The following is a 72,089-nucleotide window of genomic DNA, read 5'->3' on the forward strand; positions in this document are numbered from 1 at the left end:
GGTCTGTGGGCAAGAAATGCCTCCAGAAGGATGAGATCAGTCTGAGTTCAGAAGAGATAAAGTTGCATTTATTTCAGTGGGCTGGCACGGGACTGGTTAGTATGTGAAATATCAACACAGAACTACAGAACTGAAAGAGCCTCAGTTTGGATAGACGATGATATGGATGACTAAAGTGACATGATGGATGTTAAAAGAATGGTCCAAATTTTTGCATAGTGTGACGTAAACTTGAACTGCATCTCTCTGCCTTCATTTGCAATTTGTGTGCATAGTGATAGGATATGAAAAGCACCATAAAAATCCTGAGTCAATCTCCCAATTCCCCATAGCTTCAGGGAATACTTTAATATTTACTACAGTTAACCACAGGAAACTGTTTTAACTATAGTGATTTGATAAACTGTTGTAAAACCACTGTAGTGTGGTATTTACTGTAGTAAATTGTAGTTTACTGAAGTAATTACTACGCTATATATTAATTTATACTTAAATATTCCGTTTTAATAGTGATTTAATAAACTGTAGGAAATATTGTAGTGTGCTTTGGTATTTGCTATAGTAAATTGCATTATATTATAGTAATTACACTATATGTTAATGCATAGTGTAGTATTTTGTTTAAGCTATACTGTAAAGTGATTTGATAAACTCCAGAAAATACTCTAGTGTACTTTAGTATTTACCATAGTAAATTGTAGTATACTGTAGTATATTAGTAATTACTACACTTTATGTTCATTTATACTGTAGTATATGGTTTTAACTAAAGTGATTTTATATACTGTTGTATACTTTATATTTACCACAGTAAATTGTAGTATACTCTAGTAAAGTAGTTTATGGTAGTATAACTGTAGTGAGTTGATAATTGAAGTAAATACTGCAGTCAAGGGCGTAAACTTGTTTTAAACAACCTGGGGTTTAAAGTGTCAACTGTAAATGGGTTCAAAAACACTATATACATGTGTATTGCAGTATTTTTTTTCTGTAGGACTAAACATGAAAAAAACCTTTTTAAAATAAACCAAGAAAACAAATACATTTTAGACGAGGATTTATCTATGGGTTTATCTGCAACTGTTTAAGGTTGCCAGAGTGTTGAAATTAAGTTGTTTGCTTGTTTATTTATTCTTAAAGCCATTCCAGCATATGGCTATAAATATGGCGAGAACTGGTTTATCTATACACAATTTGATCCACTCACATGTTGGGATATGGGCAATTTGGCATCTATAATTTACCTAAACTGCGTGTTTTTGGCATGTAGTAGGAAACTGGAGTATCTGGAGTAAACCCACACTGACACATGCAAATTCCACACAGAAAGGCCGAAATTTGGTTGTAAAGGTAATTTTTCATCTGATGAAGTCTGATCCTTCAGAAAAATAACAATCAAGATGATCAGAGATGCCATTTATGTATACAATATACAGTAGCCTATGTGAATCAAATGATAGGCTACAGAATGTTTACAATTCACTCTCAAAAATTAAAAACGTAAAACTTCTTTGTCAGCCCATATGGTTCTGTTGCACAAAACTGTCTTAGTTGTGGAAAAAGGTCCTGTAGACTAATAGCAAAACAGACATTTTAAGAACTTTTGACCAAAAGGTTCTTTGTGGATCCAAAAACAGTTCTAAGTTCCATGGCATCACCGTAAAGAACCTTTTCTAGAACCTTGACTCTGAAGCATAATAAACAAATGTTCTTTTTGTGAGAACACAGTGTTCCAGAAATAGTTTTTATTATTCATTTGTACAATGATGTGTGTCGTGCTGTGGTGTCTGCATAGGCAGTGCTATCGGGCTGCGTGCACGCGCGCTGACGCACGGCTGTTGCTGTGAACCGCAGGGATGTCAGACACGCGCCGCTTATGCGAGGATGTGAGAACAGACAGACAGCTCTCCTGACAACATCAAAAAACACGACACCTCCTCTCTGACCCGATTCAATGCCCGTGAAGGAGAGTAGTCAAAACGCGGGTACTATGCGTCCCCGTCGTGCGATTCTGAGCGCGCGACGCTGTAAAAGGCAGCGCGTGCGGATTCTGCGGCAGCTGTGAATGCGGAGCGGACTCGTCGGGAATAACGGGGATCAGGAAAGTCAGCCAGGCATGGAAAACTGATCACTGAGCAAATCATCAACTAGACAATCATTTACAGACGCGTTTATTGCGCGCCGTGTTGTTCAAATTGACATGCCGCGGTGAATGGGAAGAGAAGAGCAGAACGTTTTGACTTTGGATTGGGTTTAAGTGATTCTGCAGTTCGTGCCAGACAGATTTTACTGAGGTAAGCGGCCAGTTTATGTCTATCGGATCAGAAGAATGTACAGTAAGCTAATGATATTGAGAATAATGCTATAAGGCCAAATTTGAGTCTCTCGACAGAGTTCAGTATTACAGATAGGCTACGCTACTTCAGGATTTTAAAAGTGGCCTCCAAAAGTCTCAGATAACTTGTAAATGCTTTTATGTTTACTTCATTTTCTTCAACTGATAATGCGTTAGCAAACCAAAGGTCGTGGGTTCGTCCCAAAGAAACAGACTTACTGATCTATTATAATGAATAAATTGAATTCACTGTAGCTTTGGATAAAGGCGTCTGCCAAATGTTAATGAAAACGTAAATATAATATTGTTTGATAATGTTTGCTCTGGCAACATTTACTTAAACTCAAATGGACTTAGATTTTTAGATAAAACTTATTAAGTAATTGCAACTTGATTTGAGAATGTTTTCAAAAGCACTTCAAGTAAATGTGACTAAAAATAAAAAAATAAACAAACAACTATAAAATAAATAACAATGATTAATTTAATACTTAAAAATATATGTTGTTGCTTTGTTTTAAATTTTAGACATTCAAAATTCCTAAAAAGTCTAAATTGTATTTTACATCCTTTGGACCCTGCAAACATCTAAATAAAAAAAACACTGCGAAGCCATAGAAGAACCATTTTTGTTTCCCTGAAGAATCTCTCAATCAACATTTTTTTTTTAAAGATCCACTTCATTTTTACCGTATCCGTTGAAGACTTTACTACCATAAAGAACCTTTGTTTAAGAGAAGGTTCTTTATAGGTTAAAGGCTCTTTATGTAGTTATGTAATTATGTAAATAACAACCATCATCCATTCATCTGTCTTAGCCGAGAGATTGTTGCCAATAGAGACTCCACGTTTCAAATTTAAATAAAGTATAAAAGGATGTACAGCCATTTTCGACCTTTGACACTGCGTTCAGTTCCAATACAAACATTGTTTGATCCGTAATGACAGAATATACGTTTTTGTTTTTGAAACAGGATCAGTGTTTTGACAGCAGTGCTGCATCGCGTGATCTCTGTTTTTCTTTAAGAGTCTTTATCATCAGGCGCTGAATTCCTCAAGCTCTGGAATGTTCAGGAAGAGCATTGGACTATTTGTGTCTTGTGAACTCAGCATTGGTATTAAGTATTCACAAGCCCCACTTTTGCCCATCAGACAGAACTTCAGACTGATTGAATGACATGAAGAGTCCTTAAGTAGAGAGCTGGCCTGTCACATTTACACTTACACCCATGGTTGGGTCAATTAAGGACTTTTTTTTAGGTTAATTTAAACCAACGGTTGGGTTTGTCCATATTTTACCCAACTATAGGTTAAAACGTCCCAGCTTTTGTACAGTAACAATAAGGTGTCTGAAAACCCTGCAAAGTACTAAATTAAAGAAAGCAAGTCTTTTTCTTGCTTTTAATATTCCCAGAATCATATGGAGCATTGTTTTATTTTCTACTTGTTACTCATTTTCAAAGTGGTCTGTCTGAAATTTAAGATGGTTTTGAAAAGCCTTTCTCATCTCCTTCAGTTTCTCCTAAAGCCTTTCCTCTTCCCACCCTAAGTGCTAAAACACATCCATAATGTAATTGAGCTCTCTGTTAATGTGTCATCTCTGAAATAACTGTTGTCTCAGAAGGTCTTTCTTTCGATTGAAAGAACAAAGCCAAACTAGCAAATGTAAAACAGAAAGAGGTAATGAATGACAACAGATTCAGTTAAAGTGCACCTAAAAACAACGTTATTTTGTGTATTTGGTATAATACAGTGTGTTAACGTGATTTATGGTTTAAAAAACACATTATTTTCCACATACCGTAGCCCCAGATATCATGCCTTCCTCAAACGCATTGATTTTGTACAAATCGATTTGAAAAGCACTGTGTCCCTGATTGGCCAGCTAATCTGTACGTTATGATTGGCCTGAATACCTCTGACGTCAGCTGGAAATGTGACGCTCCTTACCATGTTCGAAAGATTCGCTCACAATGCAATGCTGACAGGAGTTAACTTACAGGCTGTGAGTCAAAGTGGAAGAAATTATGATAATGTTGGTCGTGTCCACGTCAACAGGCCCAGGAAGTAAACTGTTGCCTTCAATCCGTGTGTTTGTTGTAGTCCAACAAAATAGATTTGCATTAAAATGATAACTCGCATCATCGTTTAATTTGGGGTTTGTACCTTTTTCATATCGTTAACATGTACTAATACACACTTACACACCACAGAAAATCTAAAATCGTGAATCAGACCATAGTTGCTCTTTAAATAAACAAACACATTGGCGCCTTACATGGGCACATCTTTCCTCATCTTTAATTTCTAATGCTGTCTTGAGTTTAGATTTGTAGATGTACAATTTAGTTTATTGGTGGGTTTAAACAAACAATCTGCAATGCTCTGTTGAGTAAATCTATTTGTTTGTGACAGGCTCAGAGTGCACTGGGCTGGGTTTGTTATCTGATCAGTGGGGTGAGATTAATAAGTCTGTGTATCTGAGAGGAACATAACTCTGATGATCCGAGGCTGTGATCCATGTGACTTGTTATCGGACATGCACGAAGCATCAGATTTATTAGAGAGTCTGTTTCACATTAGTGATGTATCATTTCACAGACAAAATCAGTGATGTTTATGACCTACTGGGTGCTTCATTTTGGGTTTCAAACTAGCGCTCATAAAATCTATTAAGACAAATGCACTTAGTTATTAAAATCAGTGCGTTGTCTTCTGAAAGTTTATTCATGCTGCAAATGAGCAAATATATGAGAGAAACATGTTTATGTTTACTGCTTGAGAGATATTGTAGTTTGTAATCTGTTTAGCACTAAACTGCATTACAGAAAGGCTCTCATGAAAGATATAAGACTGTCGAATTATACTGTCCTGTTGAAATCCACTCGTGAATATGTCCTAAACTAGAATCCAACACACAGATAAAGTAAATCAATCAACTATTTCCCGGGGGTTGTAACTGTTGAGTGCACATTAGATGTCATATTGAACATTATCCATGTGTCCGTAGAAAAATGTGGAACAAACAGGGTTACAACAGCCCTGCTTTGTCTCAGCAAGGGACAAGTGGGATTCATTCATCCAGTTTTAAATCATATTATGCATATCATTTAATTTAAAAAGTATAAAATTAATGAATGGCATATTTTGTGTGGACATAAAGTCTATGATTTAAATCATTCTTTGCTCAGGTTAGGAAGTTGCCATCCATGCAAACAGAGATAATGTAGGTGATGGTGTATACCGACAAATTTATAAAGTAGATTTTACGTTGATTTCAATCTTACTCAGTTAATATTAAAGATATTATCAAAGATATATATTTTCACAGAATGTTCTTTACATGATGCAACATAATTTTATGTGGAAATCACTAAAATGACTTTAGCTGGGTTGTGACAGGCAGGGTCACATATAATCAATATGGTTGATCGATAAATAAAATCAAACACATACATAAGGGCTCAGATGCAAAACCCTCTAAGTGCGCCTTCGACATGTTTTTTTTTGTAAATTAGCATTTTTTATTAGACTCTAATAAATATTTTTGAATAGTCTAAGTTGATTTGAAGTGAAAGTTTCTGATGAATGTATGTGCCGAAAGCATTCCGTTAATATCCTTATCTCATTTTTATTCTCATACTGTACACAAATATTAAAGAGACACTCCACTTATTTAAAATATGCTTATTTTCCAGCTCCCTCAGAGTTAAACACTTGATTTTTACCATTTTGGAATCCATTCAGCCAATCTCCGGGTCTGGCGGTAACACTTTTAGCATAGCTTAGCATAATCCATTGAATCTGATTAGACCATTAGCATCGCGCTCAAAAAAGACCAAAGAGTTTTAGTATTTTTCCTATTTAAACTTGACTCTTCTCTAATTACACTGTGTACTAAGACCGATGGAAAAGAAAAAAATTACGATTTTCTAGGCCAATATGGCTAGGAACTATACTCTCATTCTGGCGTAATAATTAAGGACTTTGTTGCAGCACCGTGACTGCAGCAGGCGCAATTATATTACGCAGTGCCCGAAAAAGTCCCCTGCTGTTAAAAGTTACCAAGGGGACTATTTTCGGGCGCTGCATAATATCATTGCGCCTGTTGCAGACATGTTACGGCAGTAAAGTCCTGGGCTGCGTTCCCCGAAACCTTCTTAGCTCTACGTCGTTCTTAAGTTGTACCTTAAGCTGTACCTTATCGTTAATACGTGTTTCCCGAAACGTTCTTAGTTACGTATCCCTTCTGTAAGTCATTCGTTCGGAAGGTTGGTCTGGAGCACTCTTAGCTATACCTTATCCCACTTGACTCCACTAGGGGCCATGACTGTGATAAAAGTTTGTGTAGATTGCAGTCTATATAACTAAATATCTGTAAAAAAAAGTTGAAGTACACTCTTCAAAATTTTTTAATTATTTTTAAATTTAAAGAATAAAACATTCACATAATAAGACATCATTAAACTGATGGTTGTTAGATTTTTAATTATTTTTTTCCAACTAAACATCTGCTGCGAACTATTATTACAGGCTTAAGAAACTATATATATAAAAAAAACATACATATCCGTTAAATCTTTACTTTACCGGCTATTTTAGCTGCAATAAAACAAATCAAGTAAAAATTGCATGCCACGGGAGCACATTCATCACAAAATCATAATTGTTGATTTTCCTTAATATTATTATTGATGTTAAGTCGACTTTGCATCGAAGTTTTTTTTTGTTTTCTAACTTTGAGGCAACTGCATGCCATATTCTTTATAAGAAACTGCTCCACTTGATTAGCTACTGCTTGTATAAGGTCAACAAATTTTCCACATTAAAACTAATCAAAGCTTAAATCTAAAGCAATCATAATATATATTGTTATGTTATATTTAAGGTAAACAGACAGGCGCAGCTCCAGAAATGCGTCCATTAAGCTTTATCCGCATTGTAAACGCGCTGCCTGCGCATCCAGTGTCCAAGCACAATAAATGCGTGAACTAATGAACAACAGTTTGTTTTTAAATATTTTAAGTGTAATGCACAGCCAACCCAGGTGACTTGCATGACCCACCTTTGCCCTGTGCAACGCATTTATTGGGAACCCCTAATATAAATTATCCTTTAAAGTAAAGGAATAATGGATGCATTGGAGCAGTTTATGCATGATACTTTTGGACATGAAGTTGCGGGTTTTACACGCGTTTGATATAAAATAAAATATACAAGGTTTATATTTAGTTGTTTGCAGTTTGAAATATTTTTACAAGATATTCCTAATAAATGTAACTATTTCTGAAATGTTTCTTTAATAAAGAACACTGCTATCTCATAACGCAGCGAAGTCCCTATTACATAAAGTGAATAATTGATTGTCGAGCAATCGATATCAACCTATTCAGCACCATCGCCATGGACAGGACCTCGTAACGTCGTACGTAAGAAAGAAACCCGCTAAGGTACAGTTCGGGAAACACGCCTAGAAAAGGTATACCTGTAGTTAAGGTTTAACTTAAGAGTCTTCGTAGCGCGCTAAGAGACAACGTTATCGGGAAACGCAGCCCTGATTATTACACCAGAATGAGAGTATAGTTCCTGGTCATATCGGCCTAGAAAATCACAACTTTTAATTTTCCGTCGATTTTAGTACACAATGTAACTACAGAAGAGTCAAGTTTTACATAGGAAAACATAGAAACTCTTTGGTCACTTTTGAGCGCAATGCTAATGGTCAGATTTAATAGATTATGCTAAGCTATGCTAAAAGTGGTACCACCAGACCTGGAGATTGGCTGAATGGATTACAAAACGGTAAAAATCACATGTTTAACTCTATGAGAGCTGGAAAATAAGCCTATTTTCCAAAAAAGTGAAGTGTCCCTTTAAGTTTTGCAAATGTTTCTGCGTGCTTTTTAAAGTTTGATTTGTTTTTGTATATAGAGCATCTGACAAACAAAAATCTTGATGTTCTGAGAGATTCGGTCAAATATGTTATGAATCCCTGCACAGCGTTTTTTAAATTCCTAATAGTATTGAGGTTGTGTTCCAACGGCATTGAAAATCAATCATAATATTCATCCCTTGACAATTCCCAGTTCAGTGATGTTTCTCCTTGATTTAGCCTTTTAATGCTTTCACTGTGCTACATTTATGACCATGTGCTTAATTTCCTATTATCAGTGTGTTGAGTGTATGAGGTGAAGACATTCTGTCTATCTCTGAACTCTCTCCTGACCTTGGCAGAGCTGAAGTTGATTGCATGGTTGCAGATGTGAGTCTTGGCCTGCATACAAATGTGCAGCTACTAGAGATGGTTCAGTGTGAGATTTTCTTGTTTGTGCTGAGGTAAAAGACATAATATTATATAGTATAATAACCAACCCTGAGAGCTTCATTTTGAACCTTCATAGATCAAGGGAGAGACATTGCATGCTTTAAAAAATTTCACTTTGAAAAGTATGAAAGTTTAGTGTGTAGTATCTTTCTTTGATCACCCTCAGCTTTGCTTGACCTTTTACTGACTCACGGCATGAGGTCGAGTCATCCAAGACTAAGCTCTTTAAGCTGGTCTAAGAATTGCTGCAAGTAATGTTTTTAGTAAAATTGCTAGCCTGGCAAAGGATGTGTAGTCGTGCAGTGTAAGCATAATATCTGCCGTTAATACTTGGCACAGAGTTTTAACTTTTTAGAAAGTCTGGCACAGAATTTAATAACTTCACTATGCATTCAATTAAAACGTGCCACTTTATACATGTCCTGATTGAAAATATGAGTGTTTGAAAACTGCAACCTCATTTGAAATGTTTCTTTGATGAATCCATTTTAGTTTAAAAGATTGTTGAACATTAAAGGTACAATTTGTAAGATATTTGCAGTAAAATATCCAAAAACCACTAGTCCGGTGTTAAATATTTTGTCCAGCTGATTACTAACAATATCTATAATGTTTTCAACTACTTGTAAATTATGAGAAAATTGCTGCCTTAAACAGTGACACGGGCACTGCAGTCGCCTGTAAATGACGTTAATATCTACGTTACCCTTTGTTACCGTCTTTACTGACGTAAAAACCACAACAACAGTGTAGTGGACAAATGCGGAAGTAATAGCGTCTGTCGGGCCAAGTTTGTTCATCTGAACACTTAATTCTGTTCTGTGTTAACAAACCATCGTATTGGACTAATACTGTAACATCTATGACTAACAATTGCGCTTTGAACATTAAATGAAACCTTACATAATAAAAAAAAACGATGTCACCAAACACAACATTTAGAAAACTTGATTACTTTACCTCATGTGTAACATGATTTCCCGTCTGATTAATGGCCATCAGCGTTTGAGTTAAAGACAACAAATCCCATCAGTCCACGCTGCTTCAGAGCATCATTAATCTATGTCATTGTTATTGATTTGATCTGGCGCCCTCTAGCGGCACGGATTATACAAATTGCATCTTTAAAATACAGAATCGATAAAAAATGTAATGGAAACAATTGAAAACAACTTTTAAATTCTTTACTAGTAAATCCTGAAGAGTTGTTCAGATATAGAAAATACACATACATTCCAGTCAGATTTTCAGATTAGTACTGGATTACCAGCAACACTGGTCTTTTCCAGTAAATAATACTCAAGTAATCGCTTTCTGGACAGATGTGGGCTTTGAATGAACAGAGCAATGTTTTATTTTTGTCGGCATCCTTAAACGTACTGTATACAATGATCTGTCTGTGCAGCTATATTGGTCTGGATTCCTACATTAGCATTGTTTTTGAAAAAGTATAATAATTCATTAAAACATAATATTTGTGTATGCATAATTTGCTGGTATCGGCTGTCAATGTTAATGTAAGATTATTTTATTTATGAAAATAAACTGTTGGTATTTGGGCTATAGACCATTTCAAAAGATGTAAACATCACTGGTCCAGAAACACTTCCTGTTACAGTTTGTGACCGTTTTTTTCCCCACATATATCATTATCTTTAAGATGTTTGTTTAACCTCAGTTAATTCAGGTTTATATGTTCTGTTGGTTTATTTTATCCCAACGTTTATCTAGTGTTAAAAAACTGAAACAGGAAGTGCTTCTGGACCAGTGTTGTTTACTTCTTTTGAAATGGTCTATAGTCAGTGGGCCAGATTTATGGCCATTGGTGTGGTTTTGTTGTGCAAATCTGGCAACCCTGCTACGATGGTCCATGAACACTTGAGAGCAAGCTGATTATCCGCAATCATAGGCCCTGTCCCAAATAGCGCACTTCATGTGGACTTTCGGTCGCGTAGGTTTAAATTGCGCATGCTCGCTTAGTCTACGAGTCCGTTGGGTGTCTCATCTGTCATTTTTACGCTTTGAAGTGTGCTCATCTGCACCCCCTTTGCCCTCTTGGTGCGGTCTTTGGCAAAGCCTGTACTGCAGCAAGCTTTGCGCACTTTACCAACCCAGAAGTCCTTGCGAAAGAACAATCAGAGCAATCAGACCAATCAGACGACGAGGGGGAGTAGTTCACACTGACGGGAAACTTCTCTTCCTATTTCCGGCTTGATGCTTGAGTCTGTCCCAAAATACGACTCCGGTGCAACCACGCGGACTCGCATCAAGGGTCCCTTAAAGCCTGCACTACATGATGTCATCAAAGTGTGGACTCTGAGGAGGACCACAAGTCCAGAGTGTTTGCTTACTGCATGTTAACGGTTACTTTAGTTTAAAAACCTGTAATATTAAGATAATACAAAAACAACACATTCTTACCTGTAAAACCTGTGAACCAGAGACTGCGCAATGTTGTGGTATCCTGAAAAAAATGTGAATGACGTCTGTAACTGGCCCATTTCAAAATAGCCGATGCATCTTCATTACTGTATGTAAAGTGGTCGAATAATGTATCTATACGCATAGGGACTAAATCTATGCATCTGTGTCTCAGTTTTGTCAGCTTTTCACAGATCTAAACCATGACTGATTATTTACTGCATGGATGATCAACCTGAGGTCAGTCTGATAAATGACCGTGGTAAAGCACTCTGTGAGGAGACTAGTATGCCATCTTTAAAGCAAAACCAACTGACCAAAATGTTACATCACGGTTGGAGCATCTTTACATCATGATAAATACCATAATACAATCAATTAATTAAAAATAACCTAGCATAATGCCTATTTTAGGATAACACAGCGAATACATAGCACTTGATATTATAAAATGAATATTCTTGAGTTTGGAAAACAAGGTATGGTATACTATATAGTGTATATACACTCACCTAAAGGATTATTAGGAACACCTGTTCAATTTCTCATTGATGCAATTATCTAATCAACCAATCACATTGCAGTTGCTTCTATGCATTTAGGGTTGTGGTCCTGGTCAAGACAACCTCCTGAACTCCAAACTGAATGTCAGAATGGGAAAGAAAGGTTATTCAAGCAAATTTGAGTGTGGCATGGTTGTTGGTGCCAGACGGGACGATATTTCAAAAACTGCTCAGTTGCTGGGATTTTCACGCACAACCATTTCTAGGGTTTACAAAGAATGGTGTGAAAAGGGAAAAACATCCAGTATGCGGCAGTCCTGTGGGCGAAAATGCCTTGTTGATGCTAGAGGTCAGAGGAGTTTGGGCCGACTGATTCAAGCTGATAGAAGGGCAACTTTGACTGAAATAACCACTTGTGACAACCGAGGTATGAAGCAAAGCATTTGTGAAGCCACAACACGCACAACCTTGAGGCGGATGGGCTACAACAGCAGAGGACCCCACTGGGTACCACTCATCTCTAATACAAATAGGAAAAAGAGGCTACAGTTTGCACAAGCTTACCAAAATTGGAAAGTTGAAAACTGGAAAAATGTTGCCTGGTCTGATGAGTCTCCATTTCTGTTGAGACATTCAGATGGTAGAGTCAGAATTTGCTGTAAACAGAATGAGAACATGGATCCATCATGCCTTGTTACCACTGTGCAGGCTGGTGGTGATGGTGTAATGTTATGGGAGGTGTTTTCTTGGCACACTTTAGGCCCCTTAGTGCCAATTGGGCATTGTTTAAATGCCACGGCCTACCTGAGCATTGTTTCTGACCATGTCCATCCCTTTATGACCACCATGTACCCATCCTCTGATGGCTACCTCCAGCAGGATAATGCACCATGTCACAAAGCTCAAATCATTTCAAGTTGTCTTCTTGAACATGACAATGAGTTCACTGTACTAAAATGGCCCCCACAGTCACCAGATCTCAACCCAATAGAGCATCTTTGGGATGTGGTGGAACGGGACCTTCGTGCCCTGGATGTGCATCCCACAAATCTCCATCAACTGCAAGATGCTATCCTGTCAATATGGGCCAACATTTCTAAAAAAATGCTTTCAGTACCTTGTTGAATCAATGCTACGTAGAAGGCAGTTCTAAAGGCAAAACGGGTCAAACACAGAATTAGTATGGTGTTCCTAATAATCCTTTAGGTGAGTGTAGTATACTGGTGTATAGCATAGTGGTAAATAATGATAAAGCAACATGAATGGCCTATGGCAAGGCCTTTATCTTTATTACTAAGATGAAAAGGGTTTGTGCTGACAACTACACTTCTATAATGGTGCACATGAATGTCACAGGCATATTCAAGGTCGATCTGTTGGTCTGCTCTTCATTACAGAAACCTGCAGATGGCTTAAATCATAGTTCTTTTACCGTTTGTCACAAGGACACTTGGACAAAAGGTGTTTTAGCCTTGATGCTGAATGGTTCATTTAAGGGTTTTTAGTGTTTGTGAGTCTCGCCCACTGACCAAAGGAAGGTAAGGGAAATGATTCAGAGCGAATGAAACTTTTTTGCTGACTGCATCCTTTGTTTTCAAAGAAGCCACATCATCACGGATATTTAAGGGTGATGACAGTAATCAGTAAATTACAGTTTAAGGAGGACTGAGATGAAAAAGTGGGGTGAATACAGTCACCTAATTTTATGTAGTTCAGCAAATGCTGGAGAAAATTTTCTTTAATGGCTTCGAGAGTCAATATTGTGATTTGCAAAACATCTGTGATGTTGAATCGCTTCTGTAGATTCATTCACTAATTTAAATGGTTTATCTGTGACTATTTTACTGCCTTTAACAGATATCACAACATTGGGACTGGCTCGAAAGCCTAGTTTGGTTACTGAATGTGACCTCGCATAATGAAAACTGATTGTGTGAGTGAAAGACAGAGGACTCTTAAGAGAATAATGGTTAACTAAAAGTGGGCTTGAGATAAGATTCAGCATGTCAGGAGGCTTGTAGCAAGCAATAATTACCCAGTGGGAATGTCAGACCCGGGCTTGTTCAATGCTGAACTCTTCCGTTGGCTCAAAGGATGGGCTTTGTAGGTGTGTGTGAACCCGAGAGGGTGACCGTACACAGGGCCACCAGAGTCTGGGGATCGGCCAATATTCACTCCAATCAGGATGTTGGATGCGGTTACCAGAAACAATGGTGGCAATGTGAGATCAACTTTCACCGACGGAATGAAATAGAATGGAATGAAAATGGAAGTTAATGAGTAGGAATGGCACTTGGTTTAATGAAATGAAACAGAATAGCATGGAGCACATTTTGTGTAACAATAGATTGCAATGGAGGGAAATAGAGTATATGTAAATAGCATGGAACAGAAGTAAAAAGAAATTAGAGAGAGAGGAAGGATTCATTATTTCCTCTTGATATGTCTTTCAAAAAGCACCTCATACACACAGTTCTCTTAATGTAATGCAAACGTTGTTGTGTAATTAATGTTCTGAATTTCGCTCCGATTTGGAGTCGGGATTACTCGACTATTGCAGGAAGTCTGCGCCAGTCTGCAGATTTTGCCAGTCCGCTCTTGCAGATTTTACTAAAATTTGCATATTAAATGATGTGCAGATCATGCATGGCAAAACATGTTCCAGTCGATTTCAGAACATGTAGGGCGTCTATCTACCCAAAATTTTATTTAAATGTGCATCAGGGACATGTGCTTCTTCTGTTTGCAAAATTTCAGAGAAAGATGTACAAGCTTTTACTTACTCATGAAAAATGAACAAGAACCCCATAATAAACTGAAATAAATATAAATGCCTTATACTATCAGCACTTGCCCACTTAATTACCTTTAACAAACTATCGCTTTAATAGACGCCCAAACAAAAACAGTTTTAAACATGGCAAAATTTTTCAGGAGTCTCAGGTATGCCTAGAATGTGTTTGTGAAGTTTTAGCTCAAAATACCCCACAGATCATTTGTTATAAAGTAGCATGTCCAAAATCCCCTACTTGGGTGGGTAGGTTAATAATAGAGCTGATTCTTGTAATACAGTATGAGATATTAGTATCTTTAGCACTACAGCGTTAGCCTGGTTAGCCAGACCTACATCAAGATGTAAGGTCTGGCAACTCTTCACACAAACGGCTCAATGCAAGGGGCGGGATATAAGGTTGTCCCTCAAAATGCCTCTGCACGCAATAGGATAGCGCTATGACCAATCAGAGCAACGAAGAAGGTGACGTAGTTACCGTAACCAGTCGGCAAAACTCCAAACACATCTTTCTTGCTTAAAAAGGACTTCAGTAGGGTTATTTGCTCTTCTCTCAGAGAAAAACATAAGTCTAATTCCTCCAGAGTCGCAGCCAAAGCCGCTTCAAAAGAAAGCTGTTCGCCAGCAGCAGCAGCCATTCTTTGTTTTCAAGTAGGAACCGTTGCAGCTCTGTCGTCATCATGTTAAGCCCGCCCCACAGACGCTACACACGATGTGATTGGCCTGACCAAATTTTGGTTTTTGGAGCTGTTAAGTGTATTGTGAGTGCCTAGACTAAACCCTGGCAGCAAATATATTTTGCGGCCGCTAGGGTGCGTCTAGATTTCTAGGCTACTACAGCGTGCTAACAACACACATTTGAAAAAGCTTTTGGGTAAAAATAACCAATCAGTGGTCATGGGCCGGGCTTTATCAGTGTGACGTCACATTAACATAAGAATAAAAACATGTCTAATGAGACTGCTTTGGTTAAATGGGTATTAAGGGGGGGGGGTATTTTATTGTAGGGTTGTTGTGTTCACACTGCCAACACACATTTATGTCCAAACACCTTGTAAAAGTGAATTTTGCATAATATGTGCCCTTTAAGAAGTAGCTTAACACACACATGAAACACATAACGCCTCTGCAAATCGTGGTTTTTCGTAAAATTACAGAACATTGCAGTGTTTTATTGGATGTAATACTACTTTGGTCAAAACAGTGGATTATTAACAAGCAAATATTAAACTTTGCTATAGTTCATCGTTGCATTCCTGAAATTTTACAGTGTTTAGTGAATGAGGTGCGTGATTCTGTGTTTGTTGTATTGTTTATGCAAAACAAAGCCTATAATAAAGTCTATAACATGGGTCTTCAACAGGGGGTCAGGGGGCCCTTGGGGGTCCGTGGTGGTATTACTAACTAAGGGTCCTTCAAATATTGTTTGAATGCAAAATAATATTTAAGAAGAAATGAAAGTGGGCATTAAACAAAAATGGATTAATAGGCGAATAATAAAAAAACGAAAACTTAAAATGAAAAGCATAACTTTTCCGCAAGTTCAGTTGAATTAAAATGTTATGTGGTATGCCAAAACATATAATTTTAGTCTCTTTGTAAAATAACCATAATAACAAAGTATGTATTATAAATAATAATAAACACAGTCCTAAATTGATATATGTACTGGGGTCCCTACTCCTCCTCTCTATGCATTAAGAAATCCCTATATAAAGTTATAGAAATATTATTTCTGTCTGATGATAAATAAATGTGGTGACGTTTAATTATAATATAAATATAATTGATGACGGAAAATAAGTCATCAATTGTCCCAATGTATAATGAGCCAGGGACCTTACCAGTGCCTGTATACAGGATATAATGATTCACGACCTATGGAGCTATGAAACTGATTGAGACACTCCATAGATCAGTTTTTTATTGCAGTAATGACTGGCTGACTGAACATTATCTATCACTCAAACAAATGTAATGTAAACTAATTGTAAATGCATTATGAAGATGCTCTCGACAGCTCAAAATGGAAACAACACAAAACATTAATCTGTTCACAATGTCTTTCTATGCTTTTTTGCTTTTGCAAATGTTACTGTTATTTGCGTCTATAAGCTAGAAATAGTTGTGCTGATTTAACACAAATTCTGCTTATGTATGCACTTTTGCTTTGAAAGGCTGTCAACTATCTTATATGAACAGTAAATGTCAACTACATAATAAGTAAAAATACACACTTGAAAAGAAAAAAATGTTAAAGGGGTTCTTCACAGCGATGCTATAGGAAAACCAGTTTTGGCTTTCCAAGGAACGTTTAAAGTCAAAGGTTCTTCAAAGAAGCATTTCTTTCTTACCTTTTTATACCTTGAATGTGAAATTGCATACTGTGACAGTATGCACAGAATTACATAGTACACTTTTCCCAAAACAGTTCCCATTTTACAGCACATTCTGTAGCATGGGCTTGTTTCATCCCAAACCAGTCAGTAGCACTCTGCTTTATTGTATTACCACAGCATTGTATATTCAGCACTTTAGATTTACTCCATGTGGACCCCCAAAAATGTAAACCTCTCTGGTGGCAGGGTGTCTGGTCTTAGATTACACTGCTATGAGATATTTCTCACATCTCTGCTGGATGAGTTTACTTTGGACGAATCATTAAAGCGCTTTGCACCCGCCACAGAGAAAAAGAGAGAGCGAGAGACATTTGAAATGTCAACAGTGCATCTGGAGGGAGGACTGGTTTTTAGCGAGGTAATGGCTAAAATGATGGCGATATGCAGTTAATCTGTCAATGGTGGAATTTTGCCATTTCAGATGAACGTCCTGAATTAACACAGGATAACACAGGGACAGTGTAACAGTTCAAAATGGCTTCCATCACATTTTGTTGTTCAGGTCTGAGAATTTGACTTTTGCAAGGAAGAGGTCAAATTAGATAATCTCCTTTAAGCAGTCTTGGGTATTAGCCTACATTCCATTCTGTTGTATGGGTGTGTGTGTGTGTTGTATTAAGTTTGTGCTTACCTGGCATTGATTTTGAAGCGTCGGTGAATTACTATTAAATCTGTGCGATTTTAACTCAATTTTATTCATAAGTATTCCATGAGGTGGCTAATTCAAATAAATTTGTACGATAAATCATATCATTCTTGCTTTGTCTAATAATCATACATTTTTATATGATTCACGTTGTACAAAATGGCCACCTTGTAAAACTTAAAATCTTGCAGTTTCCTTTGATAAGATTCAGGAGTGATCAGGAGTAGATTTAATCTGTGTTTGCTTATAAATTGTTATGGATGTAAAGAAATGTTTTGTGCTTTGTGATTGTCATTTGATTTTTCATACATTTATGTAAAAAATCATCAAGACCACCCTAGACCTATTCCAGATAAAAATGCATGCACGTATAATTATAATGGAAGTATATTAGTATGGCAGTGGCTATACCAAGTGTAAAAGATGTCCACATTTAATGTATTCAAAGGAATTTGCTATACATGCATGTCAATAACCAGGCCAGCTAGCAATAGCCACCATTTCACTGTCCAGGTTAACTATAGATCCGATATAGTCTGGTAATGATTAACCTACTTCTAGCCAAAATAAACTTGATTTGTGTTACAAGTTGTGATATTCCGTCATGTAAGCAAAGTCAGCAATGATTACAAGTTGTTTGGTTTGATTTATTTGTTTATTTTATTTTGTTTATTTTTGAGCTATGGTTAAATTTTTTTAGACTGAGAGCCTAGATGTCTGGGTTTGGACAGCTATTAGACATCTTTTGAATGCCAAATTGCTTGCTATATTTGCACCACCTGCAAACATTGTTGGCATGTTGTTTGCAAAGAGTGATATGTAAAATAATAGTAATACGCTGTTTGTACTAAGGGTAAATAAACACTGCCAAAAAATAATGTCTGACCGTTTAAACAACATGTTATGATATTGATGTTATAGCAGGGATATACAGTGTTAAATACTTTATTCCTTAGTCTTGCTGATTCATCAGAGAAAAAATTAGCAAATGTCATTAGACGTCTTAGACATTAATACATTTCACCAGCAGAACATTATGCAAAAATATAGCATCTTAAAAACCAAGTTTTTCTGCATGCAGCATTCCTCACGTGATGCATGCAGACACCTTTTTTCTTGCTTGTTTTCCCGATTGTAGAAAGGATACTCAGGAGCAAGGACATTTGAACCAAACACACACAAATGCGGGCGCTTACACACACACACAGCGTGATTTGTTTTTTTCATTGTTGTCTCTTTACCTGCGTTAAGATTTATAAGCTTAATAAAAGTCAGCTGATTAAAATCACTTTCTTCTTTCTCTCTTTTCTCTACAGTATCTTCTATCACAGTAAAGTATTATCTCTGGCAGGACCGGGTGTTTTGTTAGCTTTGAGAGACACATGGCTCTCCTGATACAACACATCCAGAGCCAAACTGTGCTTTGTGTTCTTTGTGGTGTCCCAATTGTTTTTATGAGATTGGCCGATCCAAAGCTCCTCCTTTGTGATGAAGAGTATACTGCAGTACCCATTTACACAGAGCATGTTCTTTGGTTGAAAACAGCTATTCATTTATGCATTTGGCTGGGGGTTTATCCAAAGCGACTTATAAAGTGCTTTCAAGCTGTACATTTTATCAGCATGTGTGTTCCCTGAGGATCAAACCCACAACCTTTTCCGTGCTTATGCAATGCTCTACCAACTGTGCTGTGGGAACATTTCAAAGTTAAAAACAAAAATCCCATTGTTCTGTGGAGGTTCTTCATGGAATTACTTGACAAAAACTTAAGAACCATTATTTTTAACAATGTTTCTTCTATGATAAAATAAAATGGGTGAGGCGATACTATGAGTGGGAGGTGAGATACAATATAAGATAGCCAGACTTTACAGTATATGAGGAGGAGGGAGAGCAAAGATAAAAGTGGGGAAAATTTGTGGAAATTCATGCAATGAGAAGCCTCATTCACACAGCACTTTGGTGCCAGAAAAGTTCCATAAAATTGGCAGAGAGGCTTCTGTGTGAAAGCAAACACGTTCCGTAAATGTTTTGGGATCACGCTCGTAAAGCGGACCTCGTAACGTTTCCGTAATATACACATAAAGCATTCTACATAGACACGAAAGGGCCGTACCGTAGTGAGGACGCGCACGTCATTGCAACCAGAAGTTATGGTTCAGCTCTTTGACAAAGGGATTTAAACACAGATCAACATTCACGGTGAGAAATGTCAGCAAACTGGGCTAAAGCAGATATCATGGAGCTTGTCACTATCCACACTGAAGCTGAGATCATTCACCAGCATGACAAAACAGAGCATCACGCATCCTTATGAACTTGTCATAAACTAAAATGCACACGGATAATTAGCAAACTTCAGACAGTGTGGAAAAAATACGGATCTTAACATTATGTATGTAAGAGGCTGTTTACACTTGGCATTAACATGCGTCGATCGGATCACAAGTGGACGACGTTAATGCCAGGTGTAAACGGTGTTCAAAACGTTTTGAACGCGTCCACTTTCGACCACTTTCAACCACATTCAGAGGTAGTCGAAACCACTTTCGATCGGATCGCTTTGGAGTTGCGGAACGCAATGTGGTTGAATGTGTTCGAACAGCCACACGCGACCGCCCATTTATCTAATCTGAGGTATTAAACACTAATTTTACGTCTTTTTTTGACTTCTGCCGTGAACATACGGTGAACAGCGCTATTTTTAGCCTTTCATTGATAAAACTACTGCGGGTGTTCTCCGTAGTTTCGTTTTGAAAGCGTGAAAGTTGCGCGATCCTATTTCATCAATTGCGCTGAAAATTCCGAGAAAGCTCTAACAAATAAATGTACAAAACACTGTGCAGCATGTATACTTGCTAAACAAGCAGCGGGCTCCGACATAATATAAGTTTGCGTCCATATAAACTCATAATTACTCCCGCTCGCGTTTGAATGACAGCAGAGAGACTCGCCCACCGTCTCACAGACCACCCCCTCACAGTATTCAGGACAGATGCGGTCGAAAGTGGACAAAAGAGACGGATTTAAATACCAGGTGTAAACGGAATGTGTCTCTCTCGTCCACTTGTGATCCGATCGATGAAAACACATCTTAAAACCAAGTGTAAACAGCCCCTAAATGCACTCACAGATTCAGTAAAAATATTGGCAGTGTGAATGAACCACAAATCAAACGATTCCGTACAAATCCCAGAAGCATTTTCCGTGTATTTTCCGTAATCTCTTTGTGAAAGTGGCTAGAGTAACATTTCACATACTGAAGCTGTCATAATTTATTAAAATTCAACTTTCTTCTTATGTTCATACTCTATTTATACAGTATTTTGGCATTTTGACATTTCTTTAAATATGTGTTAGGTTTAAGATAATGTCATACCAGCTAGAAGAGATTTTAGTGTTTACTATGAGATTCTGCATGATTAAAGGGATAATTCACCTTAAAATGAAAATTTTGTCATCTTAATGTGTACCATCAACTGTGTGCATCATTTATCAAAATATTTTCTTCATCATTTATCACAATACTTCCAAAATATTTTTTTTCTACTATGGAAGTCAATGGTCACTATCTGTTGTGTGTTTACAATCATTTCTCAAAATATCTTCTTTTGTGTTCATCAGAAAAAAGAAATTCATACAGGTTTAGAACAACACGAGGATGAGTAAATGATGACAGAATTTTCATTTTAAGGTGAACTATGCTTTAACAAAACTTTCAAACATCTCAGTTCAGCAGAAGCAGCTCTGGATCATATTGGCATTGTGTTCTTTCAAGGAAGAAGGCATTCAGTTCAGGGACTAAGAGTGGGTGGTGTTTTGACTGACATTCAGATAACACAATCCATCCTCTGCCAGACTCAAAAATAAAAATAATCACTGCTCCCCATCACATCCTCCTCCCCTTTCTCTGACTCAGATATGCAGAGGTCAGAGTATGGCAGATTGAAGAATCCGGGTATGTGTGTGCGTTATCAATCCTTGCTTTTATTTTAGATATGCTTCGGTCTCCAGGGTAGGAGAATTCAATGTCAAAATTGTATAATTATTCTCTAGCGAGCTTTTGTTAATCATCAAAACATCAGTAACGCAGTAGGCTTATTTACAGTAGTATGATGAGCCGCTTTATGTGAGGATTTCAGAGGTTACAGGAAATGGCATCCAGGAAGGGAGCGCCACACTCCTGGCAGGAAGGATCACTGAAGCATCTTGGCTATAGTATAAGTTAATTAATGATGCTGTTGACCGAAGGTGACACAGGAAACAGTGTGGTAGCGTGTTGCATTATGTGCGTGAGACTAAGACAGTCGCGTGCATCTGCTTGGGTTAACTCGTTTTGCTTTTTTCTTAATGTGCATATTTAGTACACAGATTCATCTTGCATCGACGTCTGTAATGAAAACAATGTTTGTTTAAGAAGCAAAATGCCTTGTGGGATTGAAAAACAAAGCAATCGCTATGAAATGTTTAAGGCCAATCCATGCTCGTGGGATGCTTCATTAAATATATGCGGTTTAATGAGAGTAACAACAAACATCTAATCGGTTCAATGGCCACTGCCTCACTCATTATCTTGATTGGAAGAGCATAAGAGTATTCCAGGTCAGTTATTTTTAAGGGTATAGATTTTTTGGTTTAGACATTTTTAAAGGGGAACAGGAAATGAAGTAGAATTATTCACTGACTGTGAAATGAGTCAATGCAGTTTGCCAGGTTAACTCACTTTTCAATCAAAACTAATTTTGTTTATTTTAATTACTGAAGTTTAACTCACATGACACATTTATAAAGCATAAAAAAGAATGGTTTCAAATAGTAAAATTCTATTTGTTTTGTGAAAAGTTGATTCTAGAATAAAAAAAAATGCAATTGGTAAGTGGTGATCATACAAATAGCAAAACAGTAGCACTGATATATTTTAAGCAACCCGTTCTCACCAAAAAGCGTACAAATGACACGCAGTGTGATTATCGTGCAATAGATACGCCAAATTCCGATTTTGCGTGCATATGATACGCCAGTCCTTCCCATTCACTTATATGGCGAATCGTTTCGTGCCGTTTTATTTATTGTTTTCTCATTTGTTTTCTGTTTTTTTTTTTACCATTTTTGCTTGGGTTTAGGGTTAGAACAACTTTTTGTTATATAAAAATGACACCCAAACCCCAACTCTAACCCCAACTCCAAGCGACCATGGCTTAAATATAGACAAAAACATAGAGAAACCTGTATATTAAATAACCTACTTAAACAAATCTGAAATCTAACCCTAAACCCAAGCGAAAATGGTTTAAAAATCAGAAAACAAATGAGAAAACAATAAATAAAACAACACGAAACGATTCGCCATATAAGTGAATGGGAAGGACTGGCGTATCATATGCACGCAAAATCGGAATTTGGCGTATCTATTGCACGATAATCACACTGAGTGTCATTTGTACGCATCTTGGTGAGAACGGGTAGATTTTAAGATATGTGCAAGCTGTTTTCATTTAAGACAGCTCAAACATGCATTTTAGTCTAGGACTAGACTTAAGTCCTGTCAGGGAAACTGCCCTATAGGATATCAGAACCTAATAATTTGAAAAAAGGAGTTAAAATCAAAAATTATTGTTACAGATCTTTCATTATATGATGTTGAACATGGCCATTTGTGCCTCCAAAAAAGTGCTGTTTTTGTGTGTTTCTTTAAATGCAAATTCCCCTCCACCGTATACAAACTAGGGGGTAGAGAGCATACACATGTGCTTTGGATTACATCAAAACGTGTCTCTGGCAGAAGGTTGAACTACTCGCTCATAAGGCGGAGTCTGGGGCGCAATCAATGTGACATCATATTGATAAAGGATCCCAAACGGCCTGTTTTTTGTGACTGTTGCGGCTTAAAGGAGATTACACAAAGAAGAATAGATGGATTTGTATAATAACAGGATGTTTCTGCACACACACTGGCGACTCATTCTCTGCTAGAAACACATTTAAAAGTGCATTTTCTAGGTTAAGAGGGCTTTAAATAATGCAAGCCAAATAGATACAAGGTGGATCCCAAATCGCATGCTTATGCACTATTCTATGCTATTTCATAGTATAAATAGTGTGTTCAGAAACAGTGGAAATACCAAAAAAGTGCACTTTATGTACCCGGATGATGCACTCATTCAACTAAATAAATGAAGTGTGCAACGCTGGAATTACTTAACCGTCTCAGTTTTGCTTACATGACAAAAGAGAGGCGGGGTTATCAGAAAATTTCACAAAACTTTAGTGATCACATTTCAGTCTGATGGTGACTTAAGTTACAGTATGTTGGGGAAAACAGATAACACTGACATTAAAATAACAGTATACAAATGTATTTTATTGACTTGCATTATGCGTTTGACAATCTTTCCCATTTGGGACAGTACTACTCTTCTAAAATTCATATGCTAGGCGCTTTAGGACAAAGGGCATACAGTAGTTTAAGTGTGTAGTATGCAATTTGGGACACAGCTATACCAGTTACTATATTACTACTCTAGTGTATTAGCTATGTGTGCCATTTAAATCTATATTGGAGAATTGTACCTAGCAAAAGAGTTTTTCTTTATTTTGTTAACGTCAGACAAGGAAACTAAATCCATGAGAAAAGTCAAAAGCGTTGGAATGAAAACAGTGCACAGCAGACTTACGAGTGGACCGCAGTTATTAACTGAATAGAGCGCTTTGTCCAAAGTGTTTAAAACTCTGACAGAGACAGAACTCATGTTGTACTCCATTTAAAGAGGCAGTTTTAGGCATGTCGCACAGATTTGCCTGTTAATGATGACTTGACTTCTGTTAATTCTTCCTTTTTATGGATTATGTATGTGTTAAAGAGCACCTATTACATTGCTAAAAACGTTATTTGTGTATTTGGTATAATACAATGTATTTGCGTGATTTATGGTTAAAAACATTATTTTTCACATACCATTCATGATTGATGCTTTACATGGATTAATGGTACAAAGCTCATTGTTGCGTCCTCCGATTTGCCAAGACGTTGTGATTGGCCTTAATACCTTTGCTCTTTATTATATTTTCTCTTATCTTGTATTAACATGCAGTAATAATAGGTGCATGCACAAACTTGCAGCTTTAGTAATATCATGTACAAAATCTGGGATATTGTTTAGAATATATTTGAAGGGATTATTGTACATTTTTGTTCACTCTCTCTGTCTTTCTCTCTTTATCTCTTCAGATAAATAAAAGCATGAGGATTGAGGGTAATGGACTATGTAATATTATAAAGATTACAATGATGCACTTTTCTCAATCCCTCGGTTTAAGCTTCACTATGAAATTCATTGCAGTTATTCATTGTACATACAATCATGTAGAAATGTGATTCTGTGATTAGCAGATATTTATAAAAGCTCCTCAGTTTCATCCAATACAACAACGAATACAATTTCTGTAAAATTTATACTGTTTCAAGGGTTCAGCCTCGAACTCCAGCCTAGCTGCTGAAACAATGCACGAGACAAATCTAAAGGAACGTGGTTCACATAAAAAGTAACCCAAACCAGATACACACACTTGGAGTGTTGCTTTATTAAAGTTGACAGATACCTACTGTACCTTACATTTTGGACCCCATTGCTTCTCTCTATATAAGGATAAGATGTGGTGTTTATAAGTGTTCAGAGACAGAGACACCAAGATTTTAAAGTGGTTGCTCTCACCACTCCAATAATCCACTTTAACACTCACCTGCTATACAAAAAAAAAACGGCCTTAAGTGCTCTATAAACCCCAGATCAACCTGAGGAGCGGAAATCCCTGCAGATTCTCAGTTAGAAATTGTTATCCGGCTGCCAGATCATTTAAGCAGGCACACAGTAATTAACTGCATTTGGGCAAAGGGCCAGCAGTGGACACGCGTGCTAAGACATCAGACTTCTCTTTAATTAAAAAGGTTGCTTAAAAATGTTAGGTTGAGGACTTGGGCAAAAACAGGACACTGTGATGCAGTCCAAAATTGTTGAGAGAGAGAGAGAGAGAGAGAGAGAGCGAGAGAGAGAGAGCGAGAGAGCGAGAGCGGGAGAGAGAGCGAGCGAGAGAGAGAGAGAGAGAGAGAGAGAGAGAGAGAGAGAGAGAGAGAGAGCGAGCGAGAGAGAGAGAGCGGGAGAGAGAGAGAGCGAGAGAGAGCGAGAGAGAGCGAGAGAGAGAGAGCGAGAGAGAGAGAGAGAGAGAGAGAGAGAGAGAGAGAGAGAGAGAGAGAGAGAGAGAGAGAGAGAGAGAGAGAGAGAGAGAGAGAGAGAGAGAGAGAGAGAGAGAGCAAAAAGAGCCCCTGTGGTTCTGGGGTCATGACACATTTATGTGGGAATGCTGATGCTGTCATTTTTAACACGGGGTCCAGCTTTTAGATCAGTGGGGTTTGGGAAATGTTTTTTAAATCACAATTTTTTGGCACACAGAGTCATACCAACCTTTATTGAAAAATCTTACAAAAATACTAAACTACCCAAGTCACGAATATTGATCTGTTTATGTTCAGCTCTTGCATGTTCTTATGTTAACCTCTAGGCCTGCCTCAAAGTAAAAACTAGGAAAATCTACCATGATGCTTAGATTTTGAATTCAGCTGTCATGCATTGCACAATGTCTCACTGCTGTTTGACTAAAATTGTATAAAATTAAGGCTTTTTTGGCCTTCTGCCAACCTCACTCTTATCTTTTTTTCTATATCATATATCACATCGAAAAGTCATGTATTATTAATAGTAAAATTTTCAAGTGTTTATTAAGTTTATTGTGTTTATTAAGAATAAAAGTACACTGTAAAAAGTGAAAGTTGCATTCATTTAAACAATTACTGTAATTAGTAACACCTAAAAATTTATAAAGCTTACATTTTTAGGTGTTACCAATTGATGTAATTTTTTAAAAAAAAGTTTTTTTTCACCTTAAACTTTTCACGTAAAGTGAAAAAAATGTTTAGTTGATAAACTTGCAGCAATGCAGCATCCATTTAATAATATTAATAAATATAATAATTTACACTCTGTTATTATTGCAAACTGTTAATGTACATAAAAACTGAGGTCCAAACAGTATTTGCCAATATAAAGAATATATAGCATCTAATTACGATTTATGCTTATTGCAATAAACTGCTACAGTTACAAAATATAATGTATCGCTATTTTCTGTTAATAGCATATCGCTAAGAAAATGCTACTATTGTCATTTAGTGTTAATAGCTGCTACCTTTTAAAGCAATAAACCCCAAGAAGCAGTGGTGTTACAGTGCATTTTATAACAGCTAAGGGGCATATTAAGAACCCCCCTAAAACCCCATTAGCTGTTATAAAATGCACTCTAACACCACTGCTTCGCGGGGCTTATTGCTTTTATAAAACGGTTACTTCATATGCATAGCAGGATTTTATCAAATAAAACACAGCAAATAAGTTGTAATTATATTAGTACAAATATTACTCTTCCGCCAAACAAAGTTTTATTTATAAATGTTGAAATGTGGATCAAATATGCTTGGAAGCATGCTTAAATTTTCCCATCAGCGTTTTTTTATAAGTTACCACGCAGTTTTAGTTTAATGCCTTCTAGAAAAATATTTATTGACATTTATCTGGATATTGCCATTAATTATGCAATTGTTTTGCAAAATGCAAAATTGCAAAATTAAAAATATGATTAAAGACTGTAGTGTTTATTTTCATAAATCAGTACGTAGCAACAGTGGGACAGTGATATTTGCTTAAGCTATGTAATGCGGTCTGAAGCGTGGGGTTACCGGGGTTTTTCATCACAGCTTAGAATGCGTTTCAACCAATCAGAATTACGGACCATAACTGGCCGTTTTATAATATTCATTTTAATACTCAGAATCCAAAAGCTTATCTTGAGTAAATACACAGATGGGCACTGTATTATAGTATGAAATCCCTAAAAAAGTTTTTTTTCTTTTGTAAGAAACATAGAAAATAATAAAGGCAAAATAAGTAAGGGTCCGAACAATTAAATAAACTCCCTACTCCTCTATGACACGGTTGGAGACCCTCATGTCTACAGCCATAGGAATACTTTACAGGACCCTGATTGGAGCAAAACCATGATCACATGTGGAGAGTATCATTTACATAATTTATGATGGGAAACATTTGCTTTCCTGTTACTTCTCTTGCACAAAATGTGTCTCATAGGAAAATGTTTCTATATTTGTTTGTAAATATTTTGTATATTTTTGCATAACAATCGCATGTTTATTTTGCACTGTGGACAACTTGGCATGTCAAAATCAAATTTCAAAACATAACTTTTTGTTACATGACCTACTTGGTGGTGAAGCTGGAAGTGAAAAGATGTCTAAGGACTTTTCCCACACATCCACTTTACTTGTTACTCTGTTGCTGTATTCTCAAATAGGTAAATGGGGAAGTTCTGAGACAGGACTTGTTGCTAGTGCTTCTATTAAGTAGGGGAAGTAATTGAGACTGAAATGTGTATGTTTTTAAAGGGAACCACACGGTTGGCAGTACCCATTGACTGTAGTGGAATAAGCAAATACTACTTAAGTCAACAGGTACCGTCAACTGTGTGGTTACAATCATTTATCAAAATATTTGGAAAATATTTGGCAAAAGTGGTTGGAAAGTGCAGATTAAGTGGTGGGATTATCCCCTTCTGACATCACAAGGGGAACCAGATTTCAATGAGCTATTTTTCAAATGCTTGCAGAGAATAGTTTAGCAAAACTAAATTACAGAGTTGTCCTTTTCACATTTTCTAGGTTGATAGAAGCACTGGGGACCCAATTATAGCACTTAAACATGGAAAAAGTCACATTTTCATGATAGGTCCCCTTTAGGTAAAGTAGGGAAATGGAATCGTTTCTATTTACAGTGGCTATATTTAACTCATTTTTTACTCTCAATAATGAAAAGCGAAATATATACAGCGTATTTTAAAAGAAAGATTGTAGCTTTAAAATGTCAGAAGGTGCCCGGCCACTAAATATGTGGAAAACATTGCAGTGTGTTTGGTTAATGACCAGATGAATGTTTTCAGTTTGTTTGCGACAGTGTTAGCGTAGGTGGTCCCACAGGAGCAGTGGCATTTTTATTGACAAAATATGACATATGCAGTGAGACTCTTCTTAATGGCACTCAGTGTGCTGATGCTCAGTGGCATTGCCCGCTCCAGCAGTAATGGCGTATGTATTTGTGGAGAGTCCTGTGGACCATAACCCGAGGTTACGGCCCTTAGCTCAAGCAGCCGAGATTAATTCTGACATGTTTTGCTCATAATTCTCTATTATTGGATATTTTTAGGTTTATTTGGTGTGATTGTAATAAAAGAACCTTTTAAGAGGCACGCGCCGTTTAAACCATAAATGATGTAATATAAATGAAACAGGTTTGCAGACAGCAATATTAACTGTTGTTAAATTAAACCACTGCTGTGTATGTCTGCATGCCTCGGGCTGTTGAATACATCACTGCTGTAGTTACCGTACATGTGCAAGAGAAACGGAAAACAGACAAAAAAAAAGTATCTAGACATATAGGATACATTGAAAATGTATGAGTTTATTGCATTAAATGATACATTAAACGTAATTTCGATTTCATTTTTTGTTGTCTAATACTGTAACAGTTAAACATTTTTTAACCTAATGCTTTGTGTTAGCACCGCAAGGGTCATGGGTTCAATCTCAATCATAAAAAATGTATAGCTTCACTGCACTACATTATAAGTCGCTTTGGATAAAAGTGTCTAGCGAATGCATAAAAGTAATTTAAAATGTGTGACATGAGGGCACTCTTAAAAAATAGGTGCTTGAAGGTATAGTTCGGCGAAAAATGAAAATCATGTCATTATTTCAACCCATCCTCATGGAATTTGTATAAATAACACGCAGTGTAATTTTCGTGCAATTCATACGTCAAATTCCAATTTTACGTGCATGGGATACGCCAGTCTTTCCTGTTCACTTATATGGCGCATCTTTTCGTGTCATTTACTTATTGGGTTTTCATTTGTTTTCAGTTTTTTAAACCATTTTCGCTTGGGTTTGGGGTTAGATTTGGGTTTTGCTTTAGGATGTTATTTAATATATAGGTTTCTCCATGTTTTGTCTATTTTAAAACCATGGTCGCTTGGAGTTGGGGTTAGAATCAGGGTTTGGGTTAGGATGTAATTTTATGTTACAAAAACTTGCTCTAACCACAAACCCATAGACATGTACACTAGATGTCCGCCCAAGTAGCAGTGCTTCGCCTTCTGAGAATATAGTTCCCAGTATATATACTGTTAAAATATGGCTGTGTCTCATATGACGTTTATATTTACACGGTGTGACTATACAAATCAAAACATATAAATAGGAAAATGTTTGCGTTGTTTTGTCAATTACTGTATTGGGAGCAGTATGCTATCTGGAGCCATTCACTTCCAGTCTTTGTGCTAAGCTAAGCTAGCGGGGGCTGCGTTACATAATTCTGGGAGATACGGTGAATAAGCTAAATTCCCAAAGTGTGGGCATATTCCTTTAAGTACTTTGGAGAGTCACTGTATTTAGGGGGTCATGATGTTTGAGGATCTCCTGTAACAGCCTTTAGTGCCTACATTTGAATGTTGCTCTTGGCTACCACTTTTTTTAAGTCAAACCAATTGACGCCTATAAGTCTCCAAGCAGCCTATAAGTTATACCACGAGAAAACACTTTCACACATGCAAACTCAGATTTAGAAGCACTTTTGAAAGAGCAAATGAAAGGGCTTCCAAATGAAATCCTTGACATGCAGGCGTGCAACATGAATTTGAATTATTTTTCCTTCTCTGTCTCTCCTGTCTTGCCTTCCCTATAGGCGTTAAGCAATATCCAGGCTGAATGAGCTCTGTGTGCCGCTGGTGTAGAATGTTGTCTCGATAACATCAGACCGACTCCGCTCTGACTGCGGCAGGTGGAAGCCCAGAGGTCAGGTAACGGTGACATTGGGTGGTTGTATGCCCAAACACACACGCACACACACTCTCACATGCACACTCACGTAGACTCTGTAGCCGTAGTGGGATGTTAGTTACGGAAAATTCCATGACCCTCGGAAGGAGGCGGATTATGAGTTTTAGTTTAAACACTGACTGAATGTATTTGCCCACAGTAGACACTGGGGTCTTTGATCGAGTGGGGAAAAAAAACTTTTCCCTATTTTACTTTGGTCTTAAAATTTAAACAATAACTGTTCTTGTCTTAGGACAACTTCATTGAAATTTTTTGATCCATTTCAAATGTGAAATCCTGTGAAATTTATGAAATTACAATATATTTGCACACTGATCGTGTGATTTTTGCATGGAATACATCTAAGATTATATGAAACTGAATTGGATTGAATGATGGACACAAGCTATATTATAGCACCAAATGCTAATGAGACATGAGGGGGTGGACACTTTTTGCCCTGGGCCGAAAGCAGTTGTATAACAATTATCTACAGTTTGTCATGAGAAAGCATAACTTACATTTTTATTCAGAAAATCATCCAGAAGTGAAAAGACAAACAATATTTTACAGTGGCGAGCATCTTTTTTTGGAGTTATCACTAAAATGTTCCTCATTTCTGTTTGTATGCTTTATATTTTTAGCGTTATACCGTATATAGCTATTCTTTGGTTAGTCTTTCTTCTTTATCTGTCATTTTTCGTTTTCAGTCTCCGAGTCAGGAGTGAATCAGCACGGTGTTTGATTGACAGACAGCCTGGTGGGAAACAAGGCCTTGGGAGAATGAGAGTCCGATAACAGGAGTGAAAGCGTCGCCACGGCTAATATCATCTTTCAGTCTTCACTGCTGCTCGTCTTTCTCAAGACAACCTCTGCAATGGCACCGCTCGCGTTCATCCCTGCCCCTTTGGAGATGTAGAGAGACACTGGAAACCTGACACATTTCTGCAGAGGACGACTGGAAAGAGTCTTCAGACTTTAAGGCTCTGGATGAACCGCTTTGAACATCAAAGTCTTCTGGATAATTTTTGAAAGTGTCAAAACTCAAGAACATTTTACAAGGAAAGTACAAGGATATTGCCGTCTTTCGTTTTATATGTTTATGAGTAACGTTGAAGGCCAGTGCGTGCGGCTCGAGAGCCCATCATGGCCAGACCTTTGCTGAAGATCCACCGCTATTTCCACCGTAAACCGGTACGCTTCTTTTCCTTCATCCTCCTCTACCTCACAGCTGGCAGCCTTGTTTTTCTTCACTCTGGCTTTTCCAGCGATACATCCACTACTGGGGCTTCTGGGAGTGGCCGTGACCCAGTTATATCTGAAGGTGGGGGCGGAGCAGGCGCTGGAGGATCCACCTCTGATAGTTTGGGGCTCCTAGGGAGGGTGTTCAAGGAGACGCGGAGAGCCCCTCGGAGATTTGGTACAAGGTGGATAAGGGAAAAGGATGCACCAGAGTGGGCACGGAAAGGAAGTCATGCCAAAAGCTGGAACAATGGAGCCAAAGGAAAAACCACCAAAGAGATGGACGATGAGAGAGGTAGGAACACATCCACCATGCACCATGGTTTAACTTAGGTTTAAGGAATAGTTCACTCGAAAATAAAAAAAAACCCCATCTTTTACCCGCCCCCAAGCAATCTTAGGTGTATACGAATTTCTTAATTCAGCCAAACACACTCAGAGTGATATTAAATAATATCCTGGCTTTTTTCAGCTTTGCAGTCACTCCAGAAAAACGTGATTATGTGATCGCATGTTTCAACGCATAATCAGCCAAAGTCCGCATATTTATGTGGGGGCCGCATTTTTTAAAACAGGCTGTATTTTTGTGGCATAAAATGCAGTTTTCTGTGCGCAAGATATGCTGAGCTTGCATGATTTCATAAATCACATATATTTTAGCAGAAAGTTGATAATTTTTGCATTTACTTCACACAAGCGCAGCCATGTTCCCTGTTGCCATGGGAACATTATGAAGTGACGTAATTATGTGACGTGAACATAATTGAAAAGCTGCAAACAGTTTTTGCAAGGTTCCGCAATTTCAACGCATAAAATTGCATAAATATCCCACATATTCCATTGCATTTTTTAAGAAAATTTGCAGCAAGATCAAGGATTTTTGCTCTGCAACAATCACAAAAAACTGCTTTTCCTGTAAGAACTGGCTTTGTAATGGCATTGGATAGTGCCCCATGCTTAGAGCTCAAAATACTAATCCATATAGTTTTTAAAATGTCTTCTGAAGTGACGCGATGGATTGTTGTAACGTTGGGTCAGTGGTCAACCTTCCACCTGACCTCAACTCTTGTGAACACACATAGCTGTAGTTTGTGAAGTTTCTAATATGACTATTTCCATACAAAAACTCATTGCATTGCCTTAGAGGACATTTAATAACTGGATTAGTTCTTGATAGATGGATGAGTTTTTGGAGCTTTAAAAAAATAGGGCAACATCCAAAGCCAGGATATTATTTAATATAACTCTGACTGTGTTCGACTAGGCGAAAGTCATTTAAACCAAGGGTGACTTGAGGGTAAAATATGGGCCAATTTTCATTTTTGGGTTAACTATTCCTTTAAATGTTTCAGAGCATGTGTTTTGATTTCTCAATCGGCTTGTTGTATTGTCATCATTTAATTACAGTACTTGAAAATTCCCATGTTAACCAAATCTTGTTTACTACTGGTACCAAAACTAGATGGACCTACGATGCAAAAAAGCTTTGATCAATATAAATTTCCACAGTGGTCCAAGGAGGTTAGTTCCGGTTGACATAGTAAATTATATAATTTTATCACTTAAAACTCACCTTTGAGTATTATTATAGCATATGTAAAAGTGTTTCCTGTAACAGTAATTTCTACATGATTTAAAACTGCTCGAATGTAATTCCCTCATTAAGTATATGCAGATCTATGAATATGTAAATTAGTCTCCGCCTCTACTTAACCACACAGCTCGGACCATTGCTATAAATATGGTCCTTAGTCGCGCCTCCATCCTTTCATAGACATAAATAGATGGTAATTTCTGTAGTTTCAGACGCATAACTGCCAAGTCAGGTTTCACAATGCATACGTGAATGTGAACTGTTAATGTTAGCAGGTTAGACTATGACACACTGCATTTAAGTTCAGCACGTGTGAGTTCAAATGTGATGATATGATTGGTTACACGTGTGTGACGTAACAAACCAAGGTGATTTCAAACTTTGGAAATGAGATGTCTTTGAAAAACTCAAATATTATGGATAAGGTCAGCAATAGTGTTAAAAAAGAATTTGCACATGGTTTGACTTAAAGCATATTAAAAACACCACATAGACATATAAATAACAACATAAACTTGATATTTACATTTGAGAAGCCTGGTAAGGACACCAACACACAAAACATATGGTGGTTATCAGTAGCAATTGTGTTTTTTATAGCAGGGTGCACACAGAGGACTAACACAGATGACATATGTGGTCAAATGTGTTAAAGCAAAAGTAATTTGCGGTAATGACACAAACCACAAGCATACTGACTGTAAGAAGCCGATTGGCTCTTCAAGATCAGAACAGAATGATTCAGTCTATCAGTGGTCAGGTTTGTTAAGAAGAGCAGGGCTGAGGCTCGGTGGAGTGTTGCAAGCCGTCTGGGTCTTTGAAGTTTTAAGCTGGAGTAATGAAGTGCCCTTCTCCTGATTGCTGAAGTAAATTATGAATGCGTGTGTATGTGTGTTTTTTTAATCAAAGTGTTGTGACACATACAAGAGGGGTTGTTAGTTGCATAGCCTGCGGTGGTTACTGTAGACTTATAATGGTAAAAATCTTATTATACTGTAGCTGTTGTTTAACATTATTTAGGATCAACAAACATTGGCATTGATTTAGGAAATTAATGAGAAATCTGATTTTTAATGTTTTGAATATGTGTACCAGTCTGTGAAATCCAGGTTAAAGTCTTATAACCTGAATGTGAGATAAAAAGCATTAAAGTTTGATTTCAATCATTGATTTCAATCAATGTTTGACATAAGCTTACTCAGTCAATTTTAAAGATATCAAAGTTATATTTTCACAGAATGTTCTTTACAGTAGTAGGATGGTTTTATGTAAAAAACCTCAAACCACAAAAAAATGGCTAGCTGAGTTTTCACACTGGTCAGGTCAGTTCATTAATTTTTGAAATAAAAGCTTTTTCTGTGAGGTGAAGCTATTAAATATAAATACGACCTGCATCATATTTGGTCCTCTAGAAAAGTGGTTGTTGAAGGGCTTAGAAACTACAGTACATTTCGATTTTTGCATTTTAGTGCAAATCCACGGTGGTCAAATATTTATTCTGGACAGACTCATCGAAATTTTGCACCATTTAAAGTAAACTATTTTTCGAGTACACTCTTAGAACAAATGTGTTAAAAACAAAATAATCTCTTGGAAAGTCGTGTTATAGCCATGATTAATTTATTTGTGTCCATGGTATGAAATTCTGCTATTTTTCGTGCCTTGAGCACGTATGTCTTTTTCATGACACTTGCACAAATTTCTATAAATAGTTTATCTTGTCCGTGGCACGACATTCTTTTTTGTGTCATTTAATGTATTGGTTTCTCCTTTTTTCCTCCATATTTTGAATCATTGTTGCATGGGGTTGGGGTTAGAGTTGGGGTTTGGGTTCGGATGTCTAAAAATGTAACAGAAAGTTATTCTAACCCCAACCCCAAGCAACAATGGTAAGAAAATAGGAATAAACAATGAGAAAACAATACATAAATTGAAACGAAAAAGAAAGTCGTGCAACGTACACAAAATACTATTTATAAGAAATTTGTGTTACGAAAAAGACATTCGTGCTCAAGTCACGAATAAATTGATCAAATTTTGTGTGACTATAATATGACTTTCCTTGAGATCAGTCTGGTTAAAAACAACACAATAAGTGTTAGTTTAGGGACAACACATTAATGCGTTAACCTAGATTCCACACATCTCTGTGTTTTTATTGGAACAACACATTTTGTGTTACTTTTAAAGGTGACATGATTGAACGGGATATTTATCCTTGTTCTGTGATGTGACATGTAGACAAACATTTATTTGTTTGGGTCTGTAATGCCTTAGAAGCTTCCTAAAAACCTCTCTCAGATAGCTCTATTAGGGTGGGGGATTTTAAACAAGTGGTTTTTCACCTATTTGGCTCCCCCTACTGGCTTAACTTGCAATCTCATTACTGATTGGCTGACTTTGCTGCCACTCAAAAAATGTAACCAATTATTTTAAAGTGGAGGGGCAGTGAGGTGCCTGTGATGTCATAAGCATCAGTTTTTCAGATTGGGCCGTTTTCTGGATGACATTTCTAAAAGAGGTATTTCTATGAGACTGAGATGTTTAACATGTCTAGCACTTTTTGTATGCTTGTGAATGCGGGTAGACTACCATTATTCAACAAAGACAAGGTAAAAATGGTTTTTCATTCTCTGTCCTCTTAAACACAACATGTGTTTTATTTTAACACAAAACAACACAAAATAGTGCCAGGTTTACTTACAGCTTGCGCCAGCACAAACCATCATTTTAGCGTTAATTAACGATCGCAGTGGATAATCAGCGCTGGAAAGGTGTATTTATTTTTGCGACTGACCTTATTGCATATGAATTTCTCGGAGTTTCCCCTTCAAAGGCAAAATTTAGATTCACGTAAAGCGATTTACTAATATTTGCTTGTGTGATATTACTGGAATTTGCGCAATTGTTTAATGCCGAAATAAAGCATGTCTTGAATCATTCTGCACTTGAAATGGATGCAATTGTAGCTAAAAGAAGGCTTTGCAGAAAAAGTGTGTGGTACAAGGCAGATAATTTTTTCCACATGTATCAATTTATTTGGAATGCCAGAGGAATGTATTATTAAAAAAATTTGCCAAGCAATGCTATTTTTTATTTGCTGGAGGAAATAAAAGGAGTCACTAGGAGAAGTCACTCAATACCAGGAGGTTAAAAACTTATTGTAAACCTTCATTCATTTTTTTTATCCTTCACTTCTTTTCAGTGCCAATGGCTTCATTAGCTGGGATGTCCATGGGGCTGAACTCAAGCGAACATGCAGGAGCATCAGTTCTGCTTATTTGCGACCCTGAACTAATTTGCACTGCTCTTAGTACAGTTGTATTGGTCATTATGGAAATCAGCTGTTGCGCCTGTGCTATTTTATTTGGGCCTTTTTAGTAAATAATACACAGATATTACCACTTCCATCTGCGTTTTTTTTGGAATTGCGGTCACACGCTAATTTGCCCCGTTTAGTAAATCTGGCCTCTAATGTGTTATAACAAAAAAATTTACACATCCTTTCTTAAAGTGTAAACTCACTATGGCTCCATATGGTAATCCCTATAGTTCACACAAAAAGGTAAATGAAAGCCAATTAGTGGATTGTGTAAATCTCGGGTCATTACCTTTGTCCATATTGAGGTTTAAAAGTAACAGATGGTTCACAACCGTATCCCTCCGAGGCATAGTAAAAGTCACCATGATTTACTTTGGACAGTCATACTGTCCTCTGAGGAGGAAACTGATGATATAATTATGAAATTTTATCTGTAGGGTTTTAACAAAAGCACATCTAATCTGTTTTATGAAGACAGGAAGGCATCCTCAGACCTGCAATATCATTCTTTGTACAATATCTGCAGTACCAATAGCATCAAATGGGGGTGACTAGTGACCATGCGGGACTTTGATGCTTTTTCTTTTATGAACTCAAGCATTTAGAGAAAGAACAGACCATGATGACATACACTCTAATATAAAGGTACTTAAAAATAAAGGTGCTTAAAAGGTTCCTCAAAGGGATGCCATAGGAAAACCACTCGAGTTCCTCAAAGAACATTTGTCATAATATATGTATTTATAAAAGTTTTTTGATTAATCTGATATGCCAAATTCATATGGCTATGCACACAAACAAACGCATCCACACAAGAAAGAGAGAGAGGGAATATGAGGAAAATGTTTGCAGGTCAATACACTTTGTCAGCCTTACATAGATCATGTCTCAACTCTGCCCCCTTCTGGACACTGGAACAAATTTAAAATCAAACACACTTGGGGTTCAAAATAAACACTTGTACATTAAATTTGAGTGTTGTTGTAGATGTTTTATAGCCCATGATGCATTCAAATTTGAGAACCCTTGTGTGATCAATAGCTGTGAAAACATCCCCATTCATTATCTTTCATACATCGCTTAGCACAGAAGGCCGCACTATGTAAGGTTTAGCACAGCATCATTATCTCTGTAGTCGTGCTGTGAGCGAGATTTTCATCCTTGCACTTAGCTGCTTCACAAAATGCCAATACAATGTTGAGTGAGTGGAGCCTGACTTGTTGATAAAGCAGATTTGTGAGCCTGCCCTCCGTGCCTGCCAAAACGATTAACTCACAGTTTGTGATCCTGCTCGATGCTTTTTATACGATTTGCAATTACCATAATGTTACCGGTTTGTGTGTGAACAAGACACATTAACCCCCCTTCTGAAGCCCATCTCAACTTCAATACATTAAATCCTAATGGGGAGATATGAGATTATGGTGAAAGAATGCATTTTAGGGATTTTAGTTTGTGTTTGTGTGTCACAATAGATCAAATTGATGGGGCAAATAAAAGTGCATCAGACTGTAAATTTGATAAAGAACAGTGATTTTCAGAGAACCGTATCCAAATGGTATGTTTTATAATATTTTACATCACATGATGTATACAGGTATGAGTTAGCTTGTAGTTTGATATTTAAGTTATTTTCAAAGGAAGATATAATGACATTTATTACCTTAAGGAATTATTTTGAAGCACTTTATTTCGCTATAACAAACTTAATGGCCAAACATAATTCCTGAAAACTATGTGTAGTTTATTTTTTTCTGTGGTAACCATGAGCATATATTGCATAGACTTAAGTGAACAGAGAAACTTCCTATGTGTTAGCATTAATAAAATGTCTTGATCAATTTGATACTTTGCATCTATATGAATATTTAAAAAATTCCATCCAGGACAAAGCATTGTTTTATCTCTCTCACAAACATACACTTTTATAATTTTGTTTACTAGATTTACTAGTTAATTACTAGAGTTAAAAAGCAGTAGTAAAGCCAAACAATGCTTATTAAATGTAATTTCACTTATATCCACTAGAATGCGCTGTTTATCAACATTAGAAATGTCTGTGTGTAATGTTGAACGCTGTGCGTCTGTCAAAGGTCACTGTAGAAGAAACTTATTTCAAAGAAGCATTTTAAAATGATTTGTGCATGATTTATTAATATTATAACAAAGATTTTATATAAAAATATATTATTAAGATGTATTAATTATAAACGAGGTACCATTAATGTTTTAATGTCTTTCTCCTTTTAGCAAAATACATCGGCTGCTACGTGGATGACACGCAGAAGCGCGCGCTCAGGGGCGTGTCCTTCTTCGACTACAAAAAAATGACTGTCTTCCGTTGCCAGGACAACTGTGCTGAGAGGTAAATCTGGTTACAATTTAATCTCAACGTGCACGAATATACAAAACGATACCCACGCAGACTCATGCGCAAGTGAACACATACAGTGAGTGAGTCACGCAGATGTAATCGCTTGAGCTGGGTTGATGAGTCATACTACTTACACTTAATATACTAATGCTATTCTTCGCGTTAGTCTTGTTGCTCTAATATTTGATATAAACAGTACGGTAAAAGGTTTCAGATTCGAATTCAGTCACAACATTTAGGACATTTAGGAGTCATTTTAATCTTTCCAAAAAAATTGGCATTTTCTGGAACTTTATGTTATGTTCTCTCTTTATCTTGTTTCCACTTACGTTTCCTTCCCTTTTAATCAGTTCCTCTAATACAGCCTGCTTTCTTTTAAAGTTTTCATGAAATCATAAAAGGCCTTTTTGGCTTCTAGTATAGTCGTTTTTATCTCATGGATATCTAGAATCAAGTAATGTGTTTCAAAACATTGACAAATTCGCTTTTAGAAAATATAAGCATTCAAAACTTACAGTCTCTCATTTCTGAGAATATGTTTTTATCAGGGCTGCCAACTTTTGAGTTCAGCTTGGAGTGAGATTAACTGGAGGGAGGGGTGTTAGGGGTGAATAGAAGGTTGGAAACTTGGGTTGGTTGTTAAATTATTATTATTTACTAAATAATTATTAAAGACTACAATTATTATAGACGTTCTTTACTAATGTAGGCATTTGCCAAACAACTTATTTGATAACAGTGTGGATTTTTAGCTATTTCTTTGTTGAATTGTTGGAAAAGTCTGTGGAAAAAAGGTTTAAAATACAAATCCAGTTAGATTATTATTTTATCCCATTCTATTATAATTTTTCTCCTGATAAAAGGGCCCAAAAAGTTCTTAAAGTGCACCTATTTCATTGCTAAAAAAACTGTATTTTGTGTATTTAATGTGGTTGTGTGGTTTATGGTTAAAAAACACATCATTTTTTATATACCGTACATTTTTGTAGCTTCAGATTTCGCTTTCTTCCTGAATGCACGGATTTGAAAAGCTCTGTGTCCCTGATTGGCCAGCTAATCTGTACGTTGTGATTGGTCTGAATACCTCTGACATCAGCCGGAAATGTGATGCTCCTTATCATGTTTGAAAGATTCGTTCACAATGCAATGCTAACAGGAGTTAACTTACAGGCTGTGATTCCAAAGTGGGAGGAATAATGATAATGTCGGTCTTGTCTACATCACCAATCCCAGGAAGTAAACTGTTGCCTACAATCCATGTGTTTGTTTTAGTCCAAGAAAAGAGATTTACATTGGAAACGATAACTTGTGTCATTGTTTACTTTGGGGTTTGTACCTTGCATATCTTTAACATGTACTAATACACACCAAAGGAAATGTTAAAACGTGAATCGGACAATAGGTGCTCTTTAAAATCTAATGAATGCTGGTTTCTATAAAATGTACACAACTGCAGATGACAGCAGATTTGATTCAGTTCATCCACTGAGAAAGAGGAGAAGCATAAAAGAAGTACTCTGAATTAAACTTAAGCAACATATAATGTACATATATAAATATATTATTGTTTATAGATTTCAAATAGCAAATCGTTTTTACTCTCTTTTATTGAAAACTTTCACAGCAAACATCATACAGGCTTGTACAACCTAAAGCATTGCGCAGACAGACCTGTAGTTTGTAGTTCACGCTCCGGCTTCTGTAAACAATAACTCAATTTTCTTTGCTTTCATTGGCCATCGCATCATTTTGACAAGCATTTTGATCTGCTATTAAGGCTGGCCAGATAGAGAAAGAGAAACAGTATTTACAGTTAGGGATATTAGGCAATTACTAAACACCACGGAAATGTAAATGTTGGGCACGAGCCTGCGTGAGAAAATGCATGTGTGGCGTCAGAGTGTGAGAATAGGGTCAATTGCGGTCTTAAGCTGAATGCGTGAGGATTGGCAGCCCTGTTTTTATGTTACCATCATGCACTTCAGTTTTTCATCACTCTTCAGATTCCAGACTTAAAGATAAACTACACCGAGAAATTGTATATAACAAAATTGAGCACTGCTAGGGTGAAATGCAATGCTCAGTTTGGGCGCTCTGGTAACGGAGGTCCCGCCTTCCAGTTAGGCCTTGTTTACACTTTCAGCGAAATGTGACCCAATTGCGATTTTTTTTTTTGCCAAAATGTCGCACAGATCGGATGGCCGTGTAAACCATAGACTAGGGATGCACCGATACCACTTTTTTGGAATACGAGTACTAGTACGAGTACTTGCATTTCAGTACTTGCCGATACCGATACTGAGTACTTAATAAAAAAACATGATTTAAATTTACAGGTAACAGCTGTAGTCATATAATTTAACAAAAAAACAAAGGACTAGTTTTCCAGTTTGTTGTAAACTCTGCCTCTTTGGACAACACGAGGCATTAACCCCTTACATGCCGCCCAAACATAGACATTTCTCAGACAGTGGTATCGATTCCAGGTATCGGGGGACTTTTAACGAGTACGAGTACTTTAAAAAATGTGGTATCGAGGCCGATACCCGATACCAGTATCGGTATCGGTGCATCCCTACCATAGACTGTAAAAAAATATGGACGTAGGGTCCATGACGTCACCCATTGGTTTGTGAAGATCATTTTTAAAGCTTAAAGTAGGCGTTGCCTGCCGTCGCCATCTTGGCCGCGCGTCATCGCGCATCACTCGCAGTTGTCCGAAAATGGGTAAAGAGGCGGGACGTGGGGGAAGCTGAGGTGTCTGGTTGCTGAAACCACGCCCGGCTAGCACAATTCTAGTGACCACAGTGGCTGTTCACCCCTCACTCAAGTGGCCACGCCCTTAATTATGCAGAACTTTAAAGCTTAATTTAATTTAAACAGAGGAGTTACAATTGAATTGTGAATTGACTCTCTTTTGGAGTATGCCTCTAGCGGCCAGTTGTTGAATTGCAGTTTAAGTCACTTCCGTATTTGCTTCATCAGAGAGATCAGAAGGTAGCCCCATAATTTTGACTCAAAATGTATACTTTTTTACTTTATTACTTAAAAATCGTAGCTTTTATAAGGTCAACAGCATAGTTTGTATATGGTCCTCATGAGTAAATATGCTTTTTTAATAATACTGCACAATTGTGTAATTCTGTTTATAACAAAATTCTTTGCGAACCTCCTGGTTTAGGATTGCGGACCACCAGGGGCTCCCGGACCACACTTTAAGAACCCCTGGTCTATTGCATAACCCTAATTCACTCAATAATAATGCAGAGAGAGGAAATGGGTGTGGGAGGTTTGGGATGCTAGGGTGGATGGGTATAACAAAACAGAAAATCTTATCTAAATTGAAGGGAAGAGATGTATGGAGGGAGTTCAGAGGAAGTAAACACTATCTGCTCTCTGTGCTGGGAGCCCACACAGAAGTTCAAAAGGTCTGACAAATAAAACTATTGAGGAGATTATGAGAGGAAGCCAAACCTATTATCCTCAAAAAGCATGAGCCGGCCACTAACAGACAGACTTTTACTGCCCTATTTTACTCAAGTTGTCAAAATTGTCACGAATAACTGTCTCCGGGTCAGTTTCAAATGACAGTTATCCACAGGCTCCGCAGTCTTGCATAGTCAGACCTTTAACTGTGGCCAAAAGTGCTTGTGTAGTGCTGCTTGTGGCACAAAGTACACAAGAACCACTCAGTTAACAGGAAGAGGGATCTTATTGACAACTGAACAAAGTGTCCAAACATACAGAATCAGACATTGTCAGCAGGGTTCTGGTTTCAGACTCGAACTGCAACAAACAGGATATGAGATCATGTTTTATCAAATAATACTGCTTATTATAAAAAATCTATGTGAAAATGTACAATTTCTAAAGTTCGAAGTTTGTGCTTTTCCACAAGCTCACTGTTTTCCTGTTTCACGTTTTCTTATCAAATGCACAAATCAGTGTTCACTAAACTTTTGTTTGCGGCGAAATGCAAAGGTAGCTTGACCGCCCCTTCATTTTTGACCTTCATTTGTGGGTTAGTTGAGTAAAAACAAGAAAGTGGCGGTAAAATCAGGACAGGACCCAGTTCAGACTGGGTTTCGAAGTTAGTGCTCTTTGAATTTAACCACAAGCTTGCTATAATTTTACTGTTACATGTTTTCCATCATGCAAATGTACACATTACGGTTCACCAAACTTTCGTTTGCGGTGAAATGCAAAGGTGGCATGATCGCCCCCTTCATTTTTGACCTTTATTTGTGGGAGAGTAGAGTAAAAACAAAAAAGTACCTGTGAAAATCCGACCCCAGACACGACCCATGTCAGACTAAAAGGAGAGTCCCTGTGAGTCACTCAGGGCTCCAGACTAACATCTGAGAGGGGTGGCACTAGTGCCACTAAATTGAGGCCCAGTGCCACCAGCTGTACAACTTGGTGGCACCAGTCACTGGATGGTGTAAAGACAAAAAAGAAACACTAAAGCATGTTTAATATGTTAATAAATTCATTACAAATACAGATAATTTTCTTCTTTATATACATTTTTATTGTAAACTTTACCATACTCTTAACATACATTTGGCTCTCTGTAAACCATGAAACTTGCCATCAACCTTTCTTACTTTGTTGTAAAAGCTTTAGGCTACTTTAACACAGACTTAAAGTCGCAATGAAATTGAAATGAAAAACTATATATGTATTTTTAATAGTGTGGTATTATTAACAAATGACTTATCTGTGAGCTTCATTATTTTTTAAAAATTCGTGTGTGCTCATAATCTTTAATCAAAAATGCAAATCTCCTCCCCTCCTCAAAACGATCTCTCTTCACTTCCGGTCAAAAGTATGGCAGGTGGGCGGGGTCCGGGAGAAGATCGCAGTGATTAGCAATTAGCAACACGACCCAAATTCAAACGATCCAATCAGATCTCGATGGACAAATTCAAATCCAGCCCTGCCTTATTTCATCTCAAAAGCCGTTTCATTCGGATATACGTCACCACGGGGAAAATAAGGCAATCGCTACTTCCGTTTCATGGCGACTTTAAGTAAAGAAATCAAATTCTTATGTTAAAAAGGCATTCTGAATATATAATTTGGCCAGGACTTGTAATTTGGTTTTTGTTTTTGTGGTGTAGATGCGCATGTGGTCGAATGTGTTTGAACAGCCACACGAGACCGCCTTCTCTACACATATTTATCTAATCTGAGGTATTTAACACGATGTTTTACATATTTTCAGACTTCTAGTGTGAACACACAGTGTACAGCGCTATCTTTAGGCTTTCATTCATAAAACTAAAGTGGCTGATCTCCGCGTCTTAATTAGTTTCATTTTGCAAGCGTGTGGAAGTTGCGTGATCTTATTTCATCAATTGTGAAGAAATATCAGAGAAAGCTTTTACATATACATGTACAAAACACTGTTCAGCATGTTTACTTACAAGACAAGCAACGGACTCTGACATAATATTAGTGTGCGGGCAATTTAAACCCATCATTTCTCCCGCTCGCGTTTAAATGACAGCAGGGACTCACCCACAGTCTCCACAGACCACCTCTCAAAGTTATTAGGGCAGAAGCGTCCGAAAGTGGACAAGAGAGACCGAATTAAATACCAGGTGTAAATGTTGGCCAAGCTTCAGACCAGCCTTGCGTTCAGGGTTAAAGAGACACTCCACTTTTTTTAAAAATATACTCATTTTCCAGCTCCCCTAGAGTTAAACATTTGATTTTTACCGTCTTGGAATCCATTCAGCTGATCTCCGGATCTGGCGCTACCACTTTTAGCATAGCTTAGCATAATCCATTGGATCTGATTAGACCATTAGCATCGCGCTAAAAAATAACCAAAGACTTTCAAATATTTTTCCTATTTAAAGCAACACTATGTAGTTTTTTTACCTTTAAATAATGTCTCTAAAATTATTTCTGTGATAGAACAACTTTTAACTGGACAAATTGTACTGTTGCTGCAACCTGAGCAGCCTCCTAGCTGCTACAAGCACACTCTGAAAGTGGCGGTGGAGGGTAGAGCACACAGCCCCGCCCCTCCCCCTGCCTGCAGAAGAGTGTCTGATACCAGGCACTGTTGCGCTATTCAACCAAATGGGGGAGCTGTAAGTCATTTTTACATGGAAACTACATAGTGTTGCTTTAAAACATGACTCCTCTGTAGTTACATCGTGTACTAAGACCGACAAAAGTTGCGATTTTCTAGGCCGATATGGCTAGAAACTAAACTCTCATTCTGGCGTAATAATCAAGGACTTTGTTGCCGTTAACATGGCTGCAGGAGGTGCAATGATATTACGAAGTGCAAAATGCGACTATTTACTCGCAGTCTGGAGCCTGAACTTCTACTTTATTAAAAGTGCAAAATCATTACTGTATAAAGTGTAGACACAGTGCATCCACATACTGTAAACAAGGGAGTTTTTCACTTTGTATTAAGTGAGAAACAAACACACTGTTGTCCGATGTGTCAAAACCACTTAGTGTACTTGATAAATAAGTATGGTTCATGTGTCAGTGGCCATGTTTGGGTGTGTCTTATCACTTAAGACCAAATTTCTTCCTTTGTGTTCAGCAGAACAAAGACATTTATACAGGTTTAGAACAACATGAGGGTGAGTAAATGATGACAGAATTTTTTTGGGGGGTGAACTATTACTTTAGCACTACAGTATTTTATTTCTGGACTTAAAACAGGACTTAAACTTGCGCAGCTTGCATGAGCACCAAGGCTCAGCTTATTGGACCCTATGTATTAATTGCCAGGTCAGGTTGTTGAAGTTTTCCTATCTTTATCCTTTGTAAACAGGGGTTATCTTTATGCTGGCCTGGAGTTTGGAGCAGAGTGCTACTGCGGTCACAAGATCCAAGCGCCCAATGTGTCAGAGAGCGACTGTAATATGAAGTGTAAAGGGGAGACGAGCAACCTTTGTGGAGGACCGAATCGCCTCTCCATTTACAGACTTGAGCTGAGCCAGGAGTCTGCCCGAAGATGTGAGCACTCTTACACACACACATATATTTTGAATACTTAAAGCGATACTCCAACCAAATATCAAAATTACCCCATGATTTACTCACCTTCAAACAATCCAAGATACAAATGTCCATCATCTTTGGAGTTATTTTAGTAAAAAACTAGAGAAAACAGGGATCAGGGAACACCTTCTGTCTTTAAACCCCCCAAAAGTGCATTCATTCTTTACAAAGGTAATCCACACGGCTCCAATGGGTTATAAAGGTCTTTGGTAATCGATGTGATTTTGTAAAGTTTAAAATATGGATATTTTACTTACAGTATTGCACAGATTACCCACAAAAGACCTTTATTAACCCATTGGAGCCGTGTGGATTACTTCTGTGAAGGATGGATGCACTTTTTGTGCTTCAAAGTCAGAAGTTTTTCCCTGATCCCTGTTTTCTCCAATTATAAGCTTGGAAAAGCAAGAGCATTTACTTAAATAACTCCAAATGGTTTTGTCTGAAGGATGATGGACATATGTATCTTGGATTGTTTTGGAGGTGAATACATCATGGGTTAATTTTGATATTTGAAGAGTTTGGTTCCAAAACTCAATAAATCTATTTTGACGAACTTGGGTAAATATGTGTTTTATAAACCAAGAAAGTAACAAAATGAAAACCACTATTTTCTGTTACAAACTTTTACATAGCATCTTTAGGTTATAATAACATTAAAAATTCAAATCCATAATTTCATATTTAAAGATTTATTGTAAAAATTTATTATTCCTTCCGCAAAATGCAATAAATCCAGTTTTTTTTTAAATGCTATAAATCTATTGAATCAGTATATTAATGTGCATTCATCTTTGCCATGTTATATTCATTTAGTTGACTAGTGGTATACACTTAAAAAAATATATATATATTTGAAACACTGTCATTGCTGCTGTCATCCTTGGGACGTTGTCGCTGAACTTTTTTGACAGCAGTCGGCTGTAAAATGTTTTGGTCCTGCTTGATTTTTGTTGACTTCGAGTAAAATAATGGAAAGTTTTTCATAAGATCCCCTGGGGTCAATGTGTTAGCATGACAGAAACTTGATGCTGTCAGGAGAACAAGCAACAGCCGACATTTTTCCTTTGTCGGAGTGCCTCTCACGTAAATTATAAAATTTTGCTGGCTTACATTTGTTCCCCGTCACAGAAAACCACCACAGGTTTATCAATGCCATCAAAATTACTATTTTGTTTTTGTTTGTTGATCACGAAGTACAACTGAGGAAAACTAGGAACTTCTGTGTGAATTCAAAGCGCAGCCATTGTTGTTTACAATGTATGCAATGGTGTGCTGTGATTGGTTAAGCGTATTTATTGCATTCTGCAGAAAATGAGGACTGGCGTTTGTCGCTGGTCTGTCGATGGTTTGTCAAGAAAAGATGACAGAATAACACAGCGGATATCGGATTTTGCATGAAATTAATAATTGACTTTTTAATACTGACCAGATACAACCATACAACGTTTTGGAACCAAACACTTCATTTGGCTGAATTATCGCTTTAAAAAACATTAGGATGATCTAAAATGTGGAAAGGGGACACAAATGTAATCTTGTTAGCTTAATATTCTGTAGCCCCAGCAGTATTGTCAGATAAAGGCCAGACTATTAAATAGTTGCTTTTTTCGGAAGACTTCTCCATACAGCTTGGATTCTGCTACGGCTTAAAATTGTCATTTTGCGTGATCAGCTACAATTGTTGCTTCCTACTGCATTCAAACAAAATATCACATTTATTGCTTAACAGATAATCTGTAAATTTAAGTCATTATTTCCAAAAGACATGGGGAGGGGGGACTTTAAAAAAGAGATATAAAAAAGGTTTTTGGTATCTATGCCACTTTGCTTGTATACTATTACTATTTTCGTAGATAATTTGTTTGTTCCAGAGAAAAACCCCACTTGGCAAAATGTTTCGCATTGTCATGAATTTGTGTGTTTATATGCATTATAACTTTGTTTTTATGGTTGGTATATATGCATGCCTCGTGTTCCTTTATTGATGAAAAACAGCACAAACAAGAACTTGTGACATTCCATTTGCGTCCTGAATAAGCACTTTCTTCATGTGACAGGATGTCTGTGTGCGTCAAAGAGAGGTTAAGTGCATAAACAATGCACGCAGGGATTGCTATGACTTATCGTTAGGGTCACAAAGGTTTGCATTAAATGTTTCCTTTATTGTGATGCATTTAGTCGGCTTTTTTGGCTTTTATTTTATTTTTGGACTTTTGATTGAAAACAGTTCCTTTTCCAAATGGCCATGTTTATAAATTCTAATGAATCCTATTAAAAGAACGAGCCATATCTAGGGACCGGAATATATTAGACAATTATTGATGGACTCTTTGGGTCAAACAAATCTCTCACCATCACCAACTATGTAGCGAGCATCTAAAATATCATAAAGGTTGCATAGAAATCCCCTAGTAACCAGTGAAAACCACACAGTAGTTGCCGTAGCAATAGCAAAGGAACACTTTAACACCTAAACACAAACCATCCAACGCAGCATTGTAATGGTGAGGTTTTCACCATCTCTTTGCAGGTATCTGCATGTGCATTTTTCTTCAGAGAAAGCTTAAAATATAACCACAACACCTATCTATTTATTTTGTTATTTAGATGGGAGCGCCATCTTCAAAGGATGCTTCAAGAGGCCAGACAATGTCACCCTGGCACTTCCTGCTAGTGCCGTCATTCAAAACATGTCAGTGGATAAGTGTGTAGACATGTGCACAGAGAAAGTAAGCATTGCTTGCATAATGCATGCAAGTCTGATGTCTTTCACACAGATGTTTTTGCATATTAGTCTGTCAGACTCTATAAATGTCTTCCTCTGTGCATTGTAGGAATTCACTCTGGCTGCTTTGGCTGGAAAAAAATGTCACTGTGGGTTTCCCACTCCTCTTTTCACACTACACGAGCGTGAGGACGAGGAACTGTGCGTGCAGCGCTGTGCCGGAGAAGATTTCGAGAGCTGTGGGAACAATGACTACTTTGTAGTGTACCAGACACAAGTTCAGGGTAATGTTCACTTGTTTGGACTAAAGCAGCATGGTTATTCTAACACACAGACACAATATGATGACATGTTAGGACTAGAAAAAATTGTCACACGTCGGGTCAATTTGGAAGATCAAAAACCTGCAGCTCTGAAACGGATCACAAAATAAATAAACACAATGTATTCAAAAAATATTCACTTCCTTAATTTTTACTTCAACAATTTAAGTTCATCATGAAAGTTCATTTCTAGTTTTTTAAATTAATCTACACTCAGTACCTCAGAATGACAAAGTGAAAACAGAATTTAGAAATGTCTGTAAGTTTATTAAAAAATAAACTAAAATAACACATTACATTTAAAGGGACACTCCACTTTTTTGAAAATATGCTTATTTTCCAGCTCCCCTAGAGTTAAACATTTGAGTTTTACTGTTTTGGAATCCATTCAGCCGATCTCTGGGTCTGGCGGTCCCATTTTTAGAATAGCTTAGCATAATCCATTGAATCTGATTAGACCATTAGCATCACGCTCAAAAATGACCGAATTTATATTACGCAGCGCCTGAAAATAGTCCCCTTGGTAACTTTTAATAGCAGGGGACTATTTTCAGGCACTGTGTAATATCATTGCGCCTTCTGCAGCCATGGTACGACAGCAAAGTCCTTGATTATTACGCCAGAATGAGAGTATAGTTCCTAGCCATATCTGCCTAGAAAGTCGCAACTTTTAGTTTTCTGTCGTTCTTAGTACACGATGTAACTACAGAAGAGTCAAGTTTTAAATAGGAAAAATATTGAAATTCTTTGGTCATTTTTGAGCGTGATACTAACGGTCTAATCAGATTCAATGGATTATGCTAAGCTATGCTAAAAGATTTATTCAGACCCGGAAATCAGCTGAATAAATCCTAAAACTGTAAAACTCAGATGTTTAACTCTACAGGAGCTGGAAAATTTGTCCTTTTAAGTTTTTTATTTTTTTGCCAAAATTCTACTTCTCTGTTTTCACTTTAGGGGTCGTGCGTGTAGATTATTGAGAAAATAGATGAATTTAAATGATTGTATGAGGCTGCAACATAACAAAATTGAAAAAATGAATGGTGTCTGAATACTTCCTGATGTTAAAATGTAACATATATTTGACTTAAAATGATTATATAACAGAGGTTAAATTACAGTTTAGTGATAATTATGCTCTTTTAAAAATCCACAGAATACTGTATTGTACAATCAGAATCAAGTTTCAGAATCTAAGTTTGTTAGCACAATAATGTATGTGTGCATGCTACTGTACGCTTGTGGTTCCTTATCATTTCATCTTCAGTTTGACCACATCTGCTAGATCATGCTACTTCTATGCATCTTACAAAACTTTGTCTGCTTGGTGACAAGGTAATGTTGCATCCTAAACTGCATGGAGATGCCACTAAATCTAGTTGTCATGTATTTACAGATCTGCAAATGGCTTCAATAAATGCAATCGTTTTTATGCAGGCCACACAAAGGCACTCACGTACCCTGTAGATTATCACTCTATAATTTTGAAGCCGAAACTTCTGTATTTTAATATTTTAGGACCTTGCTGGGCCTGATAGGGCTTCATTGTGTATTTTAGGCAAGAGGCGAACTGTTGCTACAGATTGACATTTGGGCAAATATGGAAAATGTTTTTCTGCTGATTCATGTTGTGGGTTATGCAGTTCTTCTTTTAGGACGGTAGAATATTTGTTTCACATTGTCTCATCATAATCTTTTTGCTTAAGAAAAGGTCATTAAGAGGAATACTCAGGGTTGCATTAATCTGTAATTTTTGCATTTGCTTAAATAGGGTGACCATACATGCCATTCTTCCCGGACGCGTCCTGGCCAGGATTTCGGGTGCGTCTTCCGGAAGTCGTATTTGTTGACCGCATACATCATAGAGGATTATTATTATTATTATTACAAAAAAGCAACCGTTATATTTTAAGGTAAGAATGAAATTACAATTGTATGTCTTATGTTTTTAACGGAATGGCGTATGCGGTCAACAAATATGACTTCCGGAAGACACACCGAAATCCTGGCCAGGACGCGTCCGAGAAGAATGGCACATATGGTCACCCTAGATTAAAAAGACAAAAATGTGATGTTTTAGGCCTTTCTGAATTTACTCTATTCACCATAAATCTGGAAGGTTGTTTTTGACACATGCACACTAAAAACAAAACATTTCTATTAGTGCGTTCAGTCCATAGACTGTAAAAAGATAACAATACTTCTCCATAGACTTTCATTGTAAAAATAAATTAATCCAAAATTTAGACATCTTCTGCCGATAATGCCACTTGGAACCACAGTCTGCACAGTAGTGACTGTGAAGTGGAGCCACCGTTTCAAGGCCGTGTTCATTTCCCCATTTGACTAAATCTCAAACACACAAATCAAGTCCTTACACCACTTTTAAAAGAATCTAATAACCAACTTGAACCAAACCTATAAAAAAAACAGATACTTAAAAATACATTTACCTGATAAGAAAGAACTATTTGAAGTTTAATCTGATTTAGATTTTTGGCTCACGTCCCATTTGTTTACATGGAGTAAGTGGATTATGACCTATACTGCAGCTAGCCATCAGGGGGCGTAGTGTTTTTGCTTTAATGCAGGATGTTTGTGGCATGCCTGGTTTAATTCTATGCTGCATAAATCTACAAAAATTGGGCTGTGCGCAGCTTGTGCACATTATCTGTACTTCAATTGTCATCAATTGTACTTTGTAAAATAAATGAATGAATGGACCAGACTAAGATCAAAGTACAAACTTAACTTAATTCCTCTTGTCAGTTTTGCTCTGTGGTTCAAAATCTAAATGGCCATTAAAAATCGTTTTGAAGCAAGTACATTAAGAGATTAGTGTTCAAAACCTTACCTTACACCTATTTACAATTATAAGGTTGCAAAAATTAAATGGACACTCTACTTTTTTGAAAATATGCTAATTTTCCAGCTCCCCTAGAGTTAAACATTCAGTGGATTCCATTCAGTACGAAAAATATCGAAACTCTTTCGAGTTGATTTTTGAGCACGATGCTAATGGTCTAATCAGATTCAATGGATTATGCTAAGCTATGCTAAAAGTGGTAGCGCCATACCCGGAGATCAGCTGAATGAATAGGGGAGCTGGAAATACGCATATTTTCAAAAAAAGTGGTGTCCCATTAATAATTCGGATTATAGTCAGATTTGTTGAGTAATACTAGTTTGAATCCAATGCACATAAAAAATAACACTGGATCTCTCCTGTTTGTCACCCATAGATCAAACTCAGATCCACTGTATCAACTCATCGTGTTGGTTATGACATTGCATGATTTTACAAATATACTGCTTTATCTTTACAGATAATCGGTGCATGGACCGACGCTTTCTACCCACTCGTTCCAAGCACCAGATTGCACTAGCGAGTTTCCCAGGAGCAGGGAACACCTGGGCCCGTCACCTTATTGAACTGGCCACAGGATTTTACACTGGGAGCTACTACTTTGATGGTTCGCTGTACAACAAAGGTTAGGTTAATTTGAGTGAATGCCACTTTGATAAAGTTCTGTCTATATTATACAGGGTTTCCCGCAGAAAATTTGTTAGTTAAGGTGGTAGGGTTGTGCAGGTGGGCGGGCCGGGGGCGTGGCAATCAAAGGGGTGGGGCATACACGTCATGATGAAAATATTTTATTTAAAACACTCAAATAAAACTTAATTTTGAAGAAACTATGACAGAAAATTAACACATTCTAGATTATTAATGAATAAAATGTTTTATCCTCTAGACAGTGTGAAGCGCATCCACACTATTCTCCGAGATGCACTTGACGGCCTTTTGTGCAGCTAATTTCTTTTAGACGACCTTGTTAAGATGGTAGGGTATCCCAGCTTAGGTGGGCCGCCCGAACTGAAAAGAACTGCGGGAAACCCTGTTATATTGTCTTTGTCCTTTTTGTGAACATAGCTTTGTAGACTACATTTACTGTTGGCTCCTTCGACAAATTGTTAAAGGGACACAAATTTTTTTAAAAATATGCTCATTTTACAGCTCCCCTAGAGTTAAGATTTTTACCTTTTTGGAATTAATTCAGCTGATCTTCAGGTCTGACACTACCACTTTTAGCATAGCTTAGCACAATCCATTGAATCTGATTAGACCATTAGCATTGCGCTAAAAAACCCCAAAGTGTTTCAATATTTTTCCTATTTAAAATTGACTCTTCTGTAGTTACATTGTGTACCAAGACTGACAGAAAATTAAAAGTCTCAATATTCTTGGCAGATATGGCTAGGAACTATACTCTAATTCTGATGTAATAATCAAGGACTTTGCTGACGTAACATGGCTGCAGGAGGCGCAATGATATTACGCAGCAGCCAAAAATAGTCCCTTTACTAACTTTCAATAGCAGGGGACTTTTTTCGGGCATTGTGTAATATCATTGCGCCTCTTGCAGCTATGTTACAGCAGCAAAGTCCTTGAGTCCTTGAGCCAGAATGAGAGTATAGTTCCTAGCCATATCTGCCTAGACAATCGCAAAGTGTCATTAGCTACAGAAGTGTCAAGTTTTAAATAGGAAAAATATAGAAACTCTTTGATTATTTTTTAGCGCGATGCAGTTAATCTAATCAGATTCAATGTATTATGCTAAGCTACTGTATGCTAAAAGTGATACAGCCAGACCTAAGATCAGCTGAATGGATTCCAAAAAGGTAAAAATCAAATGTTTAACTCTAGGGGAGCTTGAAAATGAGCCTATTTTTAAAAAAGTGGAGTGTCCCTTTAATGCTTTCTCATTTGTAAGTTGCTTTGGATAAAACCATCTGCTAAATGAATAAATGCTAATGTAAAAATCTGCATACGCAGGTTTTAAAGGGGAAAGAGATCACTGGCGCAGCGGTAGAACCATATGCATCAAAACTCACGAGAGCGGCAAGAAGGAGATCGAGGCCTTCGATTCCAGCATCCTCATGATCCGGAATCCTTACAAAGCCCTCATGGCCGAATTTAACCGAAAGTATGGCGGCCACATTGGATTTGCCTCTCAAGCTCACTGGAGGGGTAAAGGTGAGAGATAGGTCATCGGAATAGCTTTCATTTTAGCCACCATGTGATTCATGAGCACAGCAGAGGTTATAATAGGTCAACATCAAGATAATGGGTTATAATTAAACATTTCATTCATTTCCATTTAACTCAGGTGTTACAATTAGATTTTTTTCTGTTCTAATGTATAGATTTATTTTGTACATTAACATAGACTAAAATGTTATTTTGGGGTTTTCTTTGATGTTTTTGTTTCAGAAAAAAAGGTAAAAAGTTGTCACTGGGACAGTATCTTTTTAAAAGGGTCCTAATATGTACAATTTTGGTACGGATGTGTACCTCTTGTGTATGCACTTTTAAGGTACAAAAGTGTACTTTTTGAAAAAGTACTGCCCCATTGACAACTTTTGTACCTTATTGTACCTTTTTATGAGAGTGTACAGTAAAAAAAAACTTTGCTAAAACTTTGAGCGAATGCATTAGTAGAGATTTTTTAAATTTAGATTTAATAAATAAGTGTTTCATTAATGTATGTTAAAGGATAGGACAATATTTGAGATACTAACTAATCTGAGGGTGCAAAAAAACTCAATAAGAAGAAAAATAGCCTTGAAAGTTGTCCAAATGATATCTTAAAGACACATTAGTAATGATAATTTCTTTAATATTTACATTGTGAAATATACAAAGTATCTACATGAAACATGATCGCTACATAATATCCTAATGATCTTTAAAATAAAAAACTTTTATTTGGACCCATACCATGTATTTTTGGCTATTGCTACACATATGCCCGTGTAACTTATGACTGGTTTTGTGGTTCAGGATCACAGATCTCAGCTGCTGTACCACAGTCAGGGGCTTATGTGGTTTTATGAAGAAAATTTCCCTTTATAACTTCCCATTATAGACATTGGAAATGGAAATGGAAATAATTGAATTCATTGAAGTACTCAGTGCCGCTGCTAGCCATTTTGGTGCCCTAAGCATAATTCAATTTTTAATGCCCTCCACCCCGACCCTGACAAAAAAAACTTTATTTTTGCCAGTTTAATTTTTTATTACCAAACATATAACATAATAGCAGAAAGTAAAATCTTCACAGCTTTAGCCAACACACATTAGGCTACACATTTGAAAGGGCAAACTTTTATAGAATAGCAAAATAGAAAAAAATTACCAAACTTAAATTATCAAAATAATTTTCCCAAGTACAATGTCACTTTAAATAAATTACATTTAATAAACATCAATAAGTAAACAAGAATAATCAATATTCTTAAATAAAACAATGATTCAGAGAACTAAGTGTCACAGTAATGTTTGCTTCATATCATAATGACGTTTTATATTTATATATATTTAACAGTCAGGAATTGTTAGCCTAGCATGTGCACTGACTGCTAACATTAACTTTTACTGAGAAAGTCTTAACCACCAAAATAATAAACCACAAAATAAACTACTGCTCAATATCTAAAGAAACGTAGTAAAGATAGTAACAGCTGACGTCAGTTATTTGTAAAATGCATATGCATAGGTAATGTTTTACAGTAAAATCTCAATTTAGCTTGCACTGAGATTATAAATTATAACAACATAGTTTCCTAACATTAATGTCAGCACAGCAAGTTCGAGGCGCATTACTAGTAGCAGCAGCTGCAGCCCATGCGCATTTCCCTTATTTTGGAATGATTAAACATGATGCACTTACCTGCAAGTGATGCACGGGCATCATCCCGCAGTTTCTTCTTTTTTTATTTTTTCCGATCCTGACTCCTGCTGTCTTTTCGGGCCATTTCCAAAAGTTGCCTACTGACTGTCCGTTTCTCAATCCAAAGGCTGCAGCCTGCGCGAGGTCGCATGGCTGCATACGTCATCAAGCCTGGTTTATTTCAGTTAACTGAACATTACATTAGCAAGTCATAAGCATATTACAACAATTTACGATTAACTAAGAATAATAGTCAACTTTATAATCGTTAATATTACGAAATAAGAACGTTTTGATGACGTATGCAGCCTAGAAATGCGACCTCTGGAGGCTGCAGCCTTCGGATTGAGAAACGGTCTCTGTCAAACTTCGTCAGGCGCCCGCGCGATCAACCGGCACAGACTATCAAAGGCTGGGGGGCATACTTTCTAGACTAGAGCAATTTTATTATCTCGTTCCCCCTTTTTTGTAACATATACATGGATAAAAAGTGCCTAATAACATTTCTATAGGCTAATGAAATAATTTCAGCATTATACATTTTTTCATTAGGCTATTATTTTTGGTGCCCTCTCAGCACGTGGTGCCCCACGCACAGCGCGTGATGCGCGTTATGGGAGCGGCGGGGCTGGAAGTACTTTTGTTTGTAATAAACAAATTATGCAAAGCTGTTCTTACCCCAACAGAGTCCAGTTTTAAGTAATGACTTCCTCTTGTTCTGCTTCTGAATATATTCCCATGGAGAAGTGATGTAGATGCTACAGGCTTCTTGTTATCAACATGAGAATTGTTTGTTTTGGTTTTATATTTGATATAACAATGTAACACTTGCATTATGGCAATATATCACATTGCCCGTATTGAAACACAGCCGTGCTGATATTCATTCATGACAGCAACATCACAATGCAAATGTTTTACTGTTATGACTGAATATGAGCATTATTGGCTTTATAAAACAGTTCAACAAAAAGAACATTAGGTTTTTCTCACTTAATAACACAGATTCTGGATATATGTCATTGCTTTTTTCTTAAGTGTTGACAGCTTAAACTGTGTCAGAGTGTGAAGTTTGAGGAAGTACATTTATAAGAAAGTGAGTGAGTCAGTGAGTGAGAGAGAGAGTCATCAGTAATTTTGGGGTAGTATCATAGTTGTTTTATTATAGATGTCTTTTTGACGCATTTCTTGATTCACAGCTCTCAAAGGCAATCACACCCCCAGAAGCGTCTCTTTTTATATATATTTGCCAGTAAGTGTCAAAATGTCAGCTTATTTTTTAGTTTCTGATCTTAGGTCCTTGCATCCTATTGGCCATTAAAGGGACACTTTACTTAAAAAAAAAAAAAAGAAAATTTTTTCCTGCTCCCCTAGAGATAAACATTTGATAGCATCGTGCCTTGAAAAATACCCAAAGATTTTTGATATTTTTCCTATTTAAAACTACTAAGACTGACGGAAAATTAAAGAGATAGTTCGGCCAAAAATGATATTAAACCCATGATTTACTCACCCCCAAGCTGTCCGAGTTGCATATGTCCATCGTTTTCCAGACAAACACATTTTCGGATATTTTAGAAAATGTTTTAGATCTTTCAGTTGATTAAATGTAATGTTATGGGGTCCACCCATAGTCCACGACCTTCAAGTCCAAAAAAAGTGCGTCCATCCTTCACAAATTAAATCCAAACGGCTCCAGGATGATAAACAAAGGTCTTCTGATGGTAATCCGAGCGGTGTTGTTGTAGAAATATCCATATTTAAAACTTTATTAACGAAAATAACTACCTTCCGGTAGCGCCGCCATCTTAGTCGCGTCCGCATTCAGGATGAGAGCTTACGCAGCCTACGGAGGCTACTCTGCTGCTGCTCTGTGCCCCCGCCCTCCGAATTTGTCATACGTCTCTAAGAAAAGTGTGTACACTACGCTAATACTCTCTCCTGAATGCAGACGCAACTAAGATGGCGGTGCCACCGGAAGGTATTTCCGTTAATAAAGTTTTAAATATGGATATTTCTACAACAACACCGCGCGGATTACCCTCAGAAGACCTTTGTTTATCATCCTGGAGCCGTTTGGATTTAGTTTGTAAAGGATGGACGCACTTTTTTTGGACTTGAAGGTCGTGGACTATGGGTGGACCCTGTAACATTACATTTAATCAACTGAAAGATCTAAAACATTTTATAAAATATCCGAAAATGTGTTTGTCTGAAAAACGATGGACATATGCAACTCGGACAGCTTGGGGGTGAGTAAATCATGGGTTTAATATCATTTTTGGCCGAACTATCCCTTTCAATGTGGCATTTCGAGATCAGCTGAATGGATTCCAAAATGGTAAAAACTCAAATGTTTAACTCTAGGGGAGCTGGAAAATGATCATATTTTCAAAAAAGTGTACTGTCCCTTTAAACTTGACACACTGTTCTATATTTCTGCAGAAATAGCCGTGTCTGCGTTTTACCATGCAGTACATTTCATGCATTTGTGTGCATGATACTATAAAACAGTGTTTCCCAAACTGGGGTTTGTGGGGGGATTGTAGGGCATTTGAAAAAAATATCATCATGAAAAAAATTATCAATTATCATTAGATCAGATTTACATCCAAAAATGTAAATCAATTATTAAAAAAGCACTTTACCAACAATATGAATATTTTATTTGTTTAATCTGAATGTCATATGACCATTACACAACTTTACAATAAAACTGAGCAAGATGGACAAATACATTTTATGCACCAATAAAAGAAATTTACCAGATGAAGGTCCAGTAACATGTAATAATAACAATAACAATGTAAACTATTACTGATAAAAACTTCTAAACAAATGAGAAAGAAATGATTTTGAATTAAAAACATACAAATGTGGCATTAAAATATAGAAAAATGTACTTAAAATTTATGGGTGTACTTCAAGTTAATAATTTAGGTCAAGAGGGTTTGGCTGACAAAAAAAATAAAAAAACCCTGATCTAAAATAAAGTAAATATTAATTCTTCCCCTCTCTCTCTCTCTCTCTCTCTCTCTCTCTCTCTCTCTCTCTCTCTCTCTCTCTCCCTCTCTCCCTCTCTCTCTCACTCTCTCTTTTCTCTCTCCCTCTCTCTCTCACTCTCTCTTTTCTCTCAATCAGAGTGGCCAGAGTTTGTGAGGAACTACGCTCCATGGTGGGCGTCCCACACGCAAGACTGGCTGAAATATGGGAAGAAAGTGCACGTGGTGCACTTTGAAGATTTAAAGCGTGACCTTTTCTCTCATTTAAAGAAGATGGTCGTCTTTTTGGGTCTGGAGGTTTCTGAGGACCGTTTGTTGTGTGTTGAAGGACAAAAAGACGGGAACTTCAAACGCTCTGGCCTGAGAAAGCTAGAATACGACCCTTACACGGCAGAAATGCGTGCCAACATTGATGAGCTCATTAAAACTGTGGACACAGAGCTGAAGAAAAGGAACCTGCCTGCTGTACCAGAGGAGTACAGACCGAGATGATACTATCTCATATTTTGTTTTTGTCACTTTTAGCTTTAATTGTTTTCAGTTGGACCCTTGTTTTAGAATTTTTAAGTTCATTGTGATTCCCATTGTTTGCTTTCTGTTTTAGAAATGTTATGCATTGCACAGAAGAACACAAGATTAGAGCTCATGGATGGTCTGAAAGAATACACTACATTTATTTTATTCTGGCTTATTTAAATGTCAAAGTTAAATCATTTAAAGGCCATGTTCTTTAAGCCACTATGAAAGTATGTGGAATCCACAATGACTGTCAATGAATGCGTCTCTTAGTAAGACATCCAGGCCACTGTTTAGATGGACACTTCTTTATTGTATTGCCCTTACCTGCAACTGTTGAACTACAATAGATGACATCATGATCCTCTTAGCACTTTTCAAATAGCAATTTATGGACAATTTAATATCATAGCCCCAGTTTGCTATGCTCACCCAATCTAGATATTGATTTCAGTGCTCCTTAGAACAAATTCATAATAAAGCTTATGTACTGTACACCAAAAAATCCTCAAACTATGCCTCAAGTACAAGATAACTGCATGTACAACTCAAAACATATTGTCAGAGTTGCAGAAACACGGTATTTATTTATTTTATTGATTAATTGACGTATAGAAGTCACAATCATTTCTGTTTTCACCAAAGTCATTTTTTATAAACGTACACTCTTAGAACGCATGTGTTAAAAACAACACATCAGTGTTAGTTAAGAATCCACACATCTCTGTGTTATTAATTTTAACACAACTTGTGTTTTATTTTAACACAACATCAACACAAAATGACACATAATGTGTTAAAAGCATAACACAAAAGAAATCATATTAACACATCCTTTCTTAGAGTGTAAATGAGTTTGGATTTTGGATTTTTGGATTTTTTTGATTTTTTTTTTGTGATTTTTAGACATGTTTGCAGTGGGCAATCAAAAATTAAAACTGTTGATCCTTTGTTCACAAACTTGGATGTGAAAAATGTTGGCTTCTTGTAAATACTTACTGTAAAATGACAACGACAGACCCTTTAATAGTTGTGTGGTCCACAACTATTTTGTCAAGAGCTGTGTAACAATTCTATAAAAATGTCTGCTTTTGTGTACCAAGGAAAAACATGATATGTGTTTGGAAGAACATGTGAATGAGTAAAGTTTTTAAGATGAATTATTTTGTAAGTGAAAACCTTCTGTTCTTTTTTTTTTGGGGGGGGGGGCAAAAAGCTTCACTTAATTTCTTTACTTATTTTGTTTGATACACCAAATATTTCTTCCAGCATTATTTATATACAGTACAACACATTTTGGATGCAATTGTTTTCTTGTTTTCTGGAAATGTTCAAAATTGTTCTCACTTGTTCTCAGTGTTTTAATTGCAAAGTTTATTTAAAAACAGCAAATCAGTACAAAAAAATTTAATTAAAATATAAAATGTCACTATAAATGAAAGAATTAAGGGATAAAACAAGTATGAAGCAACATGTTAAAGAGATTTTCAAAAATCATTTTAGCGTCATATATACAAATGACATTGATAATATATACATACATTATGTATATACAAATATTTTTGTAATGCTCACCACAGAAATTACATGAATTTGAATGATAAGATAAAAGTCTCACCTCTATTTTTAACAGAATCATATTTCAATCAAATGCTTTTCATGAAAAAAAAATAAACAAAACGGAAGTGTTACTCAGAATGTATTTTGTATGGGATGAATTGTATGTAAGGAATTTTACCAAATATCTCAAATCAGAACTACAAATGAAATAAAATGTAGATACAGAAGTACATGTTTGAAAAAACCAAAGTGAAAGTGTCAGAAAGATTAAGAAATACTGATTTAAAGCTAATAAATTCTACCTAATGCCCTAACACCTATTCTATTTACTTGTTTGTGGGTGAGATGATAGGTTTGTGACTAAAGATGTGTTTATTTGTTACATATTTTTTGTGTTATGCTTTTAATGTATTATGTGTCATTTAACACATGGGGTGGTTTCCTGGACAGGGATTAGCTTAAACCAGGACTAAGCCTTAGTTTCAAACCACACAGAAAGGCCAACTGATCTAGCCAGGGCTCAAACCAGGGACTTTTTGCTGTTAGGCAACAGTGAGCTACTGTGTCGCCCCAAAGGCCTTTTCAATCTTTGACACAAACGAATACCATCTCTTTACATCCTTGCCTATAAAAGCATATAGGAATGGGTTTAGACAGCTGTTTGAGATGGCAAGAGTAACGGTTATTCTTTGGGCTGAGTAAATGGCTGAACAAAAGTCTGCGCTACCATTAGATGCACCAAACTCTATCATAGCAACAATATGAAATGGCACCCAGCAGAGGAAAAAAGTCACAATCAAAAGTGTCATGATCTTGTAGGGCTTGTTGGATTTGGATATTTGGTTTGCACTAAGTTTACAGATCAGGGTGAAGTAGCAGAAACAAATACTGAGCAATGGGATTAAAAACCCCAAAGAAAATCGAAGGAAAACGACAGTTTGGTGATTGTGATCTCCCTCGTATTTGTTGTAACATATCATAGATGTTTCCTCAATAGCAATTTCTCTGAATTTCAGTGGTGGTATACTAAGCAAAACCGACATGAGCCAAGTCACTGCAACTACAACCGAAGCCTTGACTACAGAGCGATGATTTTGGGCCCATACAGGAAACTTGACGGTCAAACAGCGGTCCACACTTATAATGACGAGAATGAAGATGCTGCTGTACATGTGGAGGAACATTATAAAGGATACGAACTTGGACATGAAGAGACCAAAGGGCCAGTTGTCTGTAACTGTATGGACAATGGTTATAGGGAGGGTACTGCAGAAAATGAAATCAGATAAAGCCAGGCTCAGGTACCAGGTGGTGTTAACTGACTTCTTCATCTTAAAACCAGCAATCCAGATCACTGCTCCATTTCCAACGATACCAAGCAGGAAAATAATCACTTTTAAAATAACCGTGATTACACATATTGTTTCCCTGCAGTGTGGTCCTGACTCGCTGGTAGAACTTTCAGTGTCAGTGTCATAGTCATAGGTTGGGTAGTCAGGATCATCTGTGACTTCTAGAGTTGAAGTCATGATGTCTCCATAGCTTGGAGTAAACATTTTGTAAAAACTGAATGGACGGGAATGTTCTGTAATACAAACAAGAGTCAGTTTAGTCAGATGTATTCTGAATACATTTATGGTATATGTTTCCTAAAAATGAAATGTCTTTGTTTTATACCTGATTTAAAATGTAATCAGGGGAAATGATTGATAATTATCATTTTGTCTTTATTGTGCATCCCTAGCCATATGAAAGATGCATAGATGTGTCTATCTTTCTTTTATAGACAGATGTACTGTACAAACAATAAAGTTGTACTGTAACAATTGCAGTTCTGTCACTTTTGGTGTAATTGTAGAAGATCCACAAACAAACTTTAACTGTTAATTTGTAGCAGAGATTTATGTGTGTTGCTTGTGTAAAATTATGATTAACTTAATTAAAATACACTTCTATTGGACAACCTATGCTAACACTGTCACAAACAAACTGCAAACTTGCGTGATTAAGCAGACACACCTGGGCTATGTTTCTTAATAATAATATGATCATGGCGGCAAAACTTTCTGTGATAAAAGTGTGATTTTTAGTTATTTCCCTATGGAATTTCAGATCAGTTGGACCCAGAAGCAGTGTAAGTGAACCTATTTTGGGAAATTTTTATTAAAACATATTGAAACATGGTTAAACACTATTGCATTCAGAGAATTGTTGGTATAGCTCAATAGGGAAAGACATAATTGATTGGATCTGCTTCAGACAGGTTCGAAATAGATGTGCAGCTGCTATCAGAAACGCCAAGGCTGATTATTTTATTGCAAATACTGCTTACTAAAATAATCTGAGTATAAACTGCTAAGTGTAAGTAAAAATTGTTCTAGTTTTCCTTCATGTATAAATATGGATTCCTCTCAGAAAAAAAGCAGATGCTCAATTGTTTTAACAAGTGTTTTGTTTCCTCTGGCTTTCTGTTTGACGCACAAAATATTACATGTTCGGATTCTAACCCTGGTTTTATTAATGCAGAAGTCATTCAAGAAACGAGGAGTTCAGATTTTAACAAATTAAGAACTCGTGTGGATCCTTTATATTTGAAACTAGCTGCTGATATTATTACCTCCCCTTTAACTTATATTTTTAATCTTTCATAAAATACTGGTTTTGTTCTGGAAATATGGAAATCAGCTTTTGTAGTGTCTCTTTTTAAAGGGGGAGATCCTGCGGTGTTAGACAACTATACACCAATTTCAATGCTTTGTGATTTTTAACTAAGATTTTAGAAAGTTTTATAAGCGAACAGCTTACATGTTACTTGAATACAAACAAAGTGTTGTCTATCCACTTTATTTTTTATGTAAATGTGGGCGCTGCCATCTTTGAGCTCCTTTCTGTAATACTTCTGTTGAGCCATTAAAGCTAAAGGTAGTGGTATTGCGAGGGACACGACTCACGAGTGTGCTGTTTTGTCTGGCTTTTTAATGTTTATTATGAAAGTAAGTACGGCATAATTAGTGCAGTTAGGGGCTACTGGTACAAACACAGTAAATCTCAATAAAACATGTGTTTTGACCATAATTCATGCAACAGAGCTGAATGTGGTGCACGTACACCCATGATCTGTATTCACACATCCATCCAGTAAAACCTTTCATAGAAACTGCCAATAAACAATAAATAAAGTAAATGTTTAAAAACAACTAAAATATGCTAATAAAAATATGCTGATACAGCAGGTTTATTTATTCTGCTACTACTGTATATATAATTACAAAAATGTGATTACAGTACAGAATATATACAACATAAACTGCTTATTAGTTAATTTATAACAGTTCTTAATGTGTTTGCGGGTTTATGCTTTAAAAACCTTATAATTTTAAAATAAGCAAATAACTTCATAAGCTCATGTTTCCTTCTAGTGTGTAAGAGGTGATGTAATAATATTTTCATAAAACAAAAACAATACTCAATACATGTTTTTAATATGTTTATTATGGTTTGTTTAAATAACTTGCGTGTTGAATGAGAAAAATGCTGCTGACTGTCGGACTGCGTGAAGCTTAATGTGTTGCCATAAAACCATAAAATGTCAATTAAAATTGCTGTTTAAAAAACCTCACACCAGAGGGACAGTTATGACATTTTATACATGGCAGGTGTAGTAAATAATTTTATTATGTTTAAATCATGTTTTATGTGTGCTACCACAACACAGTTTTCTACTGGCCGGCTATTCAAACGGACGTCTCATAAAAAGGGAAATATTTCACATCGCTTACTTCGACATTCGAAAATAAGATGGATAAATCAATCTGCATTCTGCAAAAAAAAAAAAAAAACACACAAAACACAATTCTACAACAACTGTCTTGAAAGTTTTAAATGATATTGAGGGATCAATTGATAATGGTGATTTCTGTGCCTCTCTTTTTATTGACTTATCTAAGGCTTTTGACACACTGGATCATGAAACACTGTTGCATACAGTAAATAAAAAAGTGTTGGGTTATCAAATTATGTTGTTTCTTGGTTTAACAATTATTTAAATGGAAAGAACTCAATGTGTACAAACCGGAAGTTGTTTATGTGGTTCATTGGTGACTGCTAAAGGTGTTCCCCAAGGATCTGTGTTGGGGCCCCATTTATTTATTATTTACTCTGTTAGCTTTTGATATCATTTAGTCGTGGCTATAGTCAAAGCGTTTACACATAACAAGGTCATATGAGACACAGACATCTTCTATTTGTATACATACTCAGAACTTCTCAAAATGTGAAGCACTGCTTATTGGGCGGAGTGATTAGTGCAACACTTGTGCGAACTCTCTGCTCTTTACCAAGGGGCTTCTCAGGTGCTGCAAGCAAATCAATCCTATCATATAAATAGGAAAATGTTGGCGTTATTTTGTCACTTATTGGAAGCAGTATGCTTGCTGGAGCCATTTACTTCCAATCTTTGTGCTAAGATAGACTAGTGTTGGGTGGTCAGAGAGAGTTACAGGATACACGGAGATGACAAAAACAGTTCTAAAACTTAAAAAATGTTCTAAAACTCAACATTTTAATTAAACAAAACATATAAAAGTATACAAAGTAGTGCTGTTGTTTAGTAGCCTTATTTTTTAGGTTTAATTATAAACATTCATGATAAATTCATGTATTTTATAAAATGTCATAAAACTGGAGGCCCCCTGGCACCATCTCATGGCCCCCCGTTTGAGAACCACTGCCTTAGACGCTGTTTATCATGGTGCCCTAAGATTTATACTAAATTGTAAATCTTCTGTTTATCATTGTGCCTTGTATAATACAGTGGGTTGGCCCTCTCTGTCCAGTAGGAGCACCGAGGAGCATGCCAGAATGGCCTGCACCGAAAGGTGTGAAGCCCTATTGTTTTTGCTTGAAGTGTTTAATATCTAAGCTAAAAAAGGTCTTATTTTAATGACACACAAGGTGTTTGTTCGTCTGAAGATTCCGGACACATCGATGTGCCTATTGTGACTCCCAGGTATAGCGCCACCACCAGGCGCCATGAAGTGTGTCAGTCACATAGGTGGATTTTTTTGACAATTCCATGGGATGTTCTTTTAAATACTCCTTCTAGGATATTCATGCGATTGACACCAAAAGTGGTCAACATGATGCCAAGCCACTGTAGATGACAACTGAGAAGGATTTTTTGATATCTCAAACGGTGTTCATATGGCAACGCGTCAAACTTTACTTTCATTTTAAAGGCATATTTAAATAGCCCACTGATATTTACCCACTTGATGCATTTGCCCACTGTGCATCGTTTTCTCGGAGGCACCGTATAGTGGTAAAAAAACGCGCGAGGGCCCGCCATTGCTGCTTGCAGCTATATTTATTTATAAAGCCATGTTGGAGAAGTTACCTTTGTATCTTTGCTGTTTAACTCAACAGAAAACTGTCATGAAATATTCTTTAAAACTGTTATCTCAAAACTGTTATACTCTGTCTGTTCCTTTAGAACTAAATTAGGTAAGAAATCTTTTGCCTATGCAGCCCCTTTAAGCTGGAATCTTCTTCAATTGAAATTTAAGTTACAAAACTTGCTTTCCATTGACCAGTTTAATTCAGCTATTTGGCAATTGAAAGATGACTCTATAAAATGTAATTGTTTTTAACTTTGTTTGTACTGTGCAAGTCTGTTTGGGAACTTTTTGTACTGCTACTCATCTCTGTCAGATTACTCCTGCGAATAAGATTTTTAATCTCTGTGAGTCTTTCCTGTTCAAATAAAGGTTAAATAAATAAAAAACATAATTAACTACTACATATTTGTAGTATGATCAGGAGTTTTAATAAAAATCGTCCACCGAATGGTCAGGTGATTTTATGTAAAATGCAATGTTATTTTTCTGGCCACAAAAAATAACTCTTCTGCTTCACAGTTTTTCATTTCATAGGAGGTCAAGCAGCTTAAGTGATTCTGTCTGAAACAGTAGGCACAACTTAACGCAGCTATTAGATGTTGTTTTGAATACATGAATAAAAATCCTTCTGAGAACTACCGAGAAGTATTCTAATCAGTTAACCTGCTTTAAAAATAATCTTTGATTAGAAAAAACTTACACAAAATTCGTAGAAGAATCCTTCTGTAGACTGTCCTTATGCTGTGGTATTAGATTTATCCACTTGTGCTGTAAACAAAATAAATGCACAAAGTTTGCAACTAACAAAAGTACACTCAGTCTGCAGCAAACCCTGAGAAAAAGGCTTCCCCCAGTTTCAGTGAAACTTATTACACTGCACTCTTTTAGACAAGTGCCAAGTCTATGATTCCCCTAATATTCCTTTTGAACGTTCTTAGTAGTGACGAGCCCAGAAACTTTAAACTGAGTTGACATCAGTGGGTGGACCTCAATGCTTATATTCTCAAATTACATAATTTTACAATATATTGGATAAATGGATTACATTATGTTTTTTTTTGAGCCAGGAATCAATAATTTTCAGATCAGCAAAAAAAGGAAAATAAGGTAAATACAATAAGAACAAATCAAGAAATTACAAACATATGCAAATAGAAACGGACAAATAAAATTCAGCAGTACTGAGGAACAAAATTGAATCAATTCAATAATAACAGTCTTCTTCATTCTACAAATGGAAAAGAATGAATATTTTTAAAGCTTTTAAAGATTTCATTTTTTGGATAAGAAGATAAAATAATGAATATCTTGACCCCACCACAGCCCACATACTGTAGTGCTACTTTAATACAATCAGGCATTCACTATTCAAAAGCTTAAAATTTCCAACATCATCAGATCGGTAAGTTAACATACTCTAACCCACACTTTAGAGTTTAGTACTACTTTATTACTTTTGTATTAACTAATGGTATTTTAAATATTTTAAAGAACAGGAAAAAATAAAGTAAAATGTTCTATTTACATGGCAGTGTACTGGTGTTCAATAGCCTGTCAAAGTAATGTTTGCTAGCCATCTTATATTATAATAGGACTCTTGGGAGCTTTTAAATCGGCCATACCCACAAAGTTTGTCTGCCCAGTGGTAATCTGGGGTAAACCTTTTTTAGGCACTCTACATAGACCTTATCTCAACTTTGGCTTCAAAATGTATTAATTTGAGGATTCTAAATTCAAATGTTGCACAAACACAAAGAGACAGTGAGTCATGTAAGCTCTCCCACGCTATGAATTGACGTGCCTAAACATGACGACCATGACTTACATAAGACTATTATTCCCCATGTTTGTCTTCTAACTACCGAGCCCCTAAGGTGACATTGGAGTAAAAAAAATCAAAAGTTTAGTTTCATGTGCTCTTTAGTTCAACGCGCTATAGTTTCACGTGAGCACGCCAAACTAAACTTTGCAAATTCTGCACATGAAGGTTTCGTGTGAGCACATGAAACTAAACTTTATTTAATTTTTGCTTCATGTCCCCTTAGGGGCTCCGCATCTAACAGAATGGATTTGAGATTATACTTTATATCACAAAAGCAGTCAAATAAAGACAAATAAAGATTTGTGAGACAATTTATTATCCATTAAACTGTACTCTGTTTGTGAGAAAGTACAGACATTTTAGTGCAAGAACACTGTAAAAAGTGAAAGTTGGATTAACTTAAAAACAATGAAATTTCTTTTAGATGTTACTCATTGAAGTAATTTTGAAAAGTTTTCTTACCTCAAATTTTTCAATTAAAGTGACAACATTTAAGTTGATAAAACTTAAATATTTTAAGTATTACCAATGAAAGTCATTTATTAAAGTAGATTCAACTTTTACTTTTACAGTGAATACCTGTATGCAGTTAAAGTACTGAGCTATACACTGTAAAAAGTGTTTCTGTGACTTAGTTTTTAATGAGTAAACTGTATTAAAAATTTTGAATTCTTGTTTTTTAATGTAAGTTAAAATAACATTGTAAATTTACTTCGGCATCAACCATGGCTCCGATACGAAATAATAATCTCTTCCTTCCTCCTTTTTCAGATTCTGTATATACTCTTTGGGAAAAGAAAGGTCTAAAATGCTTTAAAGATCTTTTTATGAATGATGTGTTTGTGAGTTTTTCAGAGTTATCTTCATCATTTAATCTACTACCTTCTCACCTATTTCGTTATTTTCAAATTAGGCACTGTGCCTCCTCTCTGTTTTCTGGGTTTCCCTCTTTGCCTACAAAGTCTACATGGGAAGAGGCTTTTACACTGAACCCTCTTATGGGGGGGACTATCTCAAAGATATATGCAATTATTTTGTCAAAGGATAATGCTCATAATATCAAAACTATTAAGGCTTGGGAAGAGGAACTACTTAGAGTTTGAAGATGACTACTGGAGTAGAGTATTAGATAGTGTACGTACCGCCACTTCGTGTGCTAGACTTAGCTTTATACAATTTAAAACTGTTCATAGAGCTCATCTCTCAAAGTCAAAACTTTCTAAAATATATCCCAATGTCTCAGATTTGTGTGATAAATGTAAACTTTCACCATGCAACCTTAGCCATATGTTTGCATTGTGTCCCGAGCTACAACATTTTTGGAATTCTTTCTTTAAAATAATGTCTGATGTCCTAGCGGTCAAACTAGTAGTTTGCCCTTTGATTGCAATTTTTGGTGTTCCATCTCAATGTCAGCTTTTGAGTCGTGGACAGACTGATGCCGTAGCATTTGCATCTCTCCTTGCTAGGCGCAGAATACTGTTATCTTGGACCTCCTAACAACCCCCTTCTAACTCTGTTTGGCTAAAAGATTTGGCTTTTTTTAAACTTGAAAAAATTAAGTACAATATCAGAGGTAGGGGAGAATCTTTTGGTAAGAAATGGCAACAATTTATAACATTCTTTAATGATTTACCAACCCTAGATGTGGATTGAGTAGTTTATATAATCTTTTTTTTTTGCTAGTACCATCTCAATTTTGCATGTACCCTTGCTTGTATATTGATATGCATTATTGTACTGATATGCAAATATGTAATCATTAATATTTAATTTAATTTAATTAATTTATTTTATTTCTTATTATTTTTATTTCTTTTTTTCTAGATCTTCAGTTGTACAGTTTACCAGATTGGGGTTTCCTTTGTTGGGGCTGGGTAGGGTTGATTGTGATGGTGGGGTGGTATAAAATGTAAATTGCAGTTTGCAACAATAAAAGTTCTATGACTAAAAATAACATATTGTAAAAATGTGAATAATTTTAGTAATTCTAAATGAACACATTATTGAGTAAATTTAACTTCATTTTATCATGTGTAATCCACCTAAATTTGTAAGAAGGAAATTAACGTAATAATTTTGTATTAAAACTACATGAAAGATTTTAGTAAACATAACTAACTAGACTTGTAGTTCCCAGCATGCTTTGCGTGGGACTGCATTTGGAGAGTAAAATTTTAACATTATTTTATGTGTTTAGCTAAAAAGAAAGACTTGTTAGTGTTTACTGTTTATTTATCTTCAGGATTTAGAAGACTTTCTGTTTCTTCTTTCAGTTTTGTAGTTAAGATTTTTCAGAAGACTGGTGCATGTGCATAGACTGCATACTGAATGTTATGCTTTACAGCTGCCCAAAATGAAACTAGGTGGGCGCGTTGATTGAATAAACGTTTCCTTTATCTCACAGAATGATGAAGTATAAATCAATGTTTATGGAAACAAAAACAAACCATAAAAAGTTACCTGTTTCAAGAAAATTAAGTTAAACTAACTGAGAAAAACTATACTATTGGTTAACTCAACTTAATCATTGTTAAGCACTACTACACCAAAACAAATTTCTTGTACACGTAAACCCATGATACTTGACAAAGAAGGTGATTCTAACTGGGACATAAATTCTAAGATCAAAGACTATGAATAGTATGCGAATTGAGAAACAGCCACAGTGTCAGAATCCTGCCAGATCCTTGTTTGTATTTAGATCTAGTTATCATGGAAGGGTTCTGACAGTACAATGTTTTATGTGGGAGGTGCGTGGTGTTAGTATTGATTTATTCTGACCACGCATTTCCCGGGTCTCGTCACTTTTCCCCCGATCCCTTACTTGTGATTATTTCCAGGTGTTTGTAATTTACTTTCTCCCTATTTAAGAGTCCTTGTGTTTGTTGTCCAGTGCGGGTTCCTCTGTATTACTTCGTTGGTCTTGCCAGTCAAGTGGTTCCAGTGTGTTCCTGTTTAAAGCAGACATATCATGCTTTTAAATCTGTCCTTTTTATATATAAATCATCTATTTGTGGTCTATATAAAGCGAAACTGCAATGCTTGGGTCTGAATTCCTCATTGATATAGCCCACAAGCCCCCTTTCTACCCCTTTTCTGATGTGCATCTGAGAGCAACTCGTTTTGGTACTGTCTTTTTAAATGCACGTCATACCCTGCCCCCTCTCCAGGTTGCAGAGGTGACACTCGGTTAAACTCCACCCCGTTCTGCCATTTTTGTAGTTTTATAGCAGAGATACGATTATCTAGCGGCACAGAAACTTTTTATTCACTTGTTATTCACAAAATGTCAACAACGGAAGACTTGTCTATCCAGCCTTATATATTCGCGCCAGAGTCGAAAATGGAGCAAGATGAAAATGAAGACGACGAACCTGCAGAACAACGTCTTCATATGGAGGTATCGCAATGGTGTGTTAATGCCGGCTGTCTTATTTCAGAATATTAACAATTATAAAGTTGACTATTACTCTTAGTTAGGGATGGGACGGTTAGAAAATTTCATATCATGATTATAGTGACCAAAGTTATCACGGTTATCAGTATTATCATGGTTTTCTTAAAATTAGATGGAAATGTTCAAAAAAAAACTGATACACATACTGAAAACATTTTAACACATTTTATTTTTGAAAATCAGCAAACAACAAATACAATTTGCAGCTATATGCACTTTTTTAAGCATAAACATTAAATCAGTTGTGTCCAGCCTTTTTTGTGTGGCAATCTACTTTTAAAATGATAAAGCCAACAAAGCCTACCTGCTAAAAATTTTTTTTAACAAAACACTGTTACATTTTTTAATAACACTTTAAATGTGTGTTAGGAGGACTATCTCTACGTTGAATTTAGGGCTGTCACCATTACTTAAAAAAATCCTTGAGTACATGCCGAGTACTCCTTATAGCGGAATAGCGAATATGCGGTTTTGATGAAATAAACTAGAAAATGAAAACATTATCAGAAGCTCTCTCTCTCTCGTTCAGTCGGTCGATTGATCGCGCGCACATACCCTGTGCAT

The 72,089-nt window shown here is 36.6% G+C and overlaps 2 protein-coding genes across 3 annotated transcripts; one reads left to right on the forward strand and one right to left on the reverse strand.

Annotated features, from left to right (window-relative positions):
* Positions 1-1,810: 1,810 nt before the first annotated feature.
* wscd2 (WSC domain containing 2) lies at positions 1,811-59,268 on the forward strand. Of its 2 annotated transcripts, none has more exons than XM_065250704.2 (10): positions 1,811-2,294; positions 30,284-30,398; positions 31,128-31,954; positions 38,826-38,940; positions 45,758-45,942; positions 48,598-48,719; positions 48,825-48,999; positions 52,365-52,529; positions 53,873-54,073; positions 58,911-59,268. In XM_065250704.2, exons 3-10 carry the CDS (start codon positions 31,564-31,566, stop codon positions 59,261-59,263), a joined length of 1,707 nt encoding a protein of 568 aa, XP_065106776.2. In that variant the 5' UTR covers positions 1,811-2,294; positions 30,284-30,398; positions 31,128-31,563; the 3' UTR covers positions 59,264-59,268. The 2 variants fall into 2 exon arrangements, with proteins under 2 accessions (XP_065106776.2, XP_065106777.2); XM_065250705.2 differs by having other exon boundaries at positions 30,284-30,393.
* A 2,127-nt stretch (positions 59,269-61,395) lies between these two features.
* LOC135732543 (chemerin-like receptor 1) lies at positions 61,396-67,188 on the reverse strand. The gene is made up of 2 exons (XM_065250711.2): positions 66,944-67,188; positions 61,396-62,432 (listed from the first exon to the last, which is right to left on the reverse strand). The coding sequence occupies exon 2, from the start codon at positions 62,401-62,403 to the stop codon at positions 61,405-61,407; it is 999 nt and encodes a 332-aa protein (XP_065106783.2). The 5' UTR covers positions 62,404-62,432; positions 66,944-67,188; the 3' UTR covers positions 61,396-61,404.
* Between the last annotated feature and the right edge of the window lie 4,901 nt (positions 67,189-72,089).

Source organism: Paramisgurnus dabryanus, chromosome 5, assembly GCF_030506205.2.
Source record: "Paramisgurnus dabryanus chromosome 5, PD_genome_1.1, whole genome shotgun sequence".
Classification (NCBI taxonomy): domain Eukaryota; kingdom Metazoa; phylum Chordata; class Actinopteri; order Cypriniformes; family Cobitidae; genus Paramisgurnus; species Paramisgurnus dabryanus.

Bases quoted from the DNA above. Each gene is read 5' to 3' on its own strand.
- wscd2 (XM_065250704.2), top strand. From the start codon at position 31,564: ATGGCCAGACCTTTGCTGAAGATCCACCGCTATTTCCACCGTAAACCG. The intron at 31,955-38,825 runs GTAGGAACACAT...TTCTCCTTTTAG, and splicing joins AGAGATGGACGATGAGAGAG to CAAAATACATCGGCTGCTAC. The intron at 54,074-58,910 runs GTGAGAGATAGG...TCTCTCAATCAG, and splicing joins AGCTCACTGGAGGGGTAAAG to AGTGGCCAGAGTTTGTGAGG.
- LOC135732543 (XM_065250711.2), bottom strand. From the start codon at position 62,403: ATGTTTACTCCAAGCTATGGAGACATCATGACTTCAACTCTAGAAGTC.